The sequence below is a fragment of the Mesocricetus auratus genome, unplaced genomic scaffold, assembly GCF_017639785.1.
Source record: "Mesocricetus auratus isolate SY011 unplaced genomic scaffold, BCM_Maur_2.0 Super-Scaffold_100676, whole genome shotgun sequence".
NCBI classification, from domain to species: domain Eukaryota; kingdom Metazoa; phylum Chordata; class Mammalia; order Rodentia; family Cricetidae; genus Mesocricetus; species Mesocricetus auratus.
The window spans coordinates 99,433,360-99,505,448 of record NW_024429266.1 but is presented as its reverse complement, the minus strand read 5'-3'; the positions used below and the strand labels follow the sequence as shown (position 1 = coordinate 99,505,448).

General features: G+C 41.2%; 4 protein-coding genes and 1 long non-coding RNA gene across 5 annotated transcripts; 3 read left to right on the top strand and 2 right to left on the bottom strand.

Annotated features, from left to right (window-relative positions):
• Window positions 1-16,482: 16,482 nt before the first annotated feature.
• LOC101828747 (zinc finger protein OZF-like) lies at window positions 16,483-26,459 on the bottom strand. Its single transcript, XM_005081438.4, has 4 exons — window positions 26,346-26,459; window positions 18,797-18,923; window positions 18,558-18,615; window positions 16,483-17,776 (listed from the first exon to the last, which is right to left on the bottom strand). Exons 1-4 carry the CDS (start codon window positions 26,454-26,456, stop codon window positions 16,549-16,551), a joined length of 1,524 nt encoding a protein of 507 aa, XP_005081495.1. The 5' UTR covers window positions 26,457-26,459; the 3' UTR covers window positions 16,483-16,548.
• LOC121136587 lies at window positions 26,437-34,396 on the top strand. Its single transcript, XR_005873621.1, has 4 exons — window positions 26,437-26,566; window positions 27,519-27,629; window positions 29,675-29,852; window positions 32,785-34,396. It is a non-coding gene; the product is annotated as an uncharacterized LOC121136587 (long non-coding RNA).
• A 6,273-nt stretch (window positions 34,397-40,669) lies between these two features.
• LOC121136511 (olfactory receptor 63) lies at window positions 40,670-41,620 on the top strand. Its single transcript, XM_040737061.1, has one exon. The coding sequence runs from the start codon at window positions 40,670-40,672 to the stop codon at window positions 41,618-41,620; it is 951 nt and encodes a 316-aa protein (XP_040592995.1).
• Window positions 41,621-52,080: 10,460 nt separating this feature from the next.
• On the top strand, window positions 52,081-53,463 carry LOC121136581 (olfactory receptor 10H1-like). The gene has a single exon (XM_040737176.1). The coding sequence runs from the start codon at window positions 52,084-52,086 to the stop codon at window positions 53,029-53,031; it is 948 nt and encodes a 315-aa protein (XP_040593110.1). The 5' UTR covers window positions 52,081-52,083; the 3' UTR covers window positions 53,032-53,463.
• A 9,814-nt stretch (window positions 53,464-63,277) lies between these two features.
• LOC121136584 (olfactory receptor 10H1-like) lies at window positions 63,278-64,225 on the bottom strand. Its single transcript, XM_040737180.1, has one exon. It carries the CDS (start codon window positions 64,220-64,222, stop codon window positions 63,278-63,280), a length of 945 nt encoding a protein of 314 aa, XP_040593114.1. The 5' UTR covers window positions 64,223-64,225.
• Between the last annotated feature and the right edge of the window lie 7,864 nt (window positions 64,226-72,089).

Below are 72,089 nucleotides of genomic sequence, written 5' to 3'. Positions count from 1 at the left end.
ATCTCTTTTTGTTTTCTTATTCTAGCTAGAACTTCTAGTACTATATCGATTAGTATCAAGAGAGTAGACAGCCTTATCTTGTTCCTGATTTTAGTGGAATTGCTTTGAGTTTCTCTCCATTTAATCTGATGTTGGCGGTTGGCTTGCTGTAAATTGCTTTTATTATGTTTAGATATGCTCCTTATATCCCTGATCTCCCCAAGATCTTTATCATGAAGAAGTGTTGGATTTTTTAAAGGCTTTTTAATCATCTAATGAAATGATCATATGCTTTTTTTCTGTCAGTTTGTTTACATGGTGGATTGCATTGACAGATTTCCATATGTTGAATGAACCCTGCATCACTTCGTTATGGTAGATGACCTCTTTTTTTTTTTTTGATGTGTTCTTGGATTAATCTTGCCAGTATTTTATTGAGTGTTTTTTGCATTAGTTCATGAGGAAGATTGGTCTGTGGTCCTCTTTTTTGGTTTGTCTTTGTGTGGTTTGGGTATTAGGGTTACTGTAGCCTCATAAAAGGAGTTTGGCATTGGTCCTTCTGTTCCTATTGTGTGTAACAATTTGAAAAGTGTTGGAGTTAGTTCTTCTTTTAAATTATGGTAGAATTCTGAGCTAAAGCCATCTTATCCTGGGTTTTTTATTGCTTCTATTTCCCTGGGAGTAATAATAGTTCTATTTAAATTGTTGATCTGGTCTTGATTTAATTTTGGTAAGTGGTACCTATCCAGAAAATTGTCCATTTCTTTTACATTTTCCACTTTTGTGGAGTACAGGTTTTTGAAGTATGACCTGAGGATTCTTTGGATTTCCTCAGTGTTTGTTGTTATATCCCCTTTTCATTTCTGATTTTGTTAATTTGGATATTCTTCCTCTGATTTTTGGTTAGTTTGGATAAAGGCTTGTATATCTTTGTTTTATTGACTCTTTGTATTATCCTCTTTATTTCTATGTTATGGATTTCAGCCCTCAATTTGATTATTTCCTGGCATCTACTCCTCCTGAGTGAGTTTGCTTTGTTCTAGTTGTCATAGAGCTTTCAGGTTAATTTCTGTTAATTCAATCATGTAGGATTTTTCCAACTTTTTTAACAGAAAGTATAATGTAATTGGTAACACAAAACCATGATTAAAATAGAGTTTTGTTTCTGTAGATTTATAGTAACTAAAATACATTTACCTCTCATTCTTTTTTTTTTTTTTTTTTTTTTTTTTTTTTGGTTTTTCGAGACTGGGTTTCTCTGTGGCTTTGGAGGCTGTCCTGGAACTCGCTCTGTAGACCAGGCTGGCTTCGAACTCACAGTTACCTCTCATTCTAAAACAATTTTAAAAAAAACACTTTCTTTTCTTTCATCTGACGTCTGAGTTTCAAAGTTTTCTTTGTAAATGATTCTTTTCTTTTTTATTCTTTTTTTTTTTTTTTTGGTTTTTCGAGATAAGGTTTCTCTGTGGCTTTGGAGGCTGTCCTGGAACTCACTCTGTAGACCAGGCTGGCCTTGAACTCACAGAGATCCCCCTGCCTCTGCCTCCCGAGTGCTGGGATTAAAGGTGTGCACCACCAACGCCCGGCTTTTATTCATATTTCTTATTTAACTTTTTACACATGTCACTCTCAGTTCCCTCTCCCTCCCCTCCTCCCCCACACCACCAATCCTCCCAACCTCCCACCCCCACTCCATCTCCCCTCCGCTCCCCAGGGAGGGCAAGGACTTCCATGAGGGATTTTTCAGAGTCTGTCACATCAGACAGACTCTGAAAATATATGCCATCAGTCTGGGGTCCATGTGTTCTCCCTTGTTTAGATCAGCTGCCTCTATGGGTTTCACCAGCCAGATCTTGATTCCTTTGCTCATCACTCCTCTTTGCAACTGGGTTCCAGGAGTTGAATTCAGTTCTCATCCAGTGGGTGTCTGCCTCTGCCCCCATCAGCCACTGGATGAGGGTTCTAGGATGGCATATAAGGTAGTCATCATTCTTATTATCATGGAGGGCATTTAAGGTAGCCTTAATGTCAGTTGGTGTCATTCTTGTAGATCTGTGAAGATCTCACTAGTGCCAGATCTCTCCTCCAACTTATGATGGCTCCTTCTTTTATGGTATCTCCCATCCTTCTCTCTTCAATTCTTACCCTGACTCAACCTCTCCCAAGTCCTCCTCTCTCCTCCTCTTTTCCCCCTCTCTTTCTCCCATCTCCTTCTGCCCAACCCTTCTTCTTCCCCCATCAATCCAATTAGGAGGTCTCATCCCATAACACTTCTCCGGGTTACCATGCATCTCTCTCTTAGGATCCTCCCTGAATCCCAGACTCTCTGGCGGTGGGATTGTAGGGTGGCAATGCCCTGCTGCATGTCTAAATCCATATATGAGTGAGTAAATACCATGTTTGTCTTTTCGTGACTGGGTTACCTCACTCAGGATGGTTTCTTCTAGTGCCATCCATTTGCCTGCAAATTTCAAGATTACATTTTTTCTGCTGAGTAGTACTCCATTGTGTAAATGCACCACATTGTCTGTATACACTCTTCAGTTGAGGGGCATCTAGGTTGCTTCCAGGTTCTGGCTATTACAAATAATGCATAGTTGAGCAGATGTCCTTATTGTATGAGTGTATATCTTTTGGGTATATGCCTAAGAGTGGAATTGCTGGATCTTGTGGTAGACTTAGTTCCATTTTCCTGAGGAATCTCCATACTGATCTCCAAAGTGGTTGCACAAGTTGGCATTCCTGCCAGCAGTGGAGGAGTGTTCCCCCTTTTCCACATCCTCTCCAGCATAAACTGTCATTAGTGTTTTTTATTTTAGCCATCTGATGGGAATGAGATGGTATCTCAGAGTTGTTTTGATTTGCATTTTCCTGATGTCTAAGGATGTCTCTTGGCCATTTTAGACTCCTCTATTGAGAATTCTCTATTTATTTTGTACCCCACTTTTTAAATGGATCCTTTGGTGTTCTGGGGACTTTCTTCTTGAGTTCTTTGCAAATTTTGGAGATGAGCCCTCTGCCAGATGTGGTGTTTGTGAATATCATTTCCCATTCTGTGGGTTGTTGTTTTGTCTTGTTGGCTGTGTCCTTTACTTTGCAGAAGCTTCTCAGTTTCAAGAGGTCCCATTTATTAATTGTTGTTCTCGGTGTCTGTACTACTGGTGTTGTGTTTAGGAAGCAGTCTCCTGTACCAATTTGTTGACGGGTACTTCCCACTTTCTCTTCTAAGAGATTCAGTGTGGCTGGATTGATGTTGAGGTCTTTGATCCATTTGGACTTAAGTTTTGTGCATGGCAAAAGACATGGATCTATCTGCTGTCTTTTTACATGCCAGCATCCAGTTACCCCAGTACCATTTGTTGAAGATGCTTTCTTTTTTCCATTGTATAGTTTTAGCTCCTTTGTCAAAGATCAGGTGTTCAAAGGTGTGTGGGTTGATATCAGGGTCTTTGATTTATTCCATTGGTCTACCTGTCTGTTTTTGTGCCAATATCTAGCTGTTTTCAGGACTAAAGCTCTATAATAGAGCTTGAAGTCAGGGAAGATGATGGCTCCTGAAGTTCCTTCTTTGTACAGGGTTGTTTTGGCTATCCTGGATCTTTTGTTTTTCCATATAAAGTTGAGGATTGTCCTTTCAGGTCTGTGAAGAACTGTGCTTGGATTTTAAGAGGAATTGCATTGAATCCGTAGATTGCTTTTGGTAAGATTGCCATTTTTACCATGTTGATTCTACCTATCCAAGAGCATGGGAGATCTTTCCATTTTCTGGTATCCTCTTTAATTTCTTTCTATAAAGACTCAAAGTTCTTGTTATACAGGTCTTTCACCTGCTTGGTTAGAGTTACCCCAAGATATTTTATGATGTTTGTGGCTATTGTAAAGGGGGATGTTTCTCTTATTTCTTCCTCATCCCCTTTATTGTCTATATATAGTAGGACTACTGATTTTTTTTAGTTAATTTTGTATCCTGCCACCTTGCCAAAGGTATTTATAAGCTGTAGCAGTTCCCTGGTAGAATTCTTTGGGTCACTTACATAGACTATCATATCATCTGCAAATAGTGAAAGTTTGACTTCTTCCTTTCCAATTTGTATCCCTTTCATCTCTTTTCGTCATCTTATTGCTCTAGCAAGAACTTCAAGTACAATATTGAAGAGATATATACAGAGTGGGCATCCTTGTCTTGTTCCTGATTTTAGAGGAATCATCTTGAGTTTCTCTCCATTTAGTTTGATGCTGGCTGTTGGTATGCTCTATACAGCTTTTATTATGTTTAGGTATGTTCCTGTTATTCCTGATCTCTCCAAGACCTTTATCATGAAGGGGTGTTGGATTTTGTCAAAGGCTTTTTCAGTGTCTAGTGAGATGGTCATGTGTTTTTTCTTTTTCGGATTGTTTGTATGGTGGATTACATTGATGGATTTCTGTTGAATCATCCCTGCATCCCTGGGATGAAGCCTACTTGATCATGGTGTATGATATTTCCAATGTGCTCTTGGATTCAATTTGCCAGTATTTTTGCATCAATGTTCATGAGGGAGATTGGTCTGTAATTTCCCATCTTGGTTGTGTCTTTGTGTGGTTTGGGTACTAAGATAATTGTAGCCTTGTAAAAAGAGTTTGGCAGTGAACCTTCTGCTTCTATTGTGTGGAACAATTGTATTGGTATTAGCTTTTCCTTGAATTTTTGGTAGAATTCTGCACTGATGCCATTTGGCCCTGTATTTTTTTTGGTTGGAAGACTTTTCATGGCTGTTTCTATTTCTTTAGGGGTTATAGATCTGTTTAAATTGTTTATCTGTTCTTGATTTAATTTTGGTAAGTGATACCTATTCAGAAAATCATCCATTTCCTTTAGATTTTCCAATTTAGTGGAGTACAGATTTTCAAAGTATGACCTCATGATTCTTTGGATTTCCCCAGTGTCTGTTGTTATGTCCCCCTTTTCATTTCTGATTTTGTTAGTTAGCATGTTCTCTCTCTGTCTTTTGGTTAGGTTTGATAAAGGTTTGTCTATCTTGTTGATTTTCTCAAAGAACCAACTCTTTGCTTCATTGATTCTTTGTATTGTTTTCTTTGTTTCTACTGTATTGATTTCAGCTCTCAATTTGATTATTTCCTGGCATCTACTCCTCCTGGGTGAGTTTGCTTCATTTTGTTCTATAGCTTTCAGGTGTTCTGTTAATTCTCTAGTGTGGCAATTCTCCAGTTTCTTCACGCAGTCGCTTAGTGCTATGAATTTTTCTCTTAGAACTGCTTTCAAAGTATCCCAAAGGTTTGGGTTTTTGTGTGTGCCTTCGTTTTCATTGAATTCTAGGAAGTCTTTTATTTCTTTCTTTATTTCTTCCTTTACCCAGGGGTGATGCAATTGAGCTTTGTTCAATTTCCATGAGTTTGTGAGGTTTCTGCAATTTGTGTTGACATTGATTCTAATTTTAAGATGCAGCGGGTTATTCCAATTTTTTGTATCGGTCGCGGTTTGCTTTATTTCTGAGTATGTGGTAAATTTTAGAGAAAGTTCCATGTGGTGTTGAGAAGGTATATTCTTTTATGTTTGGGTGGAATGTTCTATTGATGTCTGTTAAACCCAATTGGGTGATAACTTCTGTCAGTTCCATGATTTCTTTGTTGAGTTTCTGTGTGATGGAACTGTCCAGTGGTGAGAGTGGGGTGTTGAAGTCTCCTACTTTAAGTGTGTGAAGTTTAATGTGTGATTTGAGTTCTAGTAATGTTTCTTTTATGAACGTGGGTGCCTTTATATTTGGGGCATATATGTTCAGAATTGAGACTTCTTTCTGATGGATTTTTCCTATGATGAATATGAAATGATCTTCTTTATCTCTTTTGATTAATTTTGTTAGATATTACACCAGCTTGCTTCTTATGTCCATTTGATTAGAAAGTCTTTTCCCAACCCTTAACTTTGAGGTAGCATCTGTCTTTGAAATTGAGGTGTGTTTCTTGTATGCAGCAGAAGGATGGATTCTGTCTTTGTATCCATTCTGTTAGCCTGTGTCTTTTTATAGGTGAGTTAAGACCATTGATATCAGGGATATTAATGACCATTGATTGTTGATTTTTGTTTGCTTTGGATCCACTTTTGGTGGTGGTTTTGTGTGTGAGTTTTTCCCCTATTTCTGATTTCAGGCAAAGTAAGATTATCTATTGCCCATGTTATTCTGAGCATAGTTAACTTCCTTGGATCAGAGTTTTCCTTCTAGAACTTTCTGTAGGGCTGGATTTGTGGATACGTATTGCATAAATCTAGTTTTGTCATGGAATATTTTGTTTTCTTCATCTATAGTGATTGAGAGTTTTGCTGGGAATAGTAGTCTGAGCTGGAATCTGTGGTCTCTTAGTGTTTGTAGAACATCTATCCTGGATTTTGTGGCTTTCATAGTTTCCATGGAGAAGTTGGATGTAATTCTGGTAGGTTTGCCTTTATATGTTACTTGGCCTTTTTCCTTTGCTCCTTTTAATATTCGTTCTTTATTCTGTATGTTTGGTGTTTTGATTATTATTTGGTGAGGGGACATTTTTTTTTTGGTCCAGTCTATTTGGTGTTCGGTAAGCTTCTTGCACTTTCACAGACATCTCCTTCTTTAGGTTAAGCAAGTCTTCTTTCATGATTTTGTTGACTATGTTTTTTGCCCCTTGATCTGGGCTTCTTTGCCTTCTTCTATACCTATTATTCTTAGGTTTGGTCTTTTCACAGTATCCCATATTTTCTGGATAGTTTGTGTTAAGGATTTTTTGGATTTAAGACTTTCTTTTGTCGATGAATCTTATTTCTTCTAGTTTATCTTCAGTGCATGAGATTCTGTCTTCTATCTCTTGTATTCTGTTAGTTATGCTTGCATCTGTAGTTCCTGATTATTTATTCAGCCTTTCGATTTTCAGCATTACCTCAGTTTTTGTTTTGTTTTTATTGTCTCCATTTCAGTTTTCAGGTCTTGAACTGTTTGACTTGTTTCCTTTGTCTGTTTTTTTTTCTTGGCTTTCCTTGCTTTAAGAGATTTGTTGATTTCTTACATTTTTTGGTTTGTGTTTTCTTCCATTTCTTTAAGGGATTTTCTCATATCCTCTTTGAGGGCCTCTATAACTTTCAGTAGGTTGTTTTGAAGGTCATTCTTTTCTGTTTCTTCTGTGTTGGGTATGTTCAGGTCTTGCTGGTGTAGAGTTTCTAGACTCTGGTGGTGTCATACTGGTTCTTCTGTTGTTGGCTGTGTTTTTATATTGCCTTCTTCCCATCCCTTCTTTCAGTGGGAGCTCATGGGGTCTCTCCCTCTCCTGGTGGGCTTGGGTCTAAGGATCTCTTCCAGTGCATTCAAGCATGTCCAATATTCCAATGGGTGCAGGTGTGTCTGAGACACTCTCAAGCACAGGGCAGAGACCAGAGGGGACTGAAGACTCAAGCCCAGGGCAGGGGCTCAAGCACAGGGCAGAGGGTACTAAAGAATGAGGTGTGGCCAGACTCAGGATGATCCTTCTGGGCAGGGTGGGTCCTCTCTTGGTGCAGAGAACTCCCAGGGAGACAGAAGCAGGGGGATTTTGGGAGCTGGGACCCAGAGCAGAGCCCTGACTCATCTCAAGCACTGGATAGAGGCTGGAGGGGCCTGAAGACTGAGTTGTGGTCACAGGAGATCCTTCCAGGCAGGGCAGGTCCTCTCTAGGCTCAGAAAATACCCAGGGAGACAGGAGCAGGGGGATGTTTGGAGTTGGGGCCCAGAGCAGAGCCCCCACTCATCTCAAGCACTAGGTAGGGGTCTCCAATGTTTTTTATGTAGGCATTTAGTACTATGAGCTTCCGTTTTAGTACTGCTTTCATAGTGTCCCATACGCTTGGGTGTGTTGTACCTTTATTTTCATTGAATTTTAGAAAGTCTTCAGTTTCTTTATTTATTCCCTGACTCAGTTATGATTCAGATAAGCATTATTTCCATAAGTTTGTAGGCTTTCTAGAATTTGTGTTCTTGTGGAACTCTAACTTTAAGTCATGGCGATCTGATAAGATACAGGGGGTTAGTCCAACTTTTTTGTGTCTGTTGAGATTTGCTTTGTGATGAGTATGTGGTCAATTTTAGAGAAGGTTCCATGAGATGTTGAGAAGAAGGTATACTCCTTTGTGTTTGGGTGGAATGTCCTATAGATGTCTGGCCCAACCTTTTACACTAAGGTAATATCTGTCTTCGAAGTTGAGGTGGGTTTCCTGTATGCAAGAAAAGGATGGATACTGTTATTCTGATGGGTCTGCCTTTATATGTTACTAGGCCTTTTTCCTTTACAGCTCTTAACACTCTGACTGTATTCTGTATATTCTTTGTTTTCATTACTATATGGTGAAGGAATTCTTTCTTTTGGTCCAGTCTATTTGGTGTTCTGTAAGCTTCTTGTATCTCCATAGGTATTTCCTTCTTTAGGTTGAGAAAGTTTTCTTCTATGATTTTGTTAAATGTATTTTCTTTGCCTTTGAGCTGGTATGGTATTCTTTTCCTTCTTGTATTCATATTATTCTCAGGTTTGGTCTTTTCATGGAATCCCAGATATCCTGGACAATTTATGTTTGACTTTGTAGGCTTTAATGTTTTTTTGACTGATTAATCTATTTTCTCTATTGTATCTTCTATGCTTGAGATTCTCTGTCATCTGCTGCATTCTGTTTGGTATGCTTGCATCTATAGTTCCTGCTAATTTATCCAAAATTTCCATTTCCAGAATTCACTCAGTTTTAATTTTCTTTAGTGCTTCTATTTCAATTTTCAAATCTTGAAATATTTCCTTCACCTGTTTGATTGCTTTTTCTTGGCTTTCTTTGATTTATTGATTTCTTTCAATTTTTTGTCTTTTCCTCAATTTCTTTAAGGGACTTTTTCATTTCCTCTTTAAGGATTTCTATCACTATAAAGTTATTTTAAGGTCACTTACTTCTGATTCTTCTGCATTAGGATGTTCAGGTCTTCCTGTTATAGGAGTGATGAGGGGTGTCCTTCTGTATATGTTTCTCTTTTTGGTTGATGAATAAAAAACACTGTTTGGACAATAGAGGCAGGAAGATAAGCAGGACTAGGAAATGAGAATTCTGGGAAAGGTAGTCAGAGAGAGACTGCTAGAGATGCCATGGAGGGATCAGGAGGATGGGACATGCCAGGCATTCACCAGTAAGATAAGGCCATGTAGAAATACATAAATTAGTAGTTATGGGTTAATAATTAAGAGAGCTAGCAGCAAGAAGCCCTAGCCATTGGCCAACAGTTCTACACTGTATGGTATTTTATTGGACCCTGAACTCTGCTCGAATAAGATAAGGTATTCGGCCAAACAATCTTGAGATATTCTTCCAAGATGTTCTGCCAAATAATCTTATCTGCTGTTTGCTGCTATAATTCACTTGTCAAGTCCATACATTAATAAACTCCTCTGGAAATCCTGGTGTGAACCTTTTTCTCCTCTATAAGTCTGAAAAGTTCATCCACATGGTTTTTCCAAATCCTGCTTGGATAGTCAATTCTGTATAGTAAAATAAAGCTTGTTTCATTGACTCTAACTTTGTAATGGTCTTTACTTTCACTCAGTGGGATTAACAGAATGAATTAGATGAAATCTTGAAAGAATAATCCAAGAATGCAGGAAATGTCATGGGGGGAAAACGTATATAAAGCAGACTTCCAGTCCTATAGATTATTCTTTCAAGCACACATGCACACAGTGGGGAGAGATGGTGAGGGAGAGATACAAAATAATAATTGTTTAAAAAAGAAATTAAAGAAAAGGGAGGGAGCAAATAAGCTAGACACCAAGTATTGGTATATCAGAGTTGGTGTAGTCAAGACTTAAACCAGTTTAACAAACACTTAACCAAACTAACCAAAATAGAAAGAACACCCAATTCTATACAGGTAAAAGGAAGAAAGGACAGACACCAACAAAATTCAGGAAATCATTGTGACATACCTTAAAAATGTCTGGATACTCCACTGAATTGGAAATTCTTAAAAGAATTTGTTAATTTCTAGATGCATATAATCTACCAAATTAAGCTGAAAGATAAACAACTGAAACACATCTATAACAATCAATAACACTAAGATTGTAACATCAAACTTCCAAGGGTGGGGATAGGACAGATTCTTACTCATTCTGAATTCTATATCTGTAAAAAAGTATTAACCAAATGCTACAAAAACTATATGAGGGATGATTGGAAACTAGTATCTAATCCAAGTGGTGCTGTATCTGGCCATCACTCAGCTTAAACCAAGAGAACTCAACTTTTTTATTTAGTTATAAACAAGACCAAAATTGTATGCTGTCTATATAAATAGATGTATTTCTACTGACCTAAGAAAAATGACCTGCCAGGGTCTGACTTGGCATGTTCATGTGCTTTGATGATAGTTGAAACGCAAAAGTGCAAAGAAAGGATGAGTATGATCACCCATACCTTTAGTACCAACACTAGGGATTCAGAGGCAGGCAGATCTGTGAGATCAAGGACAGTCTGGTCTAGACAAAGAGGTCCAGGTCAGCCAAGACTACATAGTGAGAAGCTGTCTTTAAAAACAAACAAAACAAACAAACAAACAAAAAAGACAGAAACCCACAGACATTACACAGACAGAACTTGGAACACAGAACTCTAAATAGGATGTCTCCATCAAATCACTTCCCTCAGATCTGAGGAGAGAACCTCAAGGAAGAGGAAGCAGAGTGTAAGAGCCAGAGGGGATGGAAGTCACTGGAACAAGGCCTCTAAATCAACTGAGCAAAGCTCATATGAACTCAGAGACTGAAGGGACGCGGCCTGCACCAGCCTGCACCTTTGTATATATATTATAGCTTCCAGCTTAGTGTTTTTATGGGACTCCTGAATGTGTGAAACAGTGGGCCTCTGGTTTTTGTGTTTGCTCCTGGCGCACTTTCCCTTCTGTTGGATTTGCCGTGTCCCACCTCCATGGGATGATTTTGTCATATCTGATTGCCATCTCTTAGATAACAATTCACGTCTACTGAGAAGGTAATGGATCTTGAGGGGAGAGGAAAGTGGGAAGGAACTGGGAGGAAAGGGAGAGGAGACGGCAGTCAGGAGTATTATATGAGAAAAGAATCTATTTTTAATAAACGGGGATAAAAAAGGACACAAAGACAAGGAAGGCTGGGTCTTCTTAAACTGGATTTTTCTGGTTGGGTAACAATATACTGAAATGTACTTTCTGATGAGTAGGGATAGCAATGTGGATCTCTGTTGTGTGACAATCGTGTGTTCCCATGCACGAAACTAGTACTATATGGATGACACACAATCAATAGTTTATTTCAAATTCAACATTTTTTTAACCAAGTTTACAATAAGTTATTGAAGCATTTTTACAGTGCAAGCTAGGAGTTAATGTTCACTGGTTTGGCTGTATTCAACACACATCTCATTTACATTTTTCCTTTACTATAATTTATTTGTAAATCTTGTGACTCTATTGACATAATCTTGAGACAGTATTGACGGTGATGAAGAACAGAGTCCAATATATTTTATGAAATGCTGAGTAAAGAAGAAAGCAAGCCTACACAATGAGGACTGAGCTCCTACAAAAGCCAATCTTCTGGAGCTTCTTATGCAAACTAGGCAGGACTTGAACTGAGAGATCTGCTGAGTGTGGTGTGTGCCACCACATCCTGCCACTGGTGTCTTTAAAATGAGATGAACTTGTATACATGAATTACATCCTCTCACTAAATTACTACAGCCAAATGAGAAAATCCTTTAAAAGGATGGAATTTTATTCAACCCCTCAGTTGAATAAACAATATGAAAATACTGTTCAATAGTAATGAATTTATGTGTATGTTTGCGTGGGTGTGTGCTTGTGAGTGCAGGTGTCCTTGGAGATCCAGTGTACTGGATCTAGCACAGAAGGAGTTAGACGGGGACTGTTAGCTTTGGGACATTCGTCCTGGGAACTAAACTCAGATCCTATTGAACATCAATACATGCTTTTTTTTTTTTTTTTTTTTTTTCAAGACAGGGTTTCTCTGTGGCTTTGGAGGCTGTCCTGGAACTAGCTTTTGTAGACCAGGCTGGTCTCAAACTCACAGAGATCCACCTGCCTCTGCCTCCCAAGTGCTGGGATTAAAGGCGTGCGCCACCACCACCCGGCTTAATGCATGCTCTTAACAGCTGCACCATCTCATTATGCAACATTCCTTAGTAAAAAAAATAGTTATAGCACTTAATTATAGTTATAATTAATTACAGCACATAGAAACATTAAAAAGTTTTATTTAGGTTGGTGCAGGGCTCAGGAGGTAAATGACTTGACACTGCAGCCTGTCAAAGTACCAACTCTTAAAGGTTGTCTTCTGACCTCCACCTCAGCACATCTGCAATACCCACCCCCCCTCTCTCTCTCTCTCACACACACACACACACACACACACACACACACACACACACACACGAATGACAAAACACACAGAAAATTCTTATTTGGAGACAATACATACCACAAAATACAAACTGTAGAATCTAAGTTTGAAAAACCTGGAGTACCCACTCAAACATGGAAATTATCAAGGAATTAACAATGAGAAGAACAGCTTTTTTTAAAAGAACCTACTATGTAACGATGGTCAGAAAATACTAATTAACACTGACACAGTTTCAATTTCATATCAAATACTACTTAAAGGGTTGGTAAGATGGTTTAAGAGATGCCTGCGAGCCTGACAATCAGAGTTCCATCTTCTAGACTCATGCAGTAAGGAGAGTTGTCCTCTGACATCCAAATGTACACCGGAACACTCATGCCCAAACACACACATGTACAACACAGAACTTCAATTTTAAAAAGTATCTACAAGTATAGCCTACCAGATACTAAATGCATTTCAATTCAATGAGTCCAATACAGCTCTACAGTAAAGAGTAAAGTGTCACCTCATGATTTAAAAACAATATCCATAATAAATACTCATTAACTGACTAAAATGCATTTAATTTGGCAAAGTTCCACTGCCCCGATTCAGACAGTTTATCTTTTACTCTTTAAGGTGGTATCTGCATGCTCTTCAAATGTGAGCTCAGGTTTACTCAGCTGTTTTAGCAGCAGGGATGACAGGCATGTGCAATCATATAAAAATTATTAACTAAATTATACTTTCAATAAAAAAGAAGTAATATAAAGTCAAGTCTTCGGTAAGAACAGGCAAGTACTGTAGACATGAATAACTTTTACATAATTTCTTTCACATTATTCTCTGGAGTATTTTATTTACATATTTAATTGGCTCAAGATATTCACATTTCTCACTCTTATAAGATTCAATTACATATGAAAATCACTGGGCTGGACAGATGGCTCATAGGTTAAGAGCACTGACTGTTCTTCCAGAGGCCATGAGATCAATTCCCAGCAACCACACAGTGACTCACAACCATCTATAATGAGATCTGGTGCCCTCTCCTGGCCTGCAGAGATATATGCAGGCAGAATGTTGTATACATAATAAATAACTCTTTAAAAAAAGAAAATCACAACTTTCTTTTCTGAGTTTCATATAGCTCAGGCTAACCTTGAACTAGCTATGTTAAGAACCCCATCTTTTTTTTTTTTCTTTTCTTTTTTCATTTTTTGAGACAGGATTTCTCTGTATTGTTTTGGAGGCTGTCCTGGAACTCTGTAGACCAGACTGGCCTCAAACTCAGAGATCCACCTGCCTCTGCATCCCGAGTGCTGGGATTAAGGGCATGAGCCACCAACGCCCAGCTTGAACCCCATCTTTCTTTCTTTTTTTTTTTTTTTTTTTTTTTGAGACAGGGTCTGAGTATTCCTGAATGGCTTGGACCTCAGACAGATCTGCCTGCCTCTGCCTCCACGCCCGGATCTCACATCTTTAACGGTGACAACTTAATTTGGTTGGAGCTTGTTTTTCTTAAGTTTCAGATTGTATTTCTAACCCCGTATTCAGCTTTACAATTTTCTAGATTCTATTCCCCAGTGTTTGAATAAAGGGCATACATTATGATGCCTGATGCAAGAGTAGGTTTTCATCCTATGTACACTTGCACGTATGAGGAAAATTACACTTTTGCAGATTTTATAGTATCCCCATCTTATTTAAAGCTCTGTTTATATTTTGCATATATATCCTAAATATATGTGAGTGCACTGTGTGCGCACCATTCAGAGGCCAGAAGCACTGCATTACCTGCAGCTGGAGTTAAGATAGCTGGGAGTTTGAACCAGGTCTTCTGCAAGCACAGCAAGTACTCTTAATCACTGAGCTATCTCTCAAGCCCAAACTCTCCATTTGTTTTTGGAAAAAGTATCCACAGAAAAGTACCTAAGAAATTCTAGTCATAGAAAGCAAGACAAGGTGGTTTTTCCAGTCTCCCTTTCCCGTCTCCTCTCTGGGGGACTGGAAGGCCATCCAGGAGCGTTTTATCCAGTAAATGTGGGCTTTTTCTAATTCGGTTTGATTTGGTCTGATTTGGATTGCTGCATTGGCAGAGAAGCTTATGGGGTGTACAAACTTTTTATATCTGGAGGTTTCACCAAGGGGGATGAATTTTTCCTCACTGTCCAAGGGCTACGTTGTGGGGAAACACCCTTCTCCCCAACACCTGCTCTCCATCAAGCTAAGATTGGCTTTCGACTGGATAATTTGTTCTAAGTCATTGCCTTAGAGGCCCAGGGGCTCCTGCGATTTTCAAAGACTCAGCTGTGCCGGTCCCCACGTGTTACTGGGGCAAGGATTTCCCTTGTCCAGTGGAAACCCTTCTTCAGAAGACACTCTGTTCAAAGGATTCTCCCACGCAACCCTCCCCCCATTTTTACCCAAAGCTACCACAGTGGACGCATTAAGCATTGTATTAGGCTTTGGGTTCCAGCATAGACTTGTGAAATGAGCACCTGCCATTCAAAACCAGATCCCCAAAGGCCCATTGGGCTGCCTTTTACAAAATCTTTTTAAACACCATTATGTCCTGGTCACCCGATTTCTCTGTGCCCATTACTTTTCTTTTGGACACAGGGCTACCTACTGTGTTTTGACCTCTCACTCGGGTCCCGCAGTTCCATCTCTAATTCCTGCCATGGGGATGGATGGGACCCCCTCCTTCCCATTTCAGAAAAACCTGGGACTGCTTTAGCTAAAAAAGCTCTCTCACTTCTGTTCATCTACTTATCCCACAGATCTGACGGTGTTCGATGCCTAGGGTACTGGTAGCTCATTAGTTCATTAGTTACGTTTCCTGCTAAAAGTACAGACAGGTGTGCTTCTTTTACAGGCTTCCTAGTCAGGGACTAACAGGTTTCAGACGTACCTTCAGAGGTTCAGAGTTCTAAATTTCCTCTGGTTGTCTTCTGAAAATGTTCATGTCTTTTAACCCAAAGCCTTGCCTTTTGCCATGACACCAAGATGTACATCTGTCCCAGCTGTCTTCCAGATGCATCCAACTACCTGGGAGAAGTTCTGCTTCTGTGTCAAGAAATCTGGACTGGTAGTGCAAACCAGCAGTATCCAGAGCTCATTTTGACCCACCCATTTCCACACATATCTTGCTGGCTCACTCCTCCTGCCTGGGCCAAGGTCAACCCACAGAGGTCCTGCACCTGCACCAGCTCCTGGGACTTCTCCACCGGTACCACCTCTCCAGGCTAAAGTGGAAACCTACCCAACAACTAGAATCTGGTTTTCCAGGATTTCCCAGTGAAGGACATCTGCCCTCCCGTCCCTCTCATTCACCCTTGCCTCTGCTGTACTACCAGGACACTTCTCCATTCCCCTCATTCTGGCAGTTATCACCCTTCCCATGGCCAGCCCCGTTCATAAGGCCAATGATAACAATATATTTTTCTCCTAGCAGCCTGCCTTCTCCACCTCAAGGAACAGGCGCCTGAGGTCTACGGATGGCAGCTAACCAAATGCTTCTTCACTCATACCACCTGCTGAACACGAACCCACCAACTCCTGAGTCTTCCCCTCCCCACATCATACCTTGTCAGCAGGAAGAAGCCAGACATGAACTGAAGTCCATGTACCCAGAGTCTGGGATGTTATGAGGAGGTTCCACCCAAACCTCCCTCTCCTATCTCTCTCCAAACCCTGCTACATCTCAGAAAGCCTGCCAAATGACGAATCCTATCCCAGAGATGCTCAAGATCATCCCCACAGGGTATTTAAATTGCCCCCCAGAAAACAGACTCTCTTTCCCATCTCCTCTCTGGGGTACTGGAAGGCCATCCATTAAACGTGGGCTTTTTCTTTAAAAAAAAAAAAAAGGAAGCAAGCAGGCAAGGAAGGAAAAGCAAGACAAAGGCTGGTGGAATGGCTGGAAGGGAAAGGAACTGTCACCAAGCTTGAGGGCCTGAGGTCCCTCGCTGAGACTCACAGTGGGAAGAGAGCTGACTCCAGCAAGCTGTCTGCCGATCTCCGCAGCTACACCAGGGCATGGGTGTATTCTTGCCTGACACCCCATGCAAATAAGGAAATAGATAAACAAACAAATAAGTAAAGACAAATATTTTCAAAAGCAGGTTGATTACAATCCACATGCTTACACGGGCATAGGCCCTACCCACTGGGTTTCTTTTCACTGTGAGATCTTTCATGTCTTTGAAGGTATGAGAAGTATGGAAACTCTTTCCCACACTGATTACACTTGTGGAATTTCTCTCTAGTAGTGTGAGTTTTTTCATGTATTTGGAGCGATTTGGAGAAAGAGAATGCTTGGCCACACTCTACACACACATATGTTTTCTCCCTAGTGTGAATCTTCTCATGCCTGCAGTAAGCACTAGAATGGGTGAAGGTTTTTCCACAGTATTTACATGCATACGGTTTCTCACCAGTGTGAATTCTTGCATGTTTTCGAAGGTATGAGGAAAATGTAAATGCTTTCCCACACTGCTTGCAAACATACGCTTTCTCTGCAGTGTGAATTCTTTCATGGTTGTAACAGTTGCCTGCACTGATGAAGGCTTTTCCACATTGCTTACATGCATAACGTTTCTTTTCGTTGTGAATCCTTTCGTGTTTGTGAAGGTTTGAAGAGCGTCTGAATGCTTTGCCACATTGATTACATGCATAACGTTTCTCTCGAGTGTGCCGTCTTTCATGCTGGTGAAGTTGGTAAGAATGAATACATTCTTTCCCACAATGTTTACATATGTAACTACGCTCTCTTTTGTGTGTTTTTTCATGATTTTGACGGGCCATGGAATACATGAAAGTTTCACCGCATTGTCTACATGCGTAAGTTTTCTCTCTTGTGTGAATTCTCTGATGGTGGGTCAAGTGACTGGAATTAATGAAGGTTTCTCCACAGTGCTTACACGCAAATGGTTTTTCTCCAGTATGGATCTTTTCACGTGTTTGAACATGACTTTCTTCCTTCAAGGTTTTTTCAATTTGCTTACATTCACCTAGTTCATGTCCAGTGCGAGTTCTCTCAAAAGTGAGATTACTGTAAGATTCATTACATTTTTTGTTTTCCCAGATGTTCTCTGTAGCAGGAGTGCTCTCAAGTGTCTGAAAGGACTCAGAATAAGTGAAATCTTTCCAACATTTTTCACGCTTAATAGCCTTCTCCATGTATTCCTGACACTCATATGGTTTCTCTTCCTTTTGACTCATATGGAAAGGTGAGTGACCATTGATGTCTTTCACAATCATCCCGCTTTCATAAACTGTGCTTGCAGGATGATTTCCCACGTTAGAAATATCCTCTGGCATCTCCTGGTGGGGCTTTCCAAACTGACTACCATATTCATAATCATCGTATTGCTCAATGACCTGAATTCTGGGAAAAAAGGGGGAGAGGGGCATTATTCCTGTTTTATAACTAGGTAAGTACTTAGATGATAGATTTTGCAGTCTCTGCCTGTTACTGCAGTATTCAGGAGACAGTGGCAGGAAGTGAACAAGTTGAGGGCAAACTAGGCCACAGAGAAAGACCCTGTCCTAGAAGTAAACAATGTACTGAGTATACTTCCATTAGAGTTTGTGAACATAAAAGAACTGAACATTCAGCAAGGATAGCATACAGCTACAAAAGGTTCTGTAGTGCAGTTTTGATAAACATTGTCTATGACACAGCTAGCAAAACTGAAAATTCATAATACAATATAATGTGAATCAGACATTCTCAAATTTTAAATAGCTGAATATCCTTCAGGCAATTTATCGAAAATGGATCTCAACCTAAATCCCAAACTCACCCTTTGCTCACAAACAAACATTATAAGGTCCAAAAGTAACTTGGTAAATTTACATAAAATATTTTTGAAGATAACAGGCAGTTTTATGTAAGGAACCACTAGAAAATGTCTTAGCAAAGGTTACCCCACACTGTGTTACTGCTCCATCAATAGTGCAGTAACAGATGTAGGCCACAAAATCTCAATGAGTACATTACAGGATTCATCCACTTATGAATTCTCAAGCTTGGAGAAGTTTTACAGAAAATTTGAGATTAAATCAATTTACATTTTGACCTATTGGGATGGCTTCCTTATTTCTCAGATTTCCTCTCCCTCTCAAATATCTGATGTGAATTCCCTTTTGGGTTAAATGTAAATTACCTCAAATTTCTCTGGAGTTTTTGATAGACCACATCAATATTGTCTTCCTGTATTTTCCCTAGAAATTAAAAAAAACAAGAAATCATTATGTTATTCAACCTAACTTCCAGCCTTTTCTCTTGTGCTATATTTACCAGCGCATTCCCTGTCAATATTTCAAGCCATATATACAGATGACCAAGAAACAGTTTTTCTCCAATTGAATAAGGAAAGAAATCATATTGTTTTGTTGTTGTTACCTATGAAGATCAGGTTCATAAAGGTCTCCTTCATCACATCTCTGTAGAGCTTCCTCTGACTGGAATCCAACAAAACCCATTCTCCTGAGGTGAAGTTCACAGCCACATCGTCAAAGCTCACAGGCTCCTAAAATAATTGACAGCATTATTAAAATGCATTTATTAGAAGAAAGATACATAGGTTACTTGATAAGCTCCCTCCATGCTTTCTTAATATATTCACTTTATATCATGGCTAGCACAAACTTATTAATTATCCTCTCATCTTGTCACACAATTCTAAGGGTAGTGTATGCCTAGGTAATAAAGGAAATATAGATGACAGTGCTTTGCTGTGAAGCTGGTTTCAATTACTCTTTGTATTGTACATCACACATTTCAACAACTTAGAACCCACAGTGAACATCAGCTCAGCTGAGCTGTACAGCTATAAAAGTCTGTTAGCATACTCATCCACTTCTAAAGCCTGGGGAACTTCACAAAAAAATGGGTGTAACAAGCTTGACTACAAGGAGGTGCTAACTGCTACTCAGCAGTTTATGACAACATAAAATAGTAATCAGGGCTGGAGAGATGGCTCAGTGGTTAAAAGCACTGTCTGTTCTTCCAGAGGTCCTGAGTTCAGTTCCCAGCAACCACATGGCAGGTCACAATCATCTGTAATGAGATCTGGTGACCTCTTCTGGCCTGCAGGGTTACATGCAGACAGAAAGGGGTTTCTCTGTATTGGAGTATTCTGTAAGTTATTATCATTGTCATTTTTAGCATATCTCTTAAACACTGAAACAGTTTTTATAATATCAAAACCTGAAAGAAAGTTTACATGAAAAACCTCCTCACTAGTCTTAAAGGTGATAGAAAAATATCCTGACTAATTTTCTTAACTAGAGGTCACTGAGTGTATCCTTTCATGATGTTCTCATTATGAATGACATCATTGGAAAGACTGTTTATATAAAAGAGCATTACTTCAAAACAGGTAGTTTCTCATAGACCAACCTTGATTTTAATACTAAATAAGACAAAGGGCAATTCTCTGTACTCAAATATAAACACTACATACTATTTTTAATGATGTCAATGGACAATGACACCACAGGAGCAATGGTACTGTTCTTAGAAAGTGATTAATGTCACAAAACATATGCTAGTATGGCTGCATCCAATTCGGTAGTTCTCACAAAACTTTTACATTGTTAACAAGAAATACTTACCAAAATCTGTATGCGATAATAAATGTTTGGTGCCATAAAAGTATTAGGAATAAGAAAATGATAGCTAGACCCAGACACAGAGGCACACACCTGTATTACCAGACTTACAAGGAGGAGGAAGGAGTACCTGGAACTCAAAGCCTGCCTAGATTGGATAGCAAAAACAAGAAAACTAAAAAAGAGTATGATAGACTTTGGAAATACATGAAGGAAACTACACCATAAAGACAAGATGAACAGAACAGAGGAAAGAAAGTACCATAGACTTCAGCAACAAGAAATAGAAACAGAAAACTCATTAACAATGAACTTCCTTTTGCAAGAGAGAGGGGAAAAAGTTATTTCTATAGAATGTATGAAGAAATATAATATACAGAATGGAAAGTGAAAGTCAATAATACAACAGTATCTGCAGTACATGTAATGTACACAAAACATGAATAAGTGAACACATGGCTTAAAATATGCACTGAAAACAACACATAGGAAATAAGATCCACAGCCTTGAGAGAGGAATTTGACAAGACAATGTGTAGTTTGAGAACTATTGAATACCAATAGTTTACATGTGAACCCAATTCACATCACTACTGTTTCCCACAATAGAGATGAAGGGACTCTAGCCAACCAAAGCCTGGCAAACATGGGTCTGGAAGGCCTTGCCCTTCTCCCCCATTCCCTGTGTCAGGTTAAAAACCATCTGATCACATTCCTAAAGCTAGCAACCAGGTTCTATTCCCTTATTTGCCCACTTCTTCCTCCTGAGGCTGACTGCAAGGCCCAGCTGGTAGTTAATTAATGTATTGACATTCAGCAATCAAAAAATTAGGCTCACCTTGTTAAGAGAAGCTTTTTCCTTGAGAGAAAAGCCTTCCCGCCCGCCTGGTTCTAGATCCGCATCAGTCCCAAATAAACACACAGGAGGCTATATTAATTATGAAGCTGTTGGCCTTGCTTGTTTCTTACTGGCTAACTCTGACTTAAGTAATTACCCCATAATTGTTAATCTAAGTATTTCTCTTACCGGAGAATAGTTCCGGCCTTCCTACCTCCATGGCATTACATCTTGACTCTCTTGTGTTTCTCCTTCCCAGAATCCTCCTGGATTCCTAGCCCCACCTATCTAGATTCCTATTGGCCAGACAGTGCTTTATTAACATAAGACTTCCCCAACATCACCTAATTAATATGCCCAATCAAAACTAAACATCCCATCCTAACGTGGGATCTCCCACTTAGCTGGATAAACTACAACCTGCCTATAGCCATGTTTGTCTCCTCTCTATCCAGAGGCAGTCCTTTGTCCTCTGAGACTATTGTAGAATATTGGTTGAAGATGTACTACATTCATCCATGCTGTACAATATTTGTTTAATGATATAAAGGCATGACATTCTTTTTAAATTAATTTTCATTTAAATTAAAAACAATCTTATTTTACATACCAATCCCAGTTGCCTCTCCCTCCGGTCTTCCCATTCACCCCACCAAACCCCATCTCACACCCACCCACTCCTCAGGAAGGGTGAGGCCTCCCATGGAGGATCATCAAAGTCTGTCATATCAATTGAATAAAAGCAGGGATGAAGTAGAGGAAATTGTAACAAACTCCAGTTAAGTATAGGCAAACAGGAAATACCTTGAAAACCTAGCAAAAAAAACCCCTGGAAAATGTAGAAAATTGGTTAAAACCTGCCAACTTAAACACATCCACCATAAGCAGCAGACAGAAGCAGTAATAATGATAATATTCACTTTACTATATTAATAGTACAGCTCACAGTCTCTTCTGTTCCAAGAAGCAGCAAGGAATAATACAATTAATAAAAGACCATCCAATTACATGATCACCCTTTCTCAGCCCACATTCTTTTTCATACTAAGCAAGGCTGGAAAAGATTTCCAAATATTCCAGTTTTCCCTCAGAAATAATAAACTGGAGAGTATCAATAAATAAATAAATACATAAATAAATAAACAAACTATGTGTCAGGGCCCATAAAGATGGCTGTTCTCCATCTTGCCTCAAGGTCAGATAGTTCAAAACTGTCCTTAATAAGTCAAAAGACCCAAAATCTAAGGCTTGGCTACTGCAGGATGTTTAGGCCTTGGTATCGGATATCTTATCTAAATAACAATACACTTGGGCTCAGGTGTGTTCACTCTTGACAGGTGTGGCTACCAAATACCTAGAAAATTAAGGGAAGTAAGTCTGTTTGCTTCTTATACATGATAATAGAAGTTTTCTGCCACACACATCCCCATTGGTGAGGCACGCCTTTAATCCCAGCACTCAGGAGGCAGAGGCAGGTGGATCTCTTTGAGTTCCAGGCCAGCCTGGCCTACAGAACAAGTTCCAGGACAGTCTCCAATACAGAGAAACCCTGTCTCGAAAAACCCGGAAAAAAAAATGTTGAAGAGTAAACCAGGGGCATTCAGTGTTCACCAGATTGCCCTCTTGACTCTATCACGTCTCTCTGTCTTTCTCTCAAGAGCGTGGGCTTACACAACTATGAAGGAAATCTAAATTTATCTCAGCAGGAGAAATTTAAGGCTTGAGTAATGGTCATGAGCTCAAAGGTAAAGACTCTTCATAAGGAGACCCAGGCTTCAGTCCCAAGTACTTAATCCTGAGAGATGGGAGCTGGAAAAGACGTTCTAACATTCTGTGAGCTTCTTATTCACTTTGCTTCCTTAAGATGAGCCAAGAGACTGGAAAGACTGCTGAGCAGTTAAGAGCATCTTTCAATCTCCCAGAGTACCCAAGGTCTGTTCCCAGTTGGGCAGCTCACAATCACCTGTAACTCAGCTCCAGGAGGATCCAACACCTTGGACCTCGGTGAGCATTGAATGGGGTAAACTAAACTCAAAGGCTTCACTTCTAGTAATTTAGAAATAAAGGGACCAGACCCTCACTGAGCCCCTGCTTTAGCAGCCATGACAGGCTACGGAAAAGACACGTAGGCCTCTGACACAAGGAAACTCCAGATCCTCCGATCTCCAGGAGTCTAGGGTCAAAACTGAACACAAAGAAACTCCCAACCTCCCTGTCCCCCCAGCCTCCTAAATACCTGGTTCCTGGGAACTGTTTGGCCACAAAAGAAACTCCAGGGGAGACCAAAACCTCTCCTGTAGTCTCCAGGATACAGTTCTGAAAACGATTGGTATCTGTGTACAACAGGCCAACTGCAAGTAACAAGACAATGCCATAGAAACCACAGAATGTTCCCTCTCAGCATTGACCAATAAAAATAATTGGTCAATTATTTCATGCTAAAATATGACTGATAATTGTTCCCAAATATCAACCAATCAGAAACCAACCGGTATCCACTGATGTAATCCTGCAATTTTTGTCTTTAAAGCCTAGCAGTAGACAGGGAACTTCACTCCCTGTGGGGGCTGCTGCGTCAGCTTGCTAGACGGGGTCCCTGTCATGGGTGGATGAACAATTAAAATCTTGCTTTTGAAGTTTGGTGGGTCTGTCTTCCTGGTGGTCTCTGGGGATCTTTGCAACTTGGTCACAACAGGCATCTGACCTATAACTCCACATCCAGCCACCCAAATTAAAACAAAACACTTTGGCTACAAAACACTTTAAAGAGTGTTCAACATCTAAGGCATCGGGAACATGGAGATTATAGCTGCTTCATCTCAGTCAGACAGGCCACACTATCAGGAATACAAATGTCGATAAGTGCTGGTGTGGATGTGGCAAAGGGGAACCCATACTGTGAACGGGGGTCTAAACCAGTACAGTCACTTTGGAAATCAACCAGAAGGCTTCTCAAAATATTACAAACGGAACTGCCACATGACCCAACTGTAACCACATTCGAGTTCACTGCAGCTCTATTCACAATAGCTAGAAAATGGAATCAACCCAGATGTCCATCAGGTAGATAAATGGATTCAGATATAAAGAAAAAACTGACATCCGCAGGTAAACTGAACTGAGAAAAAAAATTACAGTGAGTGATGATGTAATGTTAGCAAGAAAAACACTCTATGTTCTCTCTTTTATGCAGATCCTAACTGGAAGTCTTTTGTTTTACTTACAGAACAAGTAAATGGCAGGAAACTAGAAAAAAAAAAGCCCCTTTTATTTGGTAGGGGTAAGCTGAAGGGGGAAGTATAGCAAGTAAAATGAAAGTAATGATGGAATAATGGTGGTGAAAAGGCTTATGAAGGGAAGGGCAGGGGAGTACGGGAGGATCCGGGGATGCAGATGAGGGCTCACTCGAGGAAGGAAGCCTAACTTTAAAAACTCAGTGAAGGATAACAGAGCACATGCAAAAGTGTGGGTGCACTGGTAATGAAAGGGTTAAGTGGTGACCGGGCGAGAGCATGAAAATGGAGGGAGCAGTCAGTAGGTGAACCCAAATCGAGAATGCTCGAACCCCCTTTTGGTAACACACTAGCTGGTAAACTAATTTCAAACCACAACTTAAAAAAAAAAAAGTTCAAACACAATCACCCTGTGTGGGTGGGCATAGGAGGATGGGAGGGAGAGGGAACAGGGATTGGTATGTAAAATAAGATTGTTTCTAATTTAAATACAAAGTAAAAAAGAGAGAGAAAGTAATAGAAATCTTGCCGCTATCTAGCTTTCAAGATTCAGAAAGTGCTATTAAGGTGCTGGGGTGAGAAAAGACATCAAGAGTCTTACTTAGAATACTGGACCCTCATGTGGCAATACCAACCTGCCAAGCAAGACATGCCCGCTGGAGCAGTGGTACCACAAATGTTACAAGGGTAACTAACTACTTTCGAACTGTATTTGAGGTCCGCTCCACAGGATGCAATCTCATCCCTAGTACTGCAATGAAGGTCAAAAGCCCATGTGGAGGAGGTCATGGGCCCTAGGGTAGAACCTGATTTTGCTATTTTGTGAAATGGTCATGCTGTCCAAGTGCCTTATAAAATATTTGTTTAAACTTGTAGACCTGGCCACTGGCGTCAACCATAGTTAAAGGAGTTTTTTTCTGCAGTGGGCAGTGGTGTCTCAAACCCTGGGACAAATGGCAGTGGTGCCTATTTAACATATCAAATCGAACCTTGCAGGCAGGCTCTCCCTGTATTCCTCCTGGCTTGCATGCCAATCCCTGCCCTGAAGGGGGCGGGGCTGCTCTTGAGCCTGACTATGCTTTCCTGTTTATCTACAATAAAATAAACTTGCTCCTCCACCACACTCGCGTCCTTTCGTTCTCTCTCTCTCTCTTTCTCTCTCTCGTGTTTTCTCTCTCTCTCTCTCTCTCTCTCTCTCGTGTTTTCTCTCTCTCTCTCTCTCGTGTTCTCTCTCTCTCTCTCTCGTGTTCTCTCTCTCTCTCTCTCTCGTGTTCTCTCTCTCTCGTGTTCTCTCTCTCTCTCTCTCTCTCTCTCTCTCCATTCAGGCAGCAGTCAACAAAGAGATGAATAAAAAAGTCAAACACCGCTGACAGTAAAAGACAAAGGCTCTGTCCTAAATGGGGTACCTATGCCTCCCTCAGCCCCCTCCACCGCTGCTCGAGGAACATCTTAGAAGAGGAGGCAGGAAGAGCCAGAGGCCGGGGAATGCTGTCTCCTGGACACGGCAGGGCTATTGTACCCATGAGCTTGGAGCAGCTGGGGTCACCTGCACAATATCTGGCATAGATGGGGCAGTATTGCACAGGCCCATACTTACTGAGTAGTTATTGGCAATTAGCAGTTTTTAGAATGATTCTGTTTAGAGGAAATAGCCGTTGATAGGATTCCCTTTCCAAACACGCATGCACACACTGGCAGAACTAACTGCTGAAATATGTAATAACATTATTATTATTATTATAACTTAAGGGTGTACTCGAGTATAGAAGAGTTACTGGAAGGAGGAATAGGGGTGGATATAATCATATTTCATTGTATATATGCATAAAATTCCAACGATACAGAAAAAAAATTTAAAAGTACCCAGAGGGATCACAGGGTTAAGCTAAAGCGGGTCAAACGGGAATACAAGGACGGGAAAACAAGGCTCGGCACCCACACCCTTCACAGCACAACCTGGGGTCTGAGCAGCGCTAACCCGCAGGCGGCAATGTCCACGCAGGCTCAAGATCAAAACCCCGACGCATCCCGACAGAACCTGGACTGGAGTGACGCAGCTTCACAACGGCAGGACAGGATCCCAGCCTCCCTGCCGCTTGCTCGGCTCACACTATAAGAGCAGGAGGTGAGACGATGCAGGGCCTTTACCGCAGTCTCAGCTGCTCAGCGCCAGGGGACCTTCAGGGCGGTGGTGCCACATTACGCCAGAGCCACAGCAGCGTCACAACCCCGCCACTAAGGATTCCAGAGGCCCGGGGCACACTCACCATCTCCTGCTTCTGATGCACGCAGGTGTCGCCCGTAAAGGGCCGACCATCAGCTGGAGGCATGGTCACCAAGGTCGGGAGACCTCTCAACGGCTTCCGGGACTCAAACATGGCGGTAACGGCCACACCTTCCGAATACCCGTGCTTCTCATTGGGCAGTTAACGCGAAGTCATAACAGCGTCCCTGGTTGGCGAATGACGCGTGCGGTGAAGCGGGGATGGTAAGGGGGGCGGGGCGATGGGGATTTGGGAGAGTTGGGGTTTGTAGGATGGGGGTGGGATTGTGGGTGAGGAAGTGTTTTATAACCTGGAAAACACGCCTTCCCTGCAGGTTGCAGCTGTAATGACAGGTCCCCCCAGTGACCTTGTTCTATACTGGTTCCCTCCTGGAATACACCTGGTCCAACCTGGGGTAACCTTGCATTTAAGGAAAACATGTTCGGATTCTTAGAGTCGCTTCCCGGGTGTATTTAGTGGGCCACGATGGGTTCTTTCACTTAGAAATAGTGCCACGAGTTTGATGGGGGCAGCAACCACATTCAGTAGCTTAGGAACACAAGGATGATGACCTGGGAGAGGTCCCTAGCTCAGCCTGGACACAGCATCAGGAAGAATGGCCTGGTATGCACGCCAGGATGATGTATGTGAACTAAAGCTGAACCTTCTGTAAGGTCGATTCACAGATCAGAACATCAGGGATGGGAGAGCGTTTGGAGTGTTACAAGTCCATTACCTTGGGCCCTTCTTAGCCCTCCGAATAGCATCTGTGGCCATCTTCTGTACCTGACCTAACGACTTTCTAACTATTATGTAAATCTTTTGGAAAGTACAATAGAAAGGCACTGTCCTTTGGAATGTACAGAGCAGTAACTTTCTAACCAACCAAAAGGACAAGAACACAAGATCAGAAGACGTCTGAAATCTACTCCAGAGGTTTCCCCCTTTTCTTTCTAACCTGTCTACCTAATGTTTCCAGCAGTGAACTTTTAAGTGTCTGGATTTTATGATTTCTTTATTCTGTTGATATAAAACTTCATATTCATATTGGAGCATAAAAAGTGGGATAATCTAAATTCTGTGTTTCTAAGTTGCAGAAGTGAATATGGCTTGTGTATCGACAGGCTGGTCCCCAAGGCTTTCCCACACCTTATCCTTCAATCTATCCATTTACAGGCAGGAAAATTAAAACACACCAAGAAGGATACAATTACTCGACTGAAGTGCGTGAATCTGTCTCTCTGTGTGTAGTTACACTGCAGCAATATTATATAAAGGATTCAAGAGGTATGTAAGGGAACCCTTAAAATTTTTCAAAAAGGTGGGGCGTTGGTGGTGCATGCCTTCCATGCCAGCCCTGGAGAGACAGAGGCAGGCAGATCTCTGTGAGTTCGAGGCCACCCTGGTCTACAGAGTGAGTTCCAGAACAACCTCCAAAGCAATACAGAGAAACCTTGTCTCAGAAAAAAAAATTCTTCCAAAAAAGAGGTTTCTATGTCAAAGATTCATATAAAAGACTACATTTACAATTGCAAACATACCCAAGACCCAGTATCACAGGAGCTGCTGACAGAGATTACCAGAGTGGTCATTCACTATTGATGAGTCAGAGTCTTTGTTCTATCAGGTTAACTCTGAGAGTTCGCCAGGACATCTCTGAGATCCTCCATTATGAAATCTTTCTTCAGCACCTTAGTATTTATAAGAACAAGGTAATGCCCATTCATGTTAATATTTAAACCCCCAAAAGTTACCACTTTAGAGGGACTATTAGAGAAAGACAGGAGAATATAAGAGGCTAGGCATGAAAGAGGGAAGAATCGTTGTTGAGAGGTCACATATAATCAATTTATGAAATGTCACAAGGGAAGCCATTAATACGTTTAAAAATAAGATCTAATAATTTGGCTAATTAGATTTTTAATATTTTATTTGTGAGACAAGGTCCTACTATGTGTGCACCATTCCTAGACAGGAACTTGACATGTGGACCAGACTGTCTTCAAACTTGTGAAAATCGTCTTGTCTCAAATCCAAAGGGACTGTATTATAGGTGTGTGGAATCATATGAGCTGGAGTACATTGCTCATCAGAAGCAAAAGAGAGAACCATGTCCTACAAATTGTCCCAATAGTCAGACATGCAAGGGGGCATGCACGTGTACACATACACACACACACAGACACACAGACACACACACACACACACACACACACACACACACACACGACAGCAGGACAGCTACCTTAAAGTATGCCATTCATATACTACTCCAAGGAAAGGACAGAATATCAAATCCTGAAAGCAAGTTTTCTGAATTACTCCAGAAAGTCAAGGAAAAGAAGAAATTATAATCACAATTTTTAAGATTTCCTGTGCATGATTAAGAAAACAAACTTTTAAAAGTGTGTGGCACCTAAGTAGTTGCTGACATAACTACTTACAGAAGGAATAAAAATCTTGAGTATCAAGGTCTGTAATGTGGTGTATGAAAAACCTCTCAAGGGAATGCATTGTTCAGGAGGGTTTGTACATGACAATGAAAAGGACAACTAGCATTTCAAAATAAATTGGCTAATGTACCCTATCATAGTGAATAATTAGTCCTAGGCATGATTGCATATGACTATAATAACAGCATTTAGGAAGTTGAGAAGGAAGATGGGAAGCTTGGGCATTCAAAATTGGAAGATCTTAGGTCTGTAATGCACTAATATTGTTAAAATTGGTGAAATATTCAGCCATGTAAGACATTTTACAGTGATTCACTATGCAAAAACTTTCCTTTATGCACAAAATTATTTAAAGTATTTTACTGAAAAATATTTTCATGCAGTATATTTGAATTATTTTATCAAGTCTTCTTTTGCCTCTTAATATATGTATCAAGGAAATATTACTTTTTTACTTAAGTTGAAATCAGTCTTCAAAAAATTACATTAAGGAAATTCAACTATTTCAAATCTACAATGTCTGATGTTCAGTTTTATTCACTGTGTCATAGACAATGTTTTTCAAAAGCCTACAAGCAACAGTGTTGTTGCAGAAATTTATGATATTGTATGTTGTCCTTGAGAACTCTTGATGAATAGTCCCTGCTTTACTTACTTCTGCTTCACAAATTCTTAAAGAACCAAGGTCAACATTCTGTATTTTCCCTTGGGACCGTGTCTTTCTATGCAGTCAAGTTGGGGGCCTCAAACATGACAGGCTTCTGGCACTGCCTCTGGAATACTGTAACATTCAGCAGTCACTACACTGACCTTCAACAATTCTCCAATTCTACAGCCCAATCCTGTGCTGTAATGATCTTCTCAATTTTTTTTTTGCAGAACTTGGTAATTAAGAGAGACTATGAATAGGAACACAGTAGTCAGTGTGCAGAAGCCCAGCAGGATATTCTAGAACACACTGTTAATGAAGACATATCTCCTGCAGTAGCAGTATATGAAAGCAGTTTGTATAAAGGAGACATTATTGCCCATTCACCCTCAGATGTGCACTTCAGAGGTAAGCATGAAGGGAAACCAAATCAGATGTGGAAAGGGATTTTTGTTAATTTATTCATTTTTATTTAAATCTTATTTTACATACCAATTCCAGTTCCCTCCCATCCTCCCATGTCCCCCACCAACCCCTCATCTCACCCCTCCCATCCACTCCCCAGGAAGGATAAGGCCTCCCATGAGGGATCATCTAAGTCTGTCACATCATTTGGGGCTGGGCCTAGGCCCTTCTTCATGTATCTAGGCTGAAAGAGTATCCCTCCATAGGAAATGGGCTCCCAAAGTCCATGCACTAGGAATAAATACTGGTTCCACTATCAAAGGCCCCATAGATTGCCCAAGTACCCCAACTGACACCCACATTCATGGGGCCTGGTTCAGTCCTATGCTGGTTTCCCTGCTCTTAGATTGGGGCCTGTGAGCTCCCACTTGTTCAGGTCAGCTGTTTCTGTGGGTTTCCCCAGCATGGTCTTGACCCCTTTGCTCATCACTCCTCCCTCTCTACAACTGTATTCCAGGAGTTCAGCTCAGTGTTTAACTGTGGATTTAAACATAAGAAATGTTGGGCTCTTGTCCTCTTTCTGCTCTTTCTGGCTCTCCTCTCTCTTTCTGCTCCTGTCTCCCTCTTCTCTTCTGTCTTCCCTCTCTGTCTCTCTACCTCTTTTCCTTTTCTTTCCCTTCCCTCCCCTTTCTAATAAAACTTCTCAAGAAAGAAAGACAGATAGACAGACAAACAAAGAAAAGAAGGAAAGAAAGGAAGAAAGAAAGAAATGTTGGAAATTTTTCACTTGTTCTGACTCTGTCTCTTTCGCCTGATATAACATGTTTGCCCCATCCTCAGTGACTTTGACATGAACTACTTCTTGATAAACACTGCTGGCCAAATTTGCCCAAGGGAAGTCTACCCCTGGGATTTTTCTTTCTAGGATGAAATCACTGTGGCTGTCTGGAGAAGGAAATATGCAAATATATTATGTAGCATTTATTTTGTAGAACCTGTAAGTGTTATAGCCCTGATGGAAAAGATTTTCACAATAGGAGTGTTGCAACTCTGAAAGAAAAGGTATCCTGGTAGTCAGGAGCCAAGGGATACCCCAGAGTAACCCTGCACAACAAAACCTCACACAGGAGATTTACTGGGAAAGGCACCAGAGGACAGTTGTGTCCACCCCAGCAAGAAGCAAAAGGGAACTGAAGAAGAGACAGGCTTGTGTAGGGTTTCTTAGGGGAGGAATTTTCCAGGGTGGAGATTTCCAGGGTAGGCACTGGTGGGATTTCAAGTCCTGGGCTTGGGGCAAGCCCAGGGCTTTAGTGCGATTTTGAGTTTAGGGATTAGTGGATTTTCAAGATCAGAGATTGTTAGATTTGGGGGCTCAGGAAGCAGTTGTAGGCAGACTTTTCTGTACCTCCAATCAATTCGCAAATAATCAGAGATTTGTATTAATTACAAATGCTCGGTTGATAGCTCTTACCTTTTAAATTAACCCATATTTCTTATCTACTCTGTCACATGGTGGTTCCTTTTCCCAACATGGCCATCTTGCTTCTCTCCACTTCTCCTCTCAGCCTCTAGACTCCCCGCTTCCTCCTCTTTATGGTCTCTTTTTGTGTCCAAGTCCCAACTAACCTCTCCCTTCCTGAGGCTGGCCAGTCAGCTTCTTTATTAAACCAAGCACAGAGACGTATATGCACACAGTGCAAAGAAATATTCTACAACTGGTGGGGGTTTTGGTTTTTCCAACCAGGAAGTGAACTCAGACTTCCTACCCTGCAGAGCCTAAAGGAAGAAAATGATCCAGAATTCTCCAAGGGAGAGGAGAAATTCATCAGGAAGTTCTCAGGGTGATTAGAACAACTTCAGTCATTAACAACATGATGAACACACAAACACAAGACACATAAGTTGTTTGTATATGGGCAGGCATGTAACACTGTGGGTTCCATCTCCCTAAGACTTACAGCCTGCCAGACACTTGTTAATATGCTCATCTCTTGGATTTTTATCTCCAACTTTCTGCAGACTGCAACCTCTGACAGCTCTTTCTGTATAATGGAGAGGGAATACCATTACACTGTGATGGGACTCCAATGATTACTAGATTTACTTCTTTTACTCATTTGAGAATACCACCCTCTAATATAAAACCTCAGCTGAAGTAAGTGACTTTTCACATTTATTCCTTTTCAGTATTCAGGATCCAGATGGTCTCAGTTAAGCATGGATTCAATTATATTTGGCCCCTTTGTTTTCTATCAGGAATTCCTTTTCCTCCCGTCTCTGATTTCTTTTTCTAATTTTATCTTCTGGTTGATTCCTTTTCTTCTCTCAAATGGAAAGAGAGAATTTTCTTTTTAGTCTCTTGTCTTTGATGTTTGCATTTTATCCACCTTTCTCTGCCATGTCTGTTATTTCTTAACACCTGAATACATCCTATGCTAGCTCTACAGTAGAAAGTTTATTCAATACAAGGTTGGCAAAACCCTTCAGGGAATTCTTGACATTAGGCTGTGCCTCTGTGACAAGAGATGGTACCATTGAAAGCAGTGGCTTCAGAGTCCCTCGTCAGATTCTAAAGTGACAAGTATTGTCTGTGTCACCTGACACTTATTTTGGACCAGGAATGTCAGAATTAGAATTTAGATGTCTTCTGTTATTGTAAAGCCTTTGTTTTTCTCAGATAATTGCATACAAATATCTGTCTGTTTCAGGTTTTGATTCTCAGACAACATTAGCATTTATAACTGTTTTCTCCATGTTTCCAACATGTTTTTCCTCATGAATTATCATGGCGTTCACATACATATGGCTACAATGGTGTCTGGTGAGAGCTGTTAATTGGCCACTTTCAAACCTGCAAGACAGTATCACGTGGTCAAGTTAAAGAAAAATAATCGGGTTTACTTGTTTATAAAAGAGTGTGTTTTATCCCATGCAGACATCCCCACACCTATAGGGAATCCATGTAATAAGGTTGTGTAATGGAATACAGCTTGTACTCAATTCTGAACACAACATGGAGAAGAAAGATCTATGCTTGGATCCATGGATGAAAAATTGCTGAAGGAAACACAGAAATGAGCCGGGCTGTGATGACACACACCTTTAATCCCAGTACTCCGGAGACAGAAGCAGGCAGATCTCTGTGAGTTCGAGGTCAGCCTGTTTACAGGGTGAGTTCCAGGACAGCCTCCAAGCCACAGAGAAACCCTGTCTCTAATTCCCCTCCCCCCCAAAAATCCCACAGAAATGTGGTGGATTCATTGAAGGTGGCATTACTGTGTTTTTGCTAATAGTTTGGTATGGTACTGAATTAAAAGGTCAAGGAAAGTGGGGGAAGAAAGTGCTCAGATATGAAGAGCCATTTAGTAAGGACATGGTGACAGATTTTTTAAAAAGGCATAGAAAACATGGCCAGAGAAGCCCAAAAGTTGACCATTAGATGAAATTTTTATGCGGAACTCTACTTGTGATGGTTTGAATAAGAACAGCCTGCATAGCCTCATATATTTGACTTCTTAGTCATCAGGGAGCAGCGATACCTGGAAAGGGTGAGGAGGTGCGGCCTTGTTGGCATAGGTGTGATGTGAGCTTCTTGGATGAAGTGTGCCCCTGGGAATGGGCTTCGAAAGCCCAAGTCACACCTGGAGTCTGGCTTTCCCTGCTGCCTAGGGATCTGGATGTAGGACTCTCAGCCTCTTCCCCAACACCATGTCTCCCTGTATGCCACCATGCTCCCCACCATGATGAAATGCACTAAGCCTCTGAAACTGCAAGCAAGCCCCAATTAGATGCTTTCTTTTATAAGAAAGTAGAACAGTGACTAGGACAGAGACCATTTGTCACTCCAAATAAGATTCACAGTTGTCTCACATGACCTAACAGACTCAAGAACCACGGGTGCTGGACAGAGACTTCTGTACTTCACAACAAATAAGACTCTGTAATTCCTCTGTTCTCTATTTATGTCAACTCAGGCGTGTGAGTGTGTGTGTGTGTGTATGTGTGTGTGTGTGTTTGTGTATTTGCAAATTGTGCTTCAATAACACTAGATCTGAAGAAAATATATTTGCAGTTACATCAGCTTTTACTTTCTGGCTTGTCTGCTACATATAAGAGGATAGTGACTTGTCAGAATGATTTAATATGTTATGAAATAATAAAAGAAAGTAAATGAATTTACAAGGTAGAAAAGTTTGTTTACTGTGAAAGATTAAGATATTTCTCTGATACAGCGCATTTTCCAGATACATGATTTATACAGAATGTAACATATGAAGGCACATATACCTCAAGATTGCAAAGTTTCAATCATACTTTTGATTATATCCTTTCCATGGATGAGAGCAAGTACATAAACATTTTAAGAGAGTTTGTTGTCTTTCTTTCATTAATTTTCCTCACGTGCTGATTCTGTGTGATAAGTGTGACTATCACAATTACCATGTCTACAAAAGATTGTACGTTGTGGGCTTAGCATTATTTCTCATTACACTGATTTCTGTTTTTCTCCGTTTGTTTCTTTTTATTTTATTGAAAATATACTTTTCATAAAATAAATTCTGATCTTTTTTCCTCTCCTCAATTCCTTCCAGATCCTCCTCACTTCCCCCCACTTATGTTCTCTCTCTTTCAATAAAAACAAAACTAAGAAACACCCCCATACACACACACACACACACACACACACACACACACACACACACACACACACACTGAAAATCAAAAGAAACAAGAGAAAGACCAATAAGGAAAAAAATACAAAACAAAGCAAAATGGAACAAAAGTATATTAAAATATCATTTAGTATCATTTTGTGTTTGCTATCTACTCCTGGGCATGGAATCTTCCCTGAAATATGCTTGATATACCCAGTGAGACTCCATTAGTGTCGGGTCTATAAAAATGGCTTCACTTCATCTTGGCTTAATGTCAGAGTGTTCAAAATTATCCTTACTCTTCCAAGGTTAAAGTCATAAGACTTAAAGGTCTAAGGCATGGTTACTGTAGGATGTTTGGTTTTAGGCATAGATTTCTTATCTAAATGACAACAGATTTTGTCTAAGGTATAGTTACTAAATGTTTGGAGAATTAAGGGAAAAAGTCTGTTTTTTCTTTGTATTACCATAAAGAAGACTTTTGCCATTTCCCCCTTTTTTGTTTGGGTATATTATAATGTTGAAGAATAAACTTGGTGTTTTCAGTACCAAAAATTGGCAAGTAGGTAAACAATACTCCCATAAGAGCCATAGAGTATCTGTAAGAAACTCCAGTGCCAGTCATAGACCTTCTCTCTCTAGCTTTAAGGAGAGTATAAAAGACTCCCCAAACAAAATAGGCTACTGCTGTTGCACCCAGATGCCTCTTAGAAGTAGAAGTTAAGTCCCTATTGCTGGGGAAACCACACACTTCAGACACAGGAGGTGGGGGATTTAAAATACATCTGACCTGAAAACTTCTCTGAGGACTGGATTTCGAAGTATTGGAAGGCACTATGCAAGCTGTGCAAAAGGTAAGCAATCAATACTCATACCAAGATTTGATGCTTATGAATCACAGCAATGACTAGCATGACAAGCTATGCCTCCAGATGCAATAGTGGTGCTTATATCTCAGCAGCACACAGCAACTCAATTCTTGGACTTGTGTGCCCAACAGGAGAAAAATCATTCATGTCAATGGAAAGCTAGTCAATCATCCAGGGTCATTGAAGTAATGGATCATAGCGGAGTACTGTATAAATGAGCATAATTTATAATTTTATTCTAAATACTTATACATAACCACAGATAAGCATAGCTCTCACCCCTCATCAAGGAAGTCTCTCTGTAGCAGATGGAGACAATTGCAGAAAGCAACAGCTGGTCAATACAGAGATCAAATGATCACAGGATATTTTGATACATCTACAACATTTCCTATACACCTAAGACTCAAAGAGCACTTCAGAAGAGGCATGGGAATAATATAACAGAAAATCAGGATTGGCTCTGAGATTGTATCTATTAGAAATAACAAGAAGCTACATTTGTGACGTGCCAATAATATGGCTATCTAAATAAAACTGGAATAATTGCAACACCAACAGACATGCTAATATGGAAGGGGATATTTCAAGAGATCCCACCGTAGACAAAGAACTGGAGAGAGAGAGAGAGAGAGAGAGAGAGAGAGAGAGAGAGAGAGAGAGAGAGAGAGAGAGAGAGAGAGAGAGTGTGTTCTCCAGGAATGAGTCCCACAGTTGGTATCCAATACCAAGTGGTCAGTCCTGATGTCACACACATACAAACAACACTGAATGTACTCAGCAAGTTCTATTTATATATTTATGCACTATGTATGCAACAATAATTAGAGGTCATAAGTTTGAGAGGGTGAAAGGGGGGATATGGGAGTGTTTGAATGGAGGGATCGGGGTGGAGGATGTAATTAATAAAAATCATTAAAATAAGAAGAAAGATGAGTGCTATGGTATATTGAGAATGAGACCATGTTCAGAGGGCTTTTATTATAGAATATGGTAAATTCTGTTTTTTTTAAAATTAAGTATTGTTAATCTTATTGTGATACATTTGTAAATTAAAATTTGTCAGAACATCATATATATGGTGTTTCAAACATTTGACCTGGATCTTACAATGTACTTTCTTCAACCAATATGGGTAGTAATTAATTTACTTTTAATTATTTATTATATTGTAGAGGACGTCCCTTGTGTCAGACTGACTTTCATCGCTAGGAAAATGCGGTGAAAGTGACAAATGAGAGAGGTCAGGCTGTTCAGTGTGACCAAGAATGCACACAGTGCCCAAGAAAAGGCATGCTTCCACACAAGGCTCTGGACCGCAGAAGCCTGCAAACTGCCTTCACCATAGAATGCAGTCCTGGCTTCCACTCTGGTCTCCCCCAGCTGCTATCTTCCCTGTGACACTATCTTGACCTGGAAGGACCAAGGACAGCCCTCTCTGATTTGTCTCTCTTCAGATGGGGAGTGGTTCATCCTTGGCAGAGTCTGAAGGTTCTCTGGGGAGGGCGAGGTGGAAGTGAGTGTTTGTTATGTGTTGGAAGGAGTCAAGATTCTGGTTTCTGAAGGCCCATTGAGGTTCTTTTATATTCCCAAGGGCTGAGTGAAACTTTTCTGGGCTGGGTTTCAGAAAAGGCCCATGGGAATAACTGGTAGGAGGGCATGGCACAGATTAAGGACAAAGATTCATTTTAAAACGCCATGTGTGCTTGTCCTTAAACCATCCTGTGGGGTTCACATTCAAGTTCCAGGCAGAAGAAGCACTTCTACTACCAAAATCGGGCACCTCACAGAGGCAGCAGCTCAGGTAACAAGGATCCAGGAGGCAGAGGATCAAAAAGTCACAGCAGCGGTGATTTGTAGACTGGCTTAGCCTGGTGTTGGGGTGTAGGGCTAGAAATAAAACAGTCTTACAGCTGCCTTGGGTGTTTGCCCAGAATGCCTTGTCTTTCATCTTCCCAAATGCCCACTTCCAGTACTATATGTTAAAGGTTTTCAATAAGTGCTGATACTGATCCACGAGAGGGAGGGAGAGACAGACAGACAGAAACAGAGAGGGAGGGAGAGACAGAGATAGACAGACTAGGATTTACTGGCATACTGTTGGTGAAAGCCAAGATGCTGATATACCTCGTACAGTGCACAAGGCATCACCCACTCCAAGAAAGTACCAGCCTTTGCTGATACCCTAGTGCTGAGGCTGAGGATCCCTGCTACAGGTATCTGGCTTCCACAACTGTGCCCTGCTTCATCAACACTGGATCTTACAAATGGTTCCAGTGTTCCCAAATACAACGATGTTCACCATGGTTTTGCTTTATTCATTCAGTGTTATTTGCAAGAACCACTTACATTGTTGGGTGTATTTCTAATTCCTAGCAATGGATTTGCTGTCTCCTTCTGCTCCATCTTGCTTCCCTTCTCTGTAGTTATGAACAAGCAGACAGAAAAAAAAAGCAAACCCCCTAATTAAAATTAATGCTACAGGAAATTTGCTCACAAATAGGTTTGAAAACTGTAGTAGACACCAGGGAGGAAGCTGACTGGACTGCGTATCATGAGCTTATGTACATTTTTTTATTTTTAATTTTAGCTTTCCACCTGATTGCTTGTTTATTTTGTGCATGCAGGGCAGGGGCAGTGCATACCATGGGGGTGTATCCGGTGGTCAAAGGACTCTCATTCTACCTTGTGGGTCCTAGAGAATAAACTCAGGCTTGTCTGAAAGTGACTTCACCCCTGAACTATCTTATGGGGCTGAGCCGATAAATTCTTAATTTGCCCTTTCTACATCCTTAGCGTCATTTCTGAGGGTCTCTTACACCTTCCAGCCCAGCAAACACAGGACCCTCTCTGCCTTAGAGGTTTCTACTAAAACGTGAATTCATTCAGTGGCTGCCTTCATTTCCTTCCTTCCTTGTTTCCTTCCTATAGTCCCTGTCTTCGGATTATCCCTCTAGTGTCTTAGTAACCCCTTTTGCTTCATATCCTTGCCATTTTTTTTGCATCAAAATTATTACTCATTGGCTTAAGCTGTTTATTCCTTGTTTTAGTTACATTTTCTTGTCAGTTTGGGACAATATAATTGTCTTCTACCAATTTTCCACCTGATTGCTAACCTTATCTGAGCTACCTTATGGACCAGAGAGGCCTATAACTTGCTGGTTGCCTGATGCTGGTATTTTACATATTTACTCTAGCTTAGTCCAAGAAAGTAAATGTATTCTCCTACATGTTATTCCCTATAGCTTGGTATTTATTTTTCACAGCTTTAATCTGTCTGGATTCCAACTGAGAGTGAAATTAGATGCAAATAAGATTTGTAGTTTCATTAAAGGCATTTTCTTACCACAAATGAGTAAACACTCTCTTTCTCTTGATATGTACCTTGATATTTTGAATAATTCAGTACTTTTAAATCTTCTAATAAGTTTAATCTGTCTCTAAGCTATTCCAATATTGCACTATAAAAACGACTATGGCTTGATATGTGAAGGACTCAGGGGCCCTAACCCTGAGGGAAAAATACTGTTTAATTATCCCTGAAACTGGGAGAGCACAGCTCTGCTCCTTTTCCTTTTGTAGAAGATTAGGTTAGGGAATGGACAGATGGCTCAGCCACTAAAGGTTAGGCTCACAACCAAAAATATGGGAAGATTAGCCTAGTATCACACTTTCTTTTTCCTTGAGGAATTTTGGAGAATTTTAAATTAATATTTACAGCTGACTCATTGAACTTTGAAACAAAATTTCACTGCTGAAGTGACGTGCAGAGGTGATGTCATATAAGACCATCACCTCATGACTGTAAACTTGGGGCATTTATATTACCTTTTACATTTTCATTAACACTGAAAATTTTCCTTTTTGGTACATAATACATATTTTTGTAAACCCATGTGTGATGTATAGGAGATGTTTTAAAAACACCATGGGACGTCTACTGAATATCGATGTCACCATTTCAGTGTCTATATGAGCTCTTTCTAGAGGAGGTAATTTTTCCAATTAATCAATGTATTTCCAAGATAGAATAAAAATAGGCATATGCACATAGGTGTTACATGTAACCCAAACATTTTATATATTTGTAAAAACATTATATAATTTAAAACATACTCCATTTTAACATATTTTAAGAGATCTATTTATTTATTATATATACAATGTTCTGCCTGCATGTATTCCTGCAGGCTAGAAGCAGGCACCATATCTCATTATGGATGGTTGTGTATGTGTTTGCTGGGAACTGAACTCGGGACCTTTGGAAGACAGCCAGTGCACTTTACTGAGCCATCCCTCCACCACCACCCCATTTTCACTTTTAATATGATAAAAAGCTGTTGTTAAACCAACTTAGAAGCCTCTTAAGGGCTTTAGTTTTATTCAGTGTAAAAAGTGAGAAAGAATTCCTGAAAGTAGGAGGGGCTTCAAGATAGGAACATCCTAATATATTTTAGAAAATGCATTTATATGAGGATTGAATTAGTCACATGATATTTCTGTTTAATTGGTCAATGGGATGAGTACCAAGACATGATTTTTGACATTGAATTATCCTAGTTATTTAAGAGACAAACCAAAACTACTTGACCAGAAAAACTTAAGTATGCCCTTTTCATTAACTAAGTACTATTTTACCGTGCATTTTAAAATTGGCATGCCTGGTGAAATGAGCACATACTTCTCTTTTTCCACAATCATGACTCATTTGGAGTGATGTCATTATCTTAATTGTGTGCGTGTGCCTATTTGTGTGGATGTGTGCATGAGTGCCGTTACCCACAGTGGCCAGAGAGGGCGTCAGGCCCCTGGAGCTGCATGTAGCTGTGAGCTGCCCAACGTAGGTGTCCAGAACTGAACTCTGGTTCTCTCCAAAAGCAGCTCCAATGCATAAACATTCTTTTTTGTTTGTTTGTTGGATTGGTTTGTTCTTTTGAGACAGGGTTCATATGTGCCCCTTGTCTGTCCTGGAACTCACTCTGTAGACAGGCTGGCCTCAAACTCAGAGATCCACCTGCTTCTGCCTCCTGGGAATAAAGGCGTGCGCCACCACCTTTAGCAGCCCATGGACATTCCGAAGTGGGTTTAGATGAAGATTGAATTAACACGCTGAAGTTATCTAAGAAGTTTTCTCATCTTTTCTATATTTTTGAATAATACTAAGTGACTAATTTTTCAAATATTAGTTGGACTCATTTGTAAGCTCACTGGGGTCACCGCTTAAGGGAGCACTGTTGCTCTGTGCCAGAGCAGGGATTTTATCAACGCATTTCTGATCTCTTGAGCCCCAGAAGCCATGCCTGGTCAGAACTACAGCTCCATGTCAGAATTTGTCCTCTTCGGCTTCTCAGCCTTCCCGCAGCAGTCGCTACCCGCTCTCTTCCTGCTGTACCTGCTGATGTATCTGTTCACACTCCTGGGGAACCTGCTCATCATGGCTGCTGTCTGGACAGAGCACAGACTGCACACGCCCATGTACCTCTTCCTGTGCGCCCTCTCCATCTCTGAGATTCTCTTCACTGTGGTCATTACTCCCCGCATGCTGGCCGACCTGATGTCCACTCATCGATCCATCACATTTATAGCTTGTGCTAACCAATTGTTTTTTTCCTTCACATTCGGCTACACTCATTCCTTCTTGCTCATGGTCATGGGTTATGACCGCTATGTGGCCATCTGCCGCCCCCTGCACTACCATGTGCTCATGAGCCTCCAAGGCTGTGCTCGTCTTGTGGCCTGGTCTTGGGTTGGGGGTTCACTCATTGGGATGACGGTGACACTAATAATTTTCCGTCTCACCTTCTGTGACTCTCATGTGATCCATCACTTTCTCTGTCATGTGTTTTCCCTCTTAAAGTTGGCCTGTGGGGAAAGGACAGCTTTTGTCACCATTGTTGTGATCCTGGTGTGTGTCACACCCCTTATAGGATGCCTAGTCCTCATCGTTCTCTCCTATATCTTCATTGTGGCTGCCATCCTGAGAATCCCCTCGACTGAGGGCCGGCACAAGGCCTTCTCCACATGTGCGTCCCACCTCACAGTGGTGATTGTACACTATGGCTTTGCCTCTGTCATCTACCTCAAGTCCAGGGGACCCCATTCACTGTACACTGACACCCTCATGTCTACCACCTATACGGTCTTCACCCCCTTCCTTAGTCCAATTATTTTCAGCCTCAGAAATAAGGAGCTGAAGAATGCTATAAACAAAAGTTTCCACAGGAATCCCTGTCAACAAAGTTCCTAAGGATAGTTCTGTTGTCAGATGAGAAGGGCACAGGTTTCCCTAGAACTCTTGAAGCGATTCATGTAAGTCTGTGTTTGATGCTCACTAGTGACTTGTTTCCATACTTCTGCCTTAGTCTCAAGACGCTGTGCTCTCTTGTGATCTGGGGTCACGATGTCCCTCCCACTGTCTTCATCTAGGAGAGCGTCATGTATGCATGGTGTTTCCTACATTTTATTAACACAAAACATTTTCATTTTTGGTGTATTGTGTACTTCTATTTAGTTCTATAATTTTTGACTGATATTCTCAACATGCAAATGTCTCTGCCCCTCTCTGTATGTTTTCCCTGTTCATAAGCCTGAGTTCTTAACGTTTTCATTACATTTTATTTTATCATTCACATTCACAAATTGACAATGACTGACAGAAAGTGCTTCTTGTATGGGAATTTGTCTCTGATGCTTAAGCCTGTGATGTATAAATTCATAGGGACAAGGAAATATAATAGCCACACAGTTGGTCATGTACATGATTCAGATTAAATGAGGAAATACAAATATAACTAATGGTTACCTCACTTCTAACAGAGCAATAGCAAAATTAGTGCTTAAAGCTACTATATTAGTTCTTTCTGGTTCTTATAATAGAAATTCATTTAAGTAGGTAGTTTGTCAACCCCATTTGCTTCATAGAGTTTAAAGAGTTTGGACATCCAGGCCTATGCAAACAGCAGATTAAATGTGCAGTGAAGGCTGCCATCTTGGCTTATACCCAGTGCCTTCTAGTTGTGTCCTCCCCTTAAAAAAATGAGTAAGTAATCTTAGTTTCATTTCTTTTATTTGTTAAAATTCATTTGTGGTGTGTGTGTGTGTGTGTGTGTGTGTGTGTGTGTGTTGTGTGTGCATGGTGTAGGGGTGCATATGCCATAGTAACCTTGCAGAGGTCAGATAATAACTGTGTAGAGTCAGTTTTTCCTCCCACATGGCATGTGATCCTGGGAGCATATTAAAATCATCAGGCTTGTGTAACAAGCACCTTTTCCTGCTGAGAACCCTCACCAGAACACCTCCCTTAATTTATTAATAATTCATTAATTTCATTACCTAAAATTGTTCTTTAACATAACATTTTCATCTATGTATGAAATGTGTTTTAATGACTCATACCTCAAACCTCTGTGAATTTCACCTCCCCACTACAAATCCTTTCTCACATTTATGTCTTTGTTTTGTGACCCCTGAGTTTAAACAAGGTCATCTCTGTGACCATCGGTTTAGAAATACACACTAGAAGTTGGTGGGGTTACTAGTGAGTACACAAATGATTCCTCTTCACCCAGAATCATTCAGTAGCAGATAACTCATCAAGAAGGAAAGAGTCCCATGGGTTCCTTACCATTTGGTAATGGACTGTTTACCACACCAACTTTGTGCAGGTCCAGGGTTTCTGCAGTGGCTGTGTCATCACTTTGGTGATATTTTGTAGATAACATTTGCATGATCAAAATACTGTAAATTTTTTGCAGGTGATCAGTCATTCCACATGAAGCTGAGGAGATTGTGCATTTGAACCTGCTGTCTGGGTTACATAATGAGACATTAAAAAAAAGAAATATGTTAATTTCAACAGTGCTCAAAGACTACATGTATCAAAACATCACATTAGGGCTTGTAAAATGCTTGAGTAGGTAAAGATGCTTGCCACCAAACCCAGTGACCTGAGTTTCATCCCAGGTGAAAAGAAAGAGTTGTGCCCTGATTCCTGTGGGCTGTGTGGCACATGTACTGACACATACACAAACACACATGCATAAACACACAAAAATATAAGAGAAGATTCTAAAAATTGTAAGACATCACACTATACTCCGTAGAAATGGACAATTACAATATAGAAACAATTTTCATGAATAAGGGTTATAAAAGAGATATCAGAAAATATCCATAAACGAAATTGTACAGCTTCTTCCACAACTACCCGTAAAACTTCTATCATTGTCGAAAACTTGCTAAGAGGCTGGAGAGATGGCTCAGTGGTTAGGAGTATGAGCTGCTCTTGCAGAGGACCTGGTCTGATTCTGGCACATTAATCTCACAACTACTTGTAACTTCATGATCAGAGTATTTGACATCCTCTTCTGACTTCCTCAGGCACCCTCACTTACACAGACTCATCGGGAAACACACAAACACATACACCACACACACACACACACACAGGAATAAGAAATAAAAATAAACCTTAATGGAATTCCATAAAGACAGATGTTGGAATGATGATGTCATCACTAGAATTATATATATACACACATATATATATATATATGTTTCTATGCTAGTAGGTTTTCATATGGCTTTTGTATCAGATATGATTTCTTTCTTGCGAGTGGGTCCTAAGTCCAATTAGAGAGGTGATGGTTACTGGCAAGGTATGCATGCCATTATTTCAGCCTTAGGGATAATGTGCAGTGCTGGTTGTTTTAGTCTTCAGGGAGGAGGTGTTCACAACCAGCTTAGATCTTCCAGATCTTGTGTCCAAATACATGCTGTTCGGCATTAGAGGTGTATCTTCTGTCTGTGTGATACAACTAAGGGCGATAGCAACATCCTTGTTTTGGGAGTCTTTTGGATGGGCCTGGCCAACAAACAAAGAGGGGTTTATTTTATTCTAAAACTTTCTATAGTCCTCCAGACTCATTTGTTGATACCTAATTAAGAGTAAAAAGCATTTTGGAAAACATTATCTAGACACCTGATTCAGTTTTCTCAAAATGTTAGAGAGTGATAAGCTTAACCATGCCTGGATACTGGGATGGGATAAGGGAAAGTTGATAGTGGTTTTGTTTTTTTCTGTGTGCATGCATGAGTGCATGAATTCATGCATGAATATATGAACGCATGCATATATGCATGTGGGAGCATGATTACAAACACTCCTGATGTAGATGTGTTTATGTGGACACACTGGAACAGGACATTTATCCAATCTCTTATTGAATACGCCAGGTTCTGTTAAACACCCGGGCCCATAGTTTCAGTGAATAGTTTCACTGAACATGGTGTTATTCTTGTGGCCTGTATCCTCATGTTTCTGGCCCTACAATTCTGGGCTTATAGGTATGGGCAACTATGTCCATATTTTTATGTGGGTTAGGGGATCTGAACTCAGGTCCTTGTAATTAAACAGCAGTAATTTTATCTACTGAGTCACATCCCTAGGCCCCTGCCGAGACTTTTGTTTGATGGGGGGAGGAAAATCTTAGTTGAGCTCTAAAGGAAAAACAGAAAGGGAAACATTAGAAGGAGCATTGGAGGAAGGGGTGTCCTAAGGAAAAGAAGGAGAGAGAAGAGAAGGGAAAGGGAGACAAAGGAAGGAAGAGAGGAGTGAGTTGTACAGAAGAGAGAAACAAGGAAGACAACAGATATCAATAGATATTAGTAGATAGATAATAGACAGGCAGACAGGTAGACAGACAGAGAGATAAGATCCACTGGTAGAAAGGTGTGTGGTGTGGTGCATTTCTGAGTCCCTAGCCACCCTCCCTGGACTTACAGGAACACAAATCCCTCATCCCCAATCAGGTTCAGTAGAAAGGCATCTGGGAACCTGTCACTGGGGAAGGCACCTCAGAGATAAAACTCCTATCCCTCCCGTTACAGCTCTAGTGGTCTACACAGGGCTCTGCAGGCTGCACTGTAGACCATCCCCAAATTCCTCTATTAAGGTAAGCGGAGCCCTTACTTTCCAGGATAGATTGGTAAAGTGCTGTGAGGACTGGACAGCAGAAGACAGGTTAAAATAGAGCACAGAGCAGCTTTGAATTCTGGGTCAGGAAAGGAAGGTGGAAGAATGTATAGTGGGTCGTCTACTGATACAGGAGCCTAGACTGTATAGTGGGTCGTCTACTGATACAGGAGACTAGAATGTATAGCAGGTTGTCTACTGATACAGGAACCTAGTTCCAAGTTGGGAGGCCCTGTGCTGGTCCCCATCACTTGCCCTTTCCGTGCTGGTCATTCTGTCCAGGCTTAATTCTGGGGTGATGAGTTTTCATGCTGTATGGAGAGGAGAACATTGCTGAGATAGGGTAAGATCAGCTGTCTGTCTTGTGTGTTTGTGACAACTATACCGTATGTATGTATGTATGTGTGTGAGGGGGTTGTGTATGTGACAGAGAGAGAGAGAGAGAGAGAGAGACAGAGACAGAGAGAGAGAGAGAGAGAGAGAGAGAGAGAGAGAGAGAGAGAGAGAGAGAGAGAGACTACTATTGATACCAATGTATCACCAGGGCCACACATCCTCAAAAGACATCGGAGAATCTTTTCTTGTGTCTACTAGCAGCAACATCATTCCTGTCTCTGCCTTTAGCTTTATGACTTTTTATGACTATGTGACTTCTACTACTTTAAAAAATTTTAAATATCAACAATTTATTTTGAGTATATATGCAAGATGTGTATGAGTATAGGCATACATGTGCACAGGTAGAAGTCAGAGGACAGACAGCTTGTGAGCGTCAGTTATCTCCATTTACCTACTATGTGGGTCCTGGGGATCAAACTCAGGTAGTGATGTTTGGCAGACAATACTTTTACCTATTGAACCATCTTATTAGCCCCTGGTTTTCTTATGAGGATGCCAGTCTCCATATATAAACCACATTATAATTTGGGATGAGCTTATTTCCAAATTAAGTCACAGTATGATGCTACAGGGAGACATGCACCTCTGGAAGATGTTGTTCAAAACAAAACCCTTGCCTGGTCTACAGAGCCAGTTCCAGGACAGCTTCCAAAACAATACAGAGAAACCCTGTCTTGAAAAAACAAACAACAACAAAAACCCTTGCATGTGTTGCTGCTGTTTGTCCTTAGTTTATTGAGCTCTCAGATAAGTACCAGGTAAGTTCTCAGTAGGTTGTGTAGAGTGAGTAATTGTCCCATTGCTGTTTATTGAGTAAAACCAAAAGTGTGCATTTCAGAAGCTGGGTGTGGCTCTCTGTTTGACTTTTCTGCTTCTTTACTTGTGTTTATGGTTTTATTTCTGTGACACATGTCTACAGAGCAGACAGAGCTAAATAGGTTTTGTGATGTCCTCCTTGAAAAAACCAGGCACTGGGACCCTGTTGGGGAGACATCTCCATATGCACCAACTTGGGGCCCTGCTTGGGTTTTGTGTCAAAGGTGAAAAACACTGGCCTTTAATTTTTTCTCTAGATCCAGTTTCCTGTAGGTGATTTGAAGAGCCCTCATGGAGAGTCTTTCAAATGAGCTGTCCTGAGAAACTGTAGAATGAGGCATATTCCAGAGAGAAAGGGAGCCAGCAGACATTTCTGTAATTTTACTAGCATTTACACATTTAGGAGCATGACTTCTGGAGCCTGTGAGTGCTGAGGTTTGGGAGGCATGCAGGAACAGAGGAAATATTAGCCAGGAGGTGGGGTCAGATCCCGGAATGTTGTGGTACCCTATGGATAACCTGACTTGTGATTGACAGTCAGTTTATCAACATCCATCGGCAATGGAAACAGTTGGTGCTGATTTCACCGAGCCAGCTGGTAGACTTCATGCTGAGCACTTGGTATGGCATTCTCTCTGGGACCTGAGAAGGTCGGGCATTTGGTTTTCAAAATACTCAGTTTAAATCTGTGCCTGGAGCCACAAGTCTGCATGGTTCCACAACCTGTGACTGACTCAGAGAATTATCTCTGCTGTGAGAGGTGACTGGGAAGAAAAGGAGAGAAAATTCAAGAGACTGGACACAAAGCCAACGCTGAGACTGACTGCATGTCATGGACACGCAGGGAGTGGCGTCCAGAAATGGTGGCTAACGGATGGGAAGGATACAGAAGTGGTGTGTATGAGCTCAACTGCAAGGGCTCCTGGTAGACCGTATGTAGTTCCTTCGCATGTGACCCTTCCTTGAGTAAAGCTAATCTGTTCAATTTCCAGGACTTTGATCTTGGCTCAGAAGTCACAGAAGCAAGAATCCTCTGTGCCTGGTAGAAATAAGTTTGTAATATTGGAGTGCATCTAGTTGCATGGTGAGCATTTGAAAATCTGTTATCAAAGCAGCAGCCTAATTAGTTAATGACAGAGATACATGTATGCGTGCATGAAAAATAGCTACATACAAATCCTTGTCATATTTAAAGTGCAGACTTTTGAGTTCATTACTATAGTTGTTTGTGTGTGTGCATCTGTGTGTGTATGTGTTTGTGCATGTGTGTGCGTGTGTGTGCGTGCGTGCGTGTGTGTGTGTGTGTGTGTGTGTGTGTGTGTGTGTACAAGAGTTGTACCATGGTGCATATGTGCAGGTCAGAGAACAACTTTCAGACATCAGTTCTCTCCTTCCACGGGGATCAAATACAGGTTGTAAGACTTAGTGGAACCATTCCCCAATTGAGCATTTGTTGTCCAATATTTAGTTTTAAGAAGTCTTTTCTCAACTATAAAGATCACCCAACATTTCATGTGGTTTTAATATTAATGTGTAAATTTTTATTGCATTTTTTGTCCATTTACTTGTTATATTCAGGGACATATATACAGGTGTGTGTGTGTGTGTGTGTGTGTGTGTGTGTGTGTGTTTTCTTCAAATGTGCTAGGCCAAGCATGTGGAGGTCAGAAGACAACTTGTCGGAGTTGGTTCCCACCTTCTACCAAGTGGGTCCTGAAAATTGAACTCAGATCTTCAGACTTGGCCAAAAATGCCTTTACACACACAAGACAACTTGACAGTTCTTTCAATATTGTCCACACTTTGTGATCTCACAGTGAGGCCAGCTTTAATTTCCTCTCTATAGAAAGATACTTTCCCTCACAGCATCCCTTAAACAGTTCAGTCTTTGTCTATGAATTCATGCTGTGGAAGTCATCTTTGTGCTTCTCGGGAGCTGATGTCTGGGTTCTGTTTGATCATGCTCTAATCCCTAGTGCCTTATTTGGAAGGTTTGATCATCTGACTCAGTGTCTTGGAAGATACTTTCCTGCCTGTTCCTTCTCGTCATAATTTTCAGGGTTTACTTAATTATTCATAGATCTTTGCTCTGCTTTGGAAGTTTTTTGTTTTCTTTTGTTTTAATTTTTTACTTTGTCAAAAAAATCCAACTGCAGTTTTCAGAGTATGTTTTCAGCGCAACTCAGGAAGAATTAGTATCTTATTGCTGTAGTCTTTTAAATTCATCAATTTATTTAAAGTGCCTGTCATGTTTCTGCTCTGGGTGATATAACTGCTCTCCATAGAGGACTTCTATGACTTAGATTAAACTACTTTCTATATTTTAGCAATTTTGCTGCTACTTTGAATAGAAACTATGTTTTTATTGTGTTACTTTTAGCTAACTTTGATCTTACCCATCTCAGAAAAACCCACAAGCAGAACAGAGAAGCTCTTTTATTATATTTTTAAATATGTAATTTTTAACTATGTGTATGGATGGGTGTGCTCATAGGGCTGTTGGTGCCCACAGAGGCCAGAGGGATCAGATCTCCTGCAGCTGGGTTACAGGTGTTGTGAGCAGCCCACTGTGGGTGCTGGGACTTAAGCTTGGGTCCTCTGTGCCTCACCTACCTTCTCTTGACAGCACCACACATACTCTCCATAAAATGACAAAACCATTAAAATCTTACAAACTCTTTTAAACAAACTGTAGGTCTTACATAATATCTGTTCCTTTTTTTCTGTTAACCCCCTTTCAATGTCCCTGTGTTGATTTCATTCAGTTATTGTAACTTTTCATTTTGATTCAATTCTTAGATTTTTTCCTTCTCCTTTCTCTCTCCTCTTATTTGTGTGTGTGTGTGTGTGTGTGTGACATGTTTGTGTCTAGTGCATGTGTATACACGTGAGGCCATAGGAGGACATCAGGCATCCTCTACAACTTCCATCTTTGATTTGAGACAAAGAGGGTCTCACTGAATCAGATTTTGTCTCTACCATCCTGTTGGGTGGCTCACAACTGCCCATGATTCCAGGTCCAGGGGATCTGACACTCTCTTCTCACCTACATAGGTCCTGCAGGCATGTAGTACCATGTACACACACACATAGACACACACAAATGAAATAACTAAATAATCTTTTAAAATATGTACCTGTGTACATGATTGAAGTGTGTGTGTGTGTGTGTGTGTGTGTGTCTCCTCTTGATTTGCATACTGGTGTGAGATTGTAGTTATACTCTTTATGTTGCCATTTTGCTTCTAACACCTTTTGTAGAAATGGACTTTCAGATGAATGTTGCTTAAATTTTATTTTATCATGACATGCTTTATTTTCTCCATCTATTGTGATTGAAAGTTCTGTTTCACACACACACACACACACACACACACACACACACACACACTTCAGATCCCCTGGAACTGGAGTCATGGACACTTGTGTGCCACCTAATATGGATGCTAGGACCGAAACCCAATTCCTGTTCAACAGCAGCACCAGCTTTTCACTGATGAGCCTTGTCTCCAGGCCTCAGATAAATCTTTTGAAAATAGTAGTACTAATGTTAACTTTGAAAACTGTCAGTAAAGTTGGGTGGTGGTGGCTCATGCCTTTAATCCCAGCACTGAGAGCCAGAGGCAGGCGGATCTCTGGGAGTTTGAGACCAGCCTGGTCTACAAGAGCGAGTTCCAGGACAGCCTCTAAAGCCACAGAGAAATCCTGTCTCGAAACACTAAAATAATAGTAATAATAATATAAAAATAAAAAAGTAAGTACTACTATTTAGTGAGTTCTGACCATGCACTTTACATACATGATTTCGTTTCACTCTGAAAAAATTATTACAGGCTGTCTTCAGTATCCATGAGTTTTACTTGTGTCCTAAACGCAGTTCTGCCTAGGTTTTATGTATCTGTATTGAAAATGAGCTACTCTTTCTTTTATGTTCTCTTTTTAATTAGTGTAACTTTGTGTTGAGTCTTTGGGACTTTCCCATGGTGCACCCTAAACCCACTCATTTCCCAGTCCTTCGATGTCCACCCTCCACCCGTGTAGACTTTCTCCTTAAAAGAGAAATTAATGATTTTAAACAAGCAAAACCACTTTGGTCCTCCATCTTTCCTGCCTCTCTCCTGCCTCCTCACTCATCTTTAGTGGCACCGGGAGCTGTGGTGTGTCATGCCCACATGGCTGTATTTGCAAATGTTCATTGCAATGAGTTGGTCTAGTTCAGGGCCTCTGGCTTCTGACACACTGGACCCTCACCGAAACATCTCTCAGATATCCTGCTGTTGCCTCTGGTCATGGAGATCCTGGGCTACGGTTCCACAGAACTGGTCCCTTCACGTGCTCTAGGAGGTTACAGATGAGGTAGATGCTAGAGTGAACCAACTCACAGCCCCAGATATGGGCCTGGGTGCTAGGTGAGTTGGTCAGTCTGGGCCTCCACCAGGATCTCCCCCCTTGGGTGAGGGACAGGGCCAGCTCTCCTATACCCTTGCCATTGAGCCAGCACTCCTGCACACAAGATGAGGTGTGGAGTAGGTGTACAATGCCACTCTTCCATTGAGACCCCTGGTGACAGGGAGGGCAGTTTCTCCAGGGCTGTTAAGAGACCGAGTCATATCAGCTCTCCAGGGAGGGGTCTTTTTAGTATTCCCCCCTCTCTCTTTCTTTCTGTGTGTGTGTGTGTGTGTGTGTGTGTGTGTGTTATGTATTTGTGCTCCTGTGCTTGTATGTAGACAGAGGTGTACCTGGAAGTCGTTCCGCAGCGTCTGTTGCTTGTTCCTGAGTTTTCCTGGCAAGGCTATGCTAGGTGACCAGTGCTACCCAGGAACCTTCCTTTCTCTGCCTTCTCAGTGCTGATATTATCAGTGTAACCCATGACACCTAGCTCTCAAAATGTGCCTTATACAAGTGAAAAGATGCTAGCATGGCAAACAACTTAACAAGTTATATCCCTATCCCCTTGTCATTATCCATTAAATAATTCAGTATAACAACTATTTATGTCATGTGTACATAATAATAGACATGCTTAGCTATCTAGATATGATCTAAAGTTTGGAAAGGATCCACGCAGACTATGCAAATACCACCACATTTTACATAATGCACTTGAGTAGCAAGAATTTTAGTGTGTGGTGGGGAGTTACTGAAACAACTCTCTGTGATTACCAAGGAATGATAGTAAAGGTACATTTTTTTAGGTAAACTAATCATATTTTTGTTTTTTAGGGTTCTTTTTGTTGTTCTTTTGTTTTGCTTTGAGACAGAGTTTCTCTGTGGCTTTGGAGGCTGTCATGGAACTAGCTCTTGTAGACCAGGATGGTCTCAAACTCACAGAGATCCTCCTGCCTCTGGCTCTCAGTGCTGGGATTAAAGGCATGTGCCACCACTGCCTGGCTACTAATAATGTTTTTCAGGTGAAGAAGCTTTTAAGAAGAGCACACACACAAAACAAAAACTAACAAAGGAAAACCTCCTGATTCTGATTACTAAGTCACGTCCCTTCACCCCTTTCAGCTGTGGCTGCCATGTCGGGGCCAAATTACTCCTTTGTGTCAGAGTTCATCCTCATTGGCTTCTCTGCCTTTCCTCGTCTTCAGACGATGTTTTTCCTGCTGTTCCTGCTCATGTACCTCTTCACCCTGCTGGGCAACCTGCTCATCATGGCCACCATCTGGAGTGAACGCAGTCTCCACACGCCCATGTACCTCTTCCTGTGCGCCCTCTCCATCTCTGAGATCCTCTACACCTTTGCTATCATCCCACGCATGCTGGCTGACCTGCTCTCCACCCTGCACACCATCGCCTTCCTGGCCTGTGCCAGCCAGATGTTCTTCTCCTTCACGTTTGGCTTCACACACTCCTTCCTGCTCACCGTCATGGGCTATGACCGCTACGTGGCAATCTGTCACCCACTGCGGTACAATGTGCTCATGAGCCCCCGGGGCTGTGCCTGCTTGGTTGCCTGGTCCTGGGTTGGTGGTTCATTCATGGGGACGGTGGTGACAACAGCCATTTTCAGCCTCCCTTTTTGTGGACCCAATGAGATTCACCATTTCTTCTGCCATGTTCCACCTCTATTGAAGTTGGCATGTGGAGAGAATGTACTTGTGGTAGCCAGAGGTGTAGGGATGGTGTGCATCACGGCTCTCCTGGGATGCTTCCTCCTCATCCTGCTCTCCTACGCCTTCATTGTGGCAGCCATCTTGAAGATACCATCGGCAGAGGGGCGGCACAAGGCCTTCTCCACCTGTGCGTCCCACCTCACAGTGGTGATTGTGCACTATGGCTTTGCCTCTGTCATCTACCTCAAGCCCAAGGGTCCTAAGTCTCTGGAAGGAGACACTCTGATGGGTATCACTTACACAGTCCTCACCCCCTTCCTCAGCCCCATCATCTTCAGTCTCAGGAACAAGGAGCTGAAGAACGCCATGAAGAAGGCTTTTCTAAGCAAACTCTACCCAGAGATAATTTAAAGACCTATAAGAAAATTCTTAGGAATAACTAAATTGGTTTATCAAATTTAACTGCTTGAGACTCCATCATTATGTGTTTACTTATGACACTTTCATGTTGGTAAAACCTTTGTGGTCCTCTGTTACGGTACATGAAAGGGTTAACACCTGTGGCTTATTTATGGATGGAAATAAGCATGAGGCGATAGAGAGAAAATAATATTTGACCTTTCTTACCTTCTGCAGGATATTATTAGTTCTCAACTTGTCTTATGTATTTCTCAGGTAGACTAATACAAGCCTCACAATACTGAACAAACCAGAATGCCGGGTTACATATTTATTGTGAGAACATTTATTGTCCTCTGTCTCCTAAAATCCAGTCACCTATTATCCCCAGCAACACATATATCTACAATGCAACAAGAAATGGAAGACTTCACCACATGCTTTTGTCTGGTTGCACTAGGTAGGCATAATCTGTAAATTGACTTAAGACAAGCTTGGAGTGGTAGGGCATGCCTTTAATCCCAGCACTCTGGAGGCAGAGGTAGGTAAATCTCTGAGTTCAAGTCCAGACTGGTCTACAGAGAGACTTCTAGGACAACAAGGGCAACAGAGAGAAACCCTGTCTCAGGAAAAAAAAATAAGTTTACTAAACACTGTCCTTTGGTCATAGCAGAAGAAAAGAAAACACCGTAAGTTTCAGAATTGCCAGGATGGATGCATAGAAGTTGCAAAGCACAGTAAGCAAAGATGGGCAAATGACTCGGTGGGGAAAGTGCTTGTACGAGTAAGTATAGGACCCAAGTTTGGATGCTAATGTCCATGTTAAAAAAAGAAGGGGGTGTGGCAGGTTGCAGCTATAGCCTCAGTGCTAGAGGTGGGGAGAAGGGACAGGAGGATCCTTGGTGCTCCCTGGCTAGGTAGCCTAGCTGAATTAGCGAAGACTAGGTTCAGCAACAGATCCTTCCAATATACGTTAAGGTGTAGTGATAGTTATCCAACACTAACTTTTGGCCTCCACATTCGTAAGTGTACCCTGCGAGCCTGTGTACATGCATGCACATACTTAGACACATAAACACACACAGATAAAGAACAGTAATGGGGCTGAGGAGAAGGCTCAGTTGGTAAGTGCTTTCTGTACAAGCATGAGGACCAAGCCTAGTTTGGTCACTGGCATCCACATGGGAAGTTGAGCATAGCAGTGTGTACTTGTAATCTCATCAGTGAGGAGGAAGAGGCAGTAGGATGGAGCTGGCTGGCCAGCTAGTACAGGTAAAGGAGGGAGCTGCAGGGTCAGTAAGAGACTCTGCAGAGAGAGGTATGCAGAGGTGGGGAGTGACACACGGGAGGAGGGACAGAGGGGGCCATGCAGGCAGAGACAGGAAAAGAGCTATAAGCGGATTCTCAGAATAAAGTGAAGAAATCTTGCGTGACTCTAGAATAGTTGTAGATAGACACTGATTTCTTCATTGTTGATTCAAGTAAAAACTCCCATTGTGAGATATTGTCTCTTCAGAGTACGGAGACCAGCAGGTAGCTCTATTGAACATAGACTGATTATGGAGCCCGGGACAGAAGTTTATGTCATGTTTCCAAAGGCTGGGTGCTTACCACTTTCTGCACCAAGAGGGACTCCATAAAGAGGATGGTATTTTAATTTGTTAAAATACACATTTGCACGTAGAGATTGAATAAAAAGGAATGACCAGTCACTACTTCTGAAGTATGAATGCAGTGTTTCTCTATTTGAGCAGCGAGTATTCAGCCTCCACCTGTGTGGAGGAGTGGAACGGCTTCACCTGACCCTGGAAACCCAGAGGCGTCCCCTTGCAGAGCATGTGCTGCACTTCCGGCTTAAGTTTTCCTTCTTTCCACTAACCAGGCACCTTCTCCTTGTGGACTCTCAGGGCAGGGACAGGACAAAGAGAACCGGCCTTCATCATATGACGAGGTGATACCTTTGCTCCAAAGATGCATGATTTGTCAAAGACCACAAAGCATCGAAGCTCCCAGTTTCCAACTTGGGTCTTTGCTGGCTACACATCTTTTCCATTCAGCATGGTTCATGAGATGTTCTTACAGGCTTAGTGGGAACAGATTCCAGCGAAACTGGGCATTCTCCATATTCAAGAGTCTAACATCTCAGAGTGTTTTATGGCACAGGTGGGCACTTGTAGCCCGCCATGCCCTGGCACATGCATCCTTCGAACACTAACGGAAGACTTCAAGTCTGAGTCCTTCATGATTTTAAATTAGGGTTTATCTTTTAGGAATTTGTCAGTAATTCCTGTGCATTGAGCTAAGATGTCCATTTCCCCAGTAACAAAGCCAGTGTGGGCGAAATGCATGTCATTTTCTTCTCTCCTTTTTACTTTTGAATTTATTATTTGACTATTTCATATACATATACAATCCATTTCAATATTGTTTACCCCCAGCTTCATCCTCTCATCCCTTTTGATAGTGTCCACCCTGTCCCATCTCCCCCTCCTCCTTCTTCTCCTCCCCCCTCCTTCCTGTAAGGAGACAGTATTTCATAGCAATCCTCTACATACATCAACGTCATTTCTCCCGTCCCCTGAGGCTTTGAGGGGAGCAGGGGGTCCCCTGTAGGACTGGGCACTCGGGGCTCACTGATTCTCAGAACTGTCACTAGTTATGAGTTGGTACAGAAACTTTTGCTGACCTTAGAAAGTTACTGCTCTAGCTAAGTTTAAGAGATGCATGAATCCATGTGTGTAACAGAAATAGAATGCAGTTTGACACTTTGTCCATTCAGTAAAACAACAGTAAGAGGTTAGTAGGCATCACAACCTATGATCTCCAGAGTATCTCATTTTCTTACAGATCCACTTGGCTCTTAACTGTATTGTTATTTGTTTGAATAGACAATTGCGATAATGGATAAATGCCTACTATGACTTGGGCGATGTCTCAGGCTAACTTGTCCTGACTTGGGTTACAAACTTTGTAATGTTAAGGTATTTACTCGATCTGTCCCTCCTTCAAACAGCTCCTGTATGATACTAGTGTGTCATCAACAGCCCCATGATAATAAAGAACCCAGACTGTTGACTTGTGTGTTTACTGTGAGAGACCTCATTGTCCTTCAAAAACATGACAAATCCACGTTTGAGGCATGCTGATCTGGCTTCCAATATTGCTTATGGATGAGATTCCCCACCTGAAAAGATCAGTACCTTACACGTACATTCCACATCTGTGTAAAGGGGATTGTACACAGTACTGGCATTTATTCTCTGAAAATGATGGATAGATTCACTAATAAAGGACAGTTGTACTAATATTGGTTCAGTTTATACAGTGGAACACAGGCAGCCATGAAAACAGTTCCATCTTGTACTTCATGGGACTCCCTCCCTCCCTGGATGCCCCATTGGATATAGCTTAATATACCATCTACAGAGGGATAATCCCTGAATTCTTATTTTTCAACATCCTTTCTTGAATGTGGAGTAGACATCTTGAATATAATGATCTATTGTAGGATATTCTGTTTTTTCTATTTTTATGTGTGAGGTATACTTGCATATCTGCACGTTTTATTGCATTTATGTACTTATGGGAGTGCTTGTATAGTTTTAAGTGGATTTCCGGAGCCATTCTCAATCACTTTTCCAACTTATTGAGGAAGGGAAACCCATTCAAACCTAGAGCTCCCTGATAGGGCTAGTCTCACTGGTTGCCTTGCTCTGGGGATCTCTTGTATCAATCTCCTAGTGCTAGGATTAATTTAGGATACCACTCTCACCAAAACTGTTGGTGGGGTTTTGGATATCCAAACTGCTGTCCTCATGTTTTTATGGCTAATTGTTCTTAAACTGCTGAGCTGTCTCCTTAGACCGTGAAATATTTTTATTGTTGTCCCTGCCACCCCCTCACATCTGAGAAAACAAATCCAGCTTCATTTTTTTGGAACATCTGATTCCTTTCGTCACACCCACCTACGTTTTCAAAGTGTGTCCACCCGTCTCTGTGTTCACTTCTTAGAGATTCTTGGCTGCACATGAGAGCCCTTCCACAGCTGCACTCCACTCTGCAGCCCGGCGGTGTACTCTTTCTCTTGGTGTTTCCTCACCTCTGTGTCCATATTGTCATGCGGCATCCCTGTGTTTGCTAGACATTGTCTTTTTCTAGCCAATGGATCAGTGACAAGTGCAGGGACTTGTTTATTTGGTCCACTTCTGTATCGGAGCATGTGATGGGCTCCCAAATGTGTGCTGGATAAATAATTGATTTAGAACACTGAGAAGTAAATCTAACCAGGCAGAACAAACTTTGTCTATTCAGCTGTTATACCTGTGAAGTAAATGTGTAGAAATGAGCTTTCTTATCCTGTGTATAGGCCTTCCCTGTCACAAGAGCCTGCCTTCTAAGACAGTTACAGGATCAAAGTGAGGTAATGTCTGTGAATATCATTGCACGGTGCTTAGCACACACACTCAAAAAATGGCACTGATCATTTAGTCATATTAGAAGTTTTACTTGAATATTTCATCAGATCAATGTGAGACAAAGAACTGTACCCTTTTATTTTTTTTTTGTTTTGTTCAAGTAATTTAATTTTTACATTCTAATTCTAGTTCCCTCTCCCTCCTCTCCTCATGTTACCCCCATTGCCCCCTTCCTCCCATCTGCTCCATAGAGAGGGTGAGGCCTCCCCTAGGAAGTCTACTAAGTCTTTCCATCATCTTATTGAGGCTGGACCAAGGCACCTCTCCACCCCCACACCCCTGTGTCTAGGCAGGGTATTTCTCCAAATAGATCCCACAAGCCCAACACCCTCTTCTGGCCTCTGCAGACACTAGCTTACATGCACAAACCTGTACACACACACACACACACACACACACACTTAAAAATGAAAATAAACTTTAAAAAACAAATAAAATTGTGACCCAGTAGTACATTTAACAGGGAATATATGATGTAAGCATATAAGAAATGTATATAGTTACATATACATATATCACTTATAGTTTATATATGTGTTATATATAACACACATATATGTTTATTATACATAACACAACTGTGTAGACAGACCTCTACTTACATGGGCTCCACGTCCTTAGATTTAACAAAATGCAGACTGAACATATTAAACATTTCATTTATTTATTTATGTGTTTGTGATATGTATACGTGCTGTATGACTCTGAAAATGTAGAGGGACAACTTGCAGGAATAAATTCTCTCCTTCCATCAAGTTCGACCAGAGATTAATCCAGGGCATCAGGTGAAACAGTAAGCACTTTTACCCAGTGAACCATTTCACTGGCTTTGAACATGTAAAGTGGCATCCATACGATTTTCTGGTTATTGCCTAAACACTGTAGGATATTAACTATGAACACAGTGCTTATATTGCATTACCCTTTCCAAATAATATACAGGTTATAAAAGTGTATGGACTGTTCTTGCAAATGACACTACTTTATATAAAGAATTTGAATATTTTCAGAATTTGATATTTGGCAGGAGTATCCGAGCATCAGGCCTCAGGGATATCCATGAGTTGTTGTATTAATTAATAGGTGTAATAAATTTTGACAAGATATAAGCAAACTACAATGATTGGTTCTAATAGAGGAGGTGAGCCATTGGGAGATGTCCCGGGGAGCTGTGGTAAGACAAGAGAAATATACCCTTGTGTTGGAGCCTAGAATTCCATCCACAACAAGCCCTTTGGGTCAGTGTGGAAAGACAGCAGAACAGTGGATGGAAGCAGCTTGTCTCCTCTCCCAAGCTGGCCTTGTTCTCAAGCAATCAGTTTCCAAACGCTTAGCTCCAATTAGTTCAGGAAGGGTTGTTTGAAAGTCTGGGGACCTCCATGTCAACAGGCCTGTCTTGGTGCACCTGCCCTTTAGTTACTTCTCTGGGCTCTGCCTTGGGGGACCAAAGAATGCACAGAGGGAGCCATTAAGAAGGCAGTCAGAGCAAACAGTAAAGAATGCAAGGAGTGTGGGATTCAAAAATTAGAAGCTGATTAGCAGTGAGATGAAGACTGGGCTTTTGGGTACTGGTGGGAATTACCAATGTTAGCGGTCAGAGTCGAGGGTTATCTCCTCTCCTACAGTATGTGGGTAGTCATTTTCCCAAGACTTTGCTGTGTTTACAGACTTAAAATTTCTTTATTTACTCATTCTATCAGTAGAAAATTAATTATGGCTTCTATTTATATTCTGTGGGGACAAAAAAATGTAAGCACTTGTCATCTTTTGGGGGAGGTTAGCAGAAGAGACAGTGGTCATGAGTACTCAACTTAGAGACACCAAAACTTCCAGGAAACAACATAAACCATGTTAAGTATAATCCTTTCCACTGCATATTTTACTCACTTTTTAAATTATACATACATACACAATTATACACACATATATGTGGCATACAGTTTGATAATTTGATGCACATAAAATAAAAGCTAATTTGTGATGACATTGTCTCACGTGTCCTAGTCCATCCTCACACTTCCTATGTCGTTGAGGATGTCCTTGAACTCAATATCTTCCTGCCTCCATTTCAGAAATTCAGAAATTACAAGCATGTGTCACTATATCTAGTGAAAAACCATTTAAGAAATCCACATGAACCGGTATGTCAACATTTTAAATGAAGAAGGAATAGCATGCATCCCTTTTTAAGTCCTCCTCTCCCTGACCTCACTGTAGAAATGTGATATTCATTCACTAAACCTTTTGTCTATTTTAAATTTATATGGCAAGTAATACTAACTAAGCAAATAAAATGATTTGTTTCAATTTAAAAAACTAAATTTCATGTGTTTGTGTGTGCGCATATGTGTGTGTGTGCATACGTGCATACAGGTGCATGTGAACAGTGCAGAAGACAACTTGCAGAAGTTAGTTTTCTTCTTCCACCTTCTGGGTTCCAGGACTAGAACTCAGATCGTCAGGCCTGATATCAGTACCTTTACCAGCTGAGCCATCTTGCTGGCCCAAGGTTTGCTTTACCTTCATAGAAATTGATATTTATCCAATTAAACAACTAGATGGCTTATTCTCTAATGACCACAGGGAATAGTGGTGAAGCTTCTAGAGTGCCAGCCACATGTGGTGGCAGATGCCTTTAATCCCAGCACTTTGGAGGCAGAGAGAGGAGAATCTCTTAAGCTCAAAGTCAGCCTGGTATGTAGACTGAGTTCTAGGACAGACCACCACACAGAGAAACCTTCTTTCAAACACAACCAAACAACAGCAGCAAGATGTGTTTCTACGGTGTAACTAACAAGCTGCTACTTTGCTGTCACGGCTTTCACCAGAGGAACATTAACTATACTCCAGGACTTGTGCTGGCCACTTAGCTGTCCTCGATGGTGACAATTCCAGGCATTGATGTGTATGCAAGCCTAGCATCTGAAAGCCTTCATGTCTTAGAGGGAAAGCAAAGAATGCCCCTCTCCTGAGTATTGTCACTTAACCCCTACAATTTCTAATATAACCAAAGAACCTGCCTTTAATTTTAAAAGCATTCATTTACTATTTCGAGGCATTGTGGGTGGAGGAGAGATGCTGTGGCACACCTATGGAGGTCAGAATATAGTTTGTGGGAGTAAGTTCTCTTCTTCTACCATGTGAGTCCCATGAATCAAACTCAGACTCAGTAGCCAAGTATTTTTACCTCTAAGTCATCTCATTGGTACAAAAATCTGCATGTAGAAGAGGACATGGCTATTTTTAGGGTAAACAATTTGGTACAGCTTAAGCATTCCGAATATGAAAATCAAAATCTGAAATGTCCCATGCTTCCACAGGTGGAAATTTCCACATTTGACTGTGTGATGGGTCACACAGCCTAGATGTAGTTACACTAAAACTATAGCAGGAAGTTGCACTAGATTTGTGCCTATAAGACATAAATGTATTTTATATTTACATTTTGGTCCTATCCCCATGATATTTTACTACGTTTATGGACATATTCTAAGATCTAAAAAAAGTGTCTGACATTTTAGATAACAGAAACTTTTCCTATATTTACTCAAGATGCTCTTTTTTTATATGTCATTGCATCTACAACCTCCCCCTTAAAACATGAGAAACAGCTTGTCTAAACTTACAATGTGCCTCCTCAATCTTGCACACTGAACATTTCTTTCCAAATCATGATGAGAGTATGCCCCTGCATTTTTATCTTATTTGGTTAATGCATTCCAGATTTTGTCTCTTGTTCTCAGTGTAGAAAAGACTAGCTTCCCTGACTAACAATCCATGAGAAACATGTGTCTAATACTCAGCTCCTACTCCAAGAATAAGTTCAATTCTTGTTTTGTAGTTTAGTAGATAAGACTTTAGCTAACTGTCTTAATCTCTTTATAACTTATCTTGCTCATCTTCAAAATGGGACTAATAATACTACTCCTCTGTAAAGTAAAACAACTCATATGTTTTTCTTTGTTATACTTAAGGTCTCTCATTCTGTGGAATTGAAATAACTGAAATCAAAAGCCCAGTAAGGCTGGGCGTGTAGCTCACTGAGCTATAATGCACTATAGTTCTACAGTCTAGCTATAATTGTACAGGTAAGTAGAATGCTTGCCTACCACACAATGCCCCCTTGGTTTGGGTATCAGCAATGAAAATTTTAATTGAAATAAAGACACTAGCGAAATGTCTCCAGTGAGGAAATGTGCTAGGAAGGAGAGTCCTGAACTTGAACCCAGAAAGATGGAGGAGAACTCACTCTTCAAAGTTGTCCTCTGACCTCCACTTCATGGTATGCACTCCTCTTCACACACATACACACAATAAAAATCATAATATTAAAATGTGAAAGCATATGAAATCCATTAATATATACCAAATTGGCTATAATAAAAAAGTTAAGAAATAGCGAAGACTTGTCAAGGATGTGGAGAAATCAGAACCCACACACCCAGCTGGTAAGACCATAAAATGAGGTAGTTACGTTGAAAGACCCAATGGTGGATCTTCAAATAATTAAGCATAAGTATACTTTATCACCAATAAATTCCATAAAAGTAATGAAGACATACATTTATAGCAGCATAATTTGTAATAGTCCAAAAGGGGAAGATAATGTAAATGTTCACCAATTGTTGGGTGAATGTAGACTACTCAATCAATGGAATAGCTTGAATCCATGTAAACAAAGCACTAGTCCACACTACAATATAGATAGATGAATCTTGAAGACATGATGTTGCATAGAAAGATCCATCATAAAAGATTATATATTGTGTGATTCTACATATTTAGAAAATCTAAAGTCACAAATTTACAGATGCAGTACAATAGCGGTTATGAGAGACTGACGGAAACAGATGGTTGAAGGTTAAGAGTTTCTTTTAGGTTGAAGGGGTAGTTCATTCATAAATTGATTGCCTCACAAGTTTGAAGATATGAGTTTGAGCCCCAGTATTCACCATGAGGGGTGGCATGCGCTTGTAATTCTAACCCTCATGAGGCAGAGACAGGAGGATCCCTAGCCTTGAAGGCCAGTCAGCCTATCACACAGATTCAGCGAGATACCCTGTCTTAAGAATACAAAGTAGGCAATTACTAGGCAATGGTGATATACATTTCTAATCCCAGCACTTGGGAGGTGCAGGCAGGCAAATCTTTGAGTTAGAGGCCAGTCTGATCAACAGAGTGAATTCCAGGTCAGCCAGGGCTACAGAGAAAAACCTTCTCTCCAATGTTCCCTCCCTCTCTCCAAGAAAAAAGGTAGACAGTATTCCTGAGGTTGTCCTCTGGCTTCATGCATCCATGTACACCAGAACATACACAAACGCAGAAGATCTCTCTTCCCCTCACCGCTCTTTCACAGCCTCACTATGTAGTTCAGGCATGCCTTTACCTCATAGTGCAATCCATGCTGGTCTTGCTGTTGTTGTCTTCAGTAGCCTCCCAAGCACTGAGATTATATTTGTACAAGACTGGACTCAGCCAGGATTCAGAGAAGGAGGTATTAAACCAGGTAATGAGGGTTCTAAAGTGGCAGCTTCTGGTTGTGCAAACCTTAAAATGGTAAGTTATGTGTTATGTTACATTTGGGATGGAGATGCCTCTAAATAACTATTAAGCAGTAAGAAGGAACAAGGAGGAGTGAGGGGAGGAGAGATGAAGGGGAAAAGAGAGAAAAGAGGTTTGGAGAAGAGAGAAGACGAGGAAGAAGAAAGAGAAACAGATAATGGAAAGACAGAGAGAGAACAAGAGAATTTCTCTCTACCATATTCCTTCCAGAAAAAGTCTCTTCAGTTTTGCAGAAATAATTTGGTGAGGAAAGCCTTCTTCATGGTTTCCTTCAGCTCCTTGTTCCTGAGACTGAAGATGATGGGGCTGAGGAAGGGGGTGAGGACTGTGTAAGTGATACCCATCAGAGTGTCTCCTTCCAGAGACTTAGGACCCTTGGACTTGAGGTAGATGACAGAGGCAAAGCCGTAGTGCACAATCACCACTGTGAGGTGGGACGCACAGGTGGAGAAGGCCTTGTGCCGCCCCTCTGCCGATGGTATCTTCAAGATGGCTGCCACAATGAAGGCGTAGGAGAGCAGGATGAGGAGGAAGCATCCCAGGAGGCCCGTGATGCACACCAGGCCTATGCCCTTTGACACTTCCAGGACATTCTCTCCACATGCCAACTTCAATAGAGGTGGAACATGGCAAGTAAAATGGTGAATCTCATTGGGTCCACAAAAAGGGAGGCTGAAAATGGCTGTTGTCACCACCGTCCCCATGAATGAACCACCAACCCAGGACCAGGCAACCAAGAAGGCACAGCCCCGGGGGCTCATGAGCACATTGTACCGCAGTGGGTGACAGATTGCCACGTAGCGGTCATAGCCCATGACGGTGAGCAGGAAGGAGTGTGTGAAGCCAAACGTGAAGGAGAAGAACATCTGGCTGGCACAGGCCAGGAAGGCAATGGTGTGCAGGGTGGAGAGCAGGTCAGCCAGCATGCGTGGGATGATAGCAAAGGTGTAGAGGATCTCAGAGATGGAGAGGGCGCACAGGAAGAGGTACATGGGCGTGTGGAGACTGCGTTCACTCCAGATGGTGGCCATGATGAGCAGGTTGCCCAGCAGGGTGAAGAGGTACATGAGCAGGAACAGCAGGAAAAACATCGTCTGAAGGCGAGGAAAGGCAGAGAAGCCAATGAGGATGAACTCTGACACAAAGGAGTAATTTGGCCCCGACATGGCAGCCACAGCTGAAAGGGGTGAAGGGACGTGACTTAGTAATCAGAATCAGAAGGTTTTCCTTTGTTTTTGTTTTCTGTGTGTGCTCTTCTTAAAAGTTTCTTTACCTGTAATAATATGATTAGTAGCCAGGCAGTGGTGGCAAATGCCTTGAATCCCAGCACTCAGGGTCAGAGGTAGGCAGATCTCTGTGAGTTTGAGACTAAACTCGTCTACAAGAACTAGTTACATACAGCCTCCAAAGCCACAGAGAAACCCAATCTAAAAAAAACACAACAAAATGAAACAAAACAAAAACAAAAACCCCGTAAAAAACAAAAATATGATTAGTTTACCTGAAAAAAATGTACTGTTACAGTCATTCCTTGGTAGTCACAGGGTGTTCATTCTATAACTCCACACCATACACCAAAATTTTTGCTACTCAAGTGCATTATGTAAAATGTGGTGTTATTTGCATGGTCTGTGTGGTTCCTCTCCATACGTAAGATCATTTCTAGATAGCTAAGCATGTCTATTATTATGTACACATAACATAAATAGTTGTTATACTGAATTATTTAATGGATAATGACAAGGGGATAGAGATATAACTTGTTAAGTTGTTTGCCATGCAAGCATCTTTTCACTTGTATAAGGCACATTTTGAGAGCTAGGTGTCATGGGTTACACTGATATTATCAGCACTGAGAAGGCAGAGAAAGGAAGGTTCCTGGGTAGCACTGGTCACCAAGCATAGCCTTGCCAGGAAAACTCAGGAACAAGCAACAGACGCTGAGGAATGACTTCCAAGGTACACCTCTGTCTACATACAAGCACAGGAGCACAAATACATAACACACACATACACACACACACAAACACAAACACACAGACACAGAAAGGAAGAGAGAGGGGGGAATATTAAAAAGACCCCTCCCAGGAGAGCTGACTCTGATTTGGTCTCTTAACAGCCCTGGGGGAACTGCCCTCCCAGTCACCAGGGGTCTCAATGGAAGAGCTGGCCCTGTACACCTACCCCACACCTCACCATGTGTCTAGGAGAGCTGGCTCCATGGTAAGGGTATAGGAGAGCTGGCCCTGACCCTCAGCCAAGGGGGGAGATCCTGGTGGAGGCCCAGACTGACCAACTCACCTAGCACCCAGGCCCATATCTGGGGCTGTGAGTTGGTTCACTCTAGCATCTACCTCATCTGTAACCTCCTAGAGCACGTGAAGGGACCAGTTCTGTGGAACTGTAGCCCAGGATCTCCATGACCAGAGGCAACAGCAGGATATCTGAGAGATGTTTTGGTGAGGGTCCAGTGTGTCAGAAGCCAGAGGCCCTGAACTAGACCAACTCATTGCAATGAACATTTGCAAATACAGCCATGTGGGCATGACACACCACAGCTCCCGGTGCCACTGAAGATGAGTGAGGAGGCAGGAGAGAGGCAGGAAAGATGGAGGACCAAAGTGGTTTTGCTTGTTTAAAATCATTAATTTCTCTTTTAAGGAGAAAGTCTACACGAGTGGATGGTGGACATGGAAGGACTGGGAAATGAGTGGGTTTAGGGTGCACCATGGGAAAGTCCCAAAGACTCAACACAAAGTTACACTAATTAAAAAGAGAACATAAAAGAAAAGGGCAGCTCATTTTCAATACAGATACATAAAACCTAGGCAGAACTGCATTTAGGACACAAGTAAAACTCATGGATACAGAAGACAGCCTGTAATAATTTTTTCAGAGTGAAACGAAATCATGTATGTAAAGTGCATGGTCAGAACTCACTAAATAGTAGTACTTACTTTTTTATTTTTTATACTATTATTACTATTATTTTAGTTTTTCGAGACAGGATTTCTCTGTGGCTTTGGAGGTTGTCCTGGAACTCGCTCTTGTAGACCAGGCTGGTCTCAAACTCCCAGAGATCTGCCTGCTTCTGGCTCTCAGTGCTGGCATTAAAGGCATGAGCCACCACCACCCAACTTTACTGACAGTTTTCAAAGTTAATATTAGTACTACTATTTTCAAAAGATTTATCTGAGGCCTGGAGACAAGGCTCATCAGTGAAAAGCTGGTGCTGCTGTTAAACAGGAATTGGGTTTTGGTCCTAGCATCCATATTAGGTGGCACACAAGTGTCCATGACTCCAGTTCCAGAGGATCTGAAGTATGTGTGTGTGTGTGTGTGTGTGTGTGTGTGTATGTGTGTGTAACAGAATTTTCAATCACAATAGATGGAGAAAATAAAACATGTCATGATAAAATAAAATTTAAGCAACATTCATCTGAAAGTCCATTTCTACAAAAGGTGTTAGAAGCAAAATGGCAACATAAAGAGTATAACTACAATCTCACGCCAGTACACAAATCAAGAGGACACACACACACACACACACACACACACACTTCAATCATGTACACAGGTACATATTTTAAAAGATTATTTAGTTATTTCATTTGTGTGTGTCTATGTGTGTGCGTGTGTGTGTGTGCATGGTACTACATGCCTGCAAGACCTATGGAGGTAAGAAGAGAGTGTCAGATCCCCTGGACCTGGAATCATGGGCAGTTGTGGGCCACCCAACAGGATGGTAGAGACAAAACCTGACTCAGTGAGACCCTCTTTGTCTCAAAGCAAAGATGGAAAGTGATAGAGGATGCTGATGTCCTCCTATGGCCTCACGTATATACACATGCACTAGACACAAACATGCCTCACTCACACACACACACACACACACACACACACACACACAAATAAGAGGAGAGAGAAAGGAGAAGGAAGAAAATCTAAGAACTGAATCAAAATGAAAAGTTACAATAACTGAATGAAATCAACACAGGGACATTGAAAGGGGGTTAACAGAAAAAAAGGAACAGATATTATGTAAGACCTACAGTTTGTTTAAAAGAGTTTGTAAGATTTTAATGGTTTTGTCATTTTATGGAGAGTATGTGTGGTGCTGTCAAGAGAAGGTAGGTGAGGCACAGAGGACCCAAGCTTAAGTCCCAGCACCCACAGTGGGCTGCTCACAACACCTGTAACCCAGCTGCAGGAGATCTGATCCCTCTGGCCTCTGTGGGCAACAAGAGCCTTATGAACACACCCATCCATACACATAGTTAAAAATTACATATTTAAAAATATAATAAAAGAGCTTCTGTGTTCTACTTGTGTTTTTTTTTGAGATGGGTAAGATCAAAGCTAGCTAAAAGTAAAACAATAAAAACATAGTTTCTATTCAAAGTAGCAGCAAAATTGATAAAATATAGAAAGTAGTTTAATCTAAGTCATAGAAGTCCTCTATGGAGAGCAGTTATACCACCCAGAGCAGAAACATGACAGGCACTTTAAATAAATTGATGAATTTAAAAGACTACAGCAATAAGATACTAATTCTTCCTGAGTTGCGCTGAAAACATACTATGAAAACTGCAGTTGGATTTTTTTGACAAAGTAAAAAATTAAAACAAAAGAAAACAAAAAACTTCCAAAGCAGAGCAAAGATCCATGAATAATTAAGTAAACCCTGAAAATTATGAGGAGAAGGAGCAGGCAGAAAAGTATCTTCCAGGACACTGAGTCAGATGATCAAACCTTCCAAATAAGGCGCTAGGGATTAGAGCATGACCAAACAGAACCCAGACATCAGCTCCCAAGAATCACAAAGATGACTTCCACAGCATGAATTCATAGACAAAGCCTGAACTGTTTAAGGGATGCTGTGAAGGAAAGTATCTTTCTATAGAGAGGAAATCAAAGCTGGCTTCCCTGTGAGATCACAAAGTGTGGACAATATTGAAAGATCTGTCAAGTTGGCTTGTGTGTGTAAAGGCATTTTCTGCCACGTCTAAAGATCTGAGTTCAATTTTCAGGACCCACTTGGTAGAAGGTGGGAACCAACTCCTACAAGTTGTCTTCTGACCTCCACATGCTTAGCCTAGCAAATTGGAAGAAAACACACACACACACACACACACACACACACACACACACACACACCTCTGAATATAAACAAGTAAATGGACAAAAATGCAATAAAAATTTACACATTAATATTAAAACCACATGAAATGTTGGGTGATCTTTATAGTTGAGAAAAGACTTCTTTAAAACTAAACATTTGACAACAAAAGCTCAATCGGGCAATGGTTCCACTAAGTCTAAGAACCTGCATTTATCCCCGTGGAAGGAGAGAACTGATGTCTGAACATTGTTCTCTGACCTCCACATATGCACCATGGTAAACACTCTTGCACACACACACACACACACACACACACACGCATGCACACACACATATGCACCATGGCACACACTCTAACACACACACAAACACACAACACACACACACGCATGCAGGCACATATATGCACAAACACACACAGGTTCACACACAAATAATTATAGAAATGAACTCAAATGTCTATACTTTAAGTATGACAAGAATTTGTATGTAGCTATTTTTCATGCACACATACATGTATCTCTGTCATTAACTAATTAGGCTGCTGCTTTGATAACAGATTTTCAAATGTTCACCATGCAACTAGATGCACTCCAATATTACAAACTTATTTCTACCAGGCACAGAGGATTCTTGCTTCTGTGACTTCTGAGCCAAGATCAAAGTCCTGGAAATTGAACAGATTAGCTTTACTCAAGGAAGGGTCACATGCGAAGGAACTACATACGGTCTACCAGGAGCCCTTGCAGTTGAGCTCATACACACCACTTCTGTATCCTTCCCATCCGTTAGCCACCATTTCTGGACGCCACTCCCTGCGTGTCCATGACATGCAGTCAGTCTCAGCGTTGGCTTTGTGTCCAGTCTCTTGAATTTTCTCTCCTTTTCTTCCCAGTCACCTCTCACAGCAGAGATAATTCTCTGAGTCAGTCACAGGTTGTGGAACCATGCAGACTTGTGGCTCCAGGCACAGATTTAAACTGAGTATTTTGAAAACCAAATGCCCGACCTTCTCAGGTCCCAGAGAGAATACCATACCAAGTGCTCAGCATGAAGTCTACCAGCTGGCTCGGTGAAATCAGCACCAACTGTTTCCATTGCCGATGGATGTTGATAAACTGACTGTCAATCACAAGTCAGGTTATCCATAGGGTACCACAACATTCCGGGATCTGACCCCACCTCCTGGCTAATATTTCCTCTGTTCCTGCATGCCTCCCAAACCTCAGCACTCACAGGCTCCAGAAGTCATGCTCCTAAATGTGTAAATGCTAGTAAAATTACAGAAATGTCTGCTGGCTCCCTTTCTCTCTGGAATATGCCTCATTCTACAGTTTCTCAGGACAGCTCATTTGAAAGCCTCTCCATGAGGGTTCTTCAAATCACCTACAGGAAACTGGATCTAGAGAAAAAATTAAAGGCCAGTGTTTTTCACCTTTGACACAAAACCCAAGCAGGGCCCCAAGTTGGTGCATATGGAGATGTCTCCCCAACAGGGTCCCAGTGCCTGGTTTTTTCAAGGAGGACATCACAAAACCTATTTAGCTCTGTCTGCTCTGTAGACGTGTGTCACAAAAGTAAAACAGTAAACACATGTACAGAAGCAGAAAAAGTCAAACAGAGAGCCACACCCAACTTCTGAAATGCACACTTTTGGTTATGCTCAATAAACAGACAGAAATGGGACAATTACTCACTCTACGCAACCTACTGAGAACTTACCTGGTACTTATCTAAGAGCTCAATAAACTAAGGACAAACAATAGCAACACATGCAAGGATTTTTGTTGTTGTTTGTTTTTTCAAGACAGGGTTTCTCTGTATTGTTTTGGAGGCTGTCCTGGAACTGGCTCTGTAGACCAGGCAAGGGTTTTGTTTTGAACAACATCTTCCAGAGGTGCATGTCTCCCTGTAACATCATACTGTGACTTAATTTGGAAATAAGCTCATCCCAAATTATAATGTGTTTTATATACAGAGACTGGCATCCTCATAAGAAAACCAGGGGCTAATAAGATGGTTCAGTAGGTAAAGGTATTGTCTGCCAAACATCATTACCTGAGTTTGATCCCCAGGACCCACATAGTAGGTAAATGGAGATAACTGACTCTCACAAGCTGTCTGTCCTCTGGCTTCTACCTGTGCACTGTGCACATGTATGCCTATACTCATACACATCATGCATGTATGCTCAAAATAAATTGTTGATTTTTAAAAATTGTTAAAGTAGTAGAAGTCACATAGTCATAAAAAGTCATAAAGCTAAAGGCAGAGATAGGAATGATGTTGCTGCTAGAGGCTAATAGACACAAGAAAATATTCTCCGATATCTTTTGAGGATGTGTGGTCCTGGTGATACATTGGTATCAATAGTAGTCTCTCTCTATCTCTCTCTGTGTGTGTGTCTCTCTCTCTCCTACACACACACACACACACACACACACACACACACACACACATCCATCCGGTATAGGTGTTACAAACACACAGGACAGACACTTGATCTTACCCTATGTCAGCAATGTTCTCCTTTCCATACAGCATGAAAACTCATCACCCCAGAATGAAGCCTGGACGGAATGACCAACACGGAAAAGGGAAGTGATGGGGAGTAAATAGATTCAGTGTGCCACTGGGGACCAGCACAGGGCCTCCCAATTTGGAACTAGGTTTCTGTATCAGTAGACGACCCACTATACATTCTAGGCTCCTGTATCAGTAGACGACCCACTCTAGGCTCCTGTATCAGTAGACGACCCACGATACATTCTTCCACCTTCCTTTCCTGACCCTGATTTCAAAGCTGCTCTGTACTCTATTTTAATCTGTATTCTTCTGTCCAGTCCTCACAGCACTTGACCAATCTATCCTGGAAAGGAAGGGCTCCGCTTACCTTAGTAGAGGAATTTGGGGATGGTCTACAGTGCAGCCTGAAGAGCCCTGTGTATAGACCAAAAGCTGTAATGGGAGGGATCAGAGTTTTATCTCTGAGGTGACTTCCCCAGTGACAGGTTCCCAGATGCCTTTCCACTGAACCTGATTGGGGATGAGGGATTCGTGGTCCTGTAAGTCCAGGGAGGGTGGCTAGGGACTTAGAAATGCACCACACAACACCTCTTTCTATCAATGGATCTTGTCTGTCTGACCGTCTGTCTATCTATTATCTACCTACTAATATCTATTGATATCTATTGTCTTCCTTGTTTCTCTCTTCTGTACACCTCACTCCTCTCTTCTTTCCTTTCCCTTCTCTTCTCTCTCCTTTTCCTTGGGACACCCCTTCCTCCCATGCTCCTTCTAATGTTTCTCTTTCTGTTTTTCCTTTAGAGCTCAACTAAGATTTTCCTCCCCCATCAAACAAAAGTCTCAGCAGGGGCCAAGGGATGTGACTCAGTGGATAAAATTACTGCTGTTTAATTACAAGGACCTGAGTTCAGATCCCCTAACCCACATAAAAATATGGACATAGTTGCCCATGCCTATAACCCCAGAAGTGTAGGGCCAGAAACATGAGGATACAGGCTACAAGCATAACACCAGGTTCAGTGAAACTATTCCTTTAGGCCCGAATGTTTAACAGAACCTGGCATATTCAATAAGGGATTGGATAAATGTCCTGTTCTAGTGTGTCCACATAAACACATCTATGTCAGGAGTGCTTGTACTCATGCTCCCACATGCATATATGCATGTGTTCATACATTCATGCATGAATTCATGCACTCATGCATGCACACAGAAAAAAACAAAACCACTATCAACTTTCCCTTATCCCACCCCAGTATCCAGGCATGGTTAAGCTTATCACTCTCTAACATTTTGAGAAAACTGAATCAGGTGTCTAGATAATGTTTTCCAAAATGCTTTTTACTCTTAATTAGGTATCAACAAATGAGTCTGGAGGACTATAG

Coding starts and splice junctions, on each gene's coding strand:
- LOC101828747 (XM_005081438.4), bottom strand. CDS start 26,456: ATGTTTGAGTCCCGGAAGCCGTTGAGAGGTCTCCCGACCTTGGTGACC. Junction 18,924..26,345: donor TGCATCAGAAGCAGGAGATG/GTGAGTGTGCCC, acceptor CAATTATTTTAG/GAGCCTGTGAGCTTTGACGA. Junction 18,616..18,796: donor TATGAACCTGATCTTCATAG/GTAACAACAACA, acceptor TTTAATTTCTAG/GGAAAATACAGGAAGACAAT.
- LOC121136511 (XM_040737061.1), top strand. CDS start 40,670: ATGCCTGGTCAGAACTACAGCTCCATGTCAGAATTTGTCCTCTTCGGC.
- LOC121136581 (XM_040737176.1), top strand. CDS start 52,084: ATGTCGGGGCCAAATTACTCCTTTGTGTCAGAGTTCATCCTCATTGGC.
- LOC121136584 (XM_040737180.1), bottom strand. CDS start 64,222: ATGTCGGGGCCAAATTACTCCTTTGTGTCAGAGTTCATCCTCATTGGC.